The 72,089-nt window shown below is 39.5% G+C and overlaps 2 protein-coding genes and 1 pseudogene across 2 annotated transcripts; 1 reads left to right on the forward strand and 2 right to left on the reverse strand.

Moving 5' to 3' along the window:
- Window positions 1–2,460: 2,460 nt before the first annotated feature.
- On the forward strand, window positions 2,461–42,696 carry LOC148846454 (alpha 1,4-glycosyltransferase family protein). The gene is made up of 5 exons (XM_088955659.1): window positions 2,461–4,831; window positions 13,673–13,822; window positions 16,825–16,959; window positions 33,944–34,138; window positions 41,944–42,696. The coding sequence occupies exons 1-5, from the start codon at window positions 3,258–3,260 to the stop codon at window positions 42,128–42,130; spliced, it is 2,241 nt and encodes a 746-aa protein (XP_088811785.1). The 5' UTR covers window positions 2,461–3,257; the 3' UTR covers window positions 42,131–42,696.
- LOC148846455 (uncharacterized) lies at window positions 30,674–31,872 on the reverse strand (annotated as a pseudogene).
- A 927-nt stretch (window positions 42,697–43,623) lies between the features above and the next one.
- EXL7 (EXORDIUM like 7) lies at window positions 43,624–45,058 on the reverse strand. The gene is made up of 2 exons (XM_088955402.1): window positions 43,915–45,058; window positions 43,624–43,822 (listed from the first exon to the last, which is right to left on the reverse strand). Exon 1 carries the CDS (start codon window positions 44,918–44,920, stop codon window positions 43,922–43,924), a length of 999 nt encoding a protein of 332 aa, XP_088811528.1. The 5' UTR covers window positions 44,921–45,058; the 3' UTR covers window positions 43,624–43,822; window positions 43,915–43,921.
- Between the last annotated feature and the right edge of the window lie 27,031 nt (window positions 45,059–72,089).

Below are 72,089 nucleotides of genomic sequence, written 5' to 3' on the forward strand. Positions count from 1 at the left end.
GTTCACTCGTGCCAAAGAGGTGACTAGGTCTTATGGTGCCGAGGTCCTTGTTAGCTTGGTATTTTGGCCCTTAGGCTCTGGGAGCGACTCATAGTCCACTCAGTTCGGTAATTTACAGTGTAATATCGCTTTAAGTTGACGATATTCCATGCTCGGGGTATTTGTTTTCCCTCTAGGGTTTCGAGCTCGTACGCTCCTCTAAGCACTCTCTTTACTCGGTAGGGTCCTTCCCAGTTTGGTTCGAGTTTGCCAACGTCGGGCTCAGGTACCATGACCTTGCGGAGAACCAGGTCGCCGACGCGGAAGTTTCACTTCTTGACTCTGGCATTGTAGTACCGAGCTACCCTTTGCTGGTACGCTGCGGTCCTGATGTAGGCGAGGTCCCTCACCTCGTCGAGTAGGTCGAGGTTGATACGTAGCTCGTCTTCATTGGTCTTGTTGCCGTACGCTTCCAGTCGTAATGAGGGGATTTTGATTTCGGATGGGATGACTGCCTAAGTGCTATAGGTGAGGTTGAAGGGAGTTTCTCCGGTGGTGGTCTTCTTTGTAGTTCAATAGGCCCATAGGACACTGGGTAAAAAAAAAGAAAATTGAAATCTGAAAAGATCATTTTTCCTCTAACTCACCATTCAAGGGTAATTTGGTCATGAAAATTGTTATTTATGCTGATGTGGACGCCTCTGTTAAGAAGCCTTGACGGAGCACTAGTAGGAGGTGAGTTTTGGCAAATAAAAATTTACTGACATGGTGGATTTTAGACATTTTGAAAAGTTGTGGTGAGTTTAATAGAAATGTTGAAAACTCATGGTGAGTTTTAGACAATTTCCCTTTATTTTTTAATATTTTTATTTGAAAAGTAATGATGGTTGTTGACACCACCATCTCTTTTTCAAGTCCCCTTTCCCCACCCCTCTCTCTTTCTCTCTTCAATCACATCGATCCCTGGCCTCTAGTTTCTCTTTCTCTCCCTAGCTATAATTAATGAAGTAAACTTAAATCAATTAACTAACTTATATTTTTAATTTTATTTAATTTGTCATGCTTCCTCTATCTTTAATTAGGGCTATAAATCGAGCCATGCCAAGCTTGGGTTTTTAGGCCTATGGGTTGAATTCCCGATCGGATTCAAATTCAGATTCTTGCCTATCATATTTGATCGGATTCGAATTTAGATCCTTGTCTATCAGATCCAATCGGATCAAATCTGCCATGAACAATTTTAGTTCGGATTTGAATAACCCTTATTTGAATATGATCTGATCCATTTGCATCCCTAGTAAAGTGGGGAAACCTAGAGGTGATCATGAGTCGAGGTTGGGTTGGGCTAAGTCTTTTAAAACAATACATTGAGTGAAATCAAGTAACTTAACAAACATATGATATGCACTAAGAAATTTTACAAGAGGAAAGGATGGGATTTAATAACTTTTCAAGGAAAATAAAGGTTTTTAAAATCGAACTAGACAATGAACGATCAGGGGTCCGGTTTTTGGGTCGAACGATCTGGCTGTTCAAACTGAACGAATAGCCCATTTTGACAAAAATAATAAAAAAATTAAAAACGACCAAAACCATTGAATGGTTCAACTACTTGAGTTAGCAGTTTGTTGACCAGATCAACGTTGGCAAAAAAATGGTTTGGGGTAAAATGGAACCAATTTCCCGGTTTTTCCAGTTTGACCGTCCAGTCCGGTCCGGTTTTGAAAACCATGAGGAAAATAATCCCTAGACCAAAATAAGCTATAATATTATTATATGGATATTGACATTTTTATTTTATTACTTTTTATTTATTTATTTTGGATCATCTATTTTTGTTGATTTGTTTGTAGGATAGTTATGGTGGTTCTAAAATTAATTGGCTAATATGTTTTACAAAATGGTTTTGCTCTCTAATCACATTAAACTATATAGATATTATTTTTTTGCATCAATTTAAATTTTAAATTTTTAGAATTTTTATATTATGTAAAATTCAAAATAATCAACTAAAACATAACAAATTTTACATTTTTTTTTCATTTATTGTTTTGGTAAGCTATACATTAATCGGCTCCAACCTGTGGAGGAGTGAAGCAAGGGCTTGGGGCTAGTGTCAAGTTAGTACCCGGACTTTTAAATGTGTCACTACGGTACCTAAACTTTCAAAAAATGTCAAGTCGGTTCCTATCGTTAATCGACCATCGATTATCTGTTGAAAATGTCAAAACTATCATTCAAAAGAAGACACTATTCATTGTCTTCTATAGTTCTACCTTGAGACTGAACCGGTTGAAGTGTTTGAGATTTTAGACTAATGAAGTCATTGCCTTCTATCTTTAAATTTGAAACACATTATTGTCTAGTTATTTTTTTGCTTTCATTATTGCTTTGGCTATAATATTTCATGTTTTTTTATCTTTTTTTCTTTGAAAATAACTGGTTAACTCGAAGACAATGAATAATGTCTTCTTAAAGGGTAATTTTCACATTTTCAGTACATAACTGATGGTCGATTAACGGCAGGATTAACTGGACAGTTTTAAAATTTCGGATACTAAGTTGACACTTTTAAAATTTCGGACACCAAGTTGACACTACCCCAAAAAATTTAGAGCGGTGTCGGATTCTGAAGTCAGATAATCGGATCAAGTTTCGATCTCTGGTCTGGTTTAAGATATCGGGGTCGCAAATATCCTTGAGAATGATCTCTGGTTCTTCACGTTTACGGTCACGGTCATCAGAGATGATCTAGTTTGAGATCATCTGTTTGTTTGGTTGATGGTAAGTAGGGTTCCCCAGTTGGGAATGGTCTCTAGTCTGAGATCTCTGTTTCGAGATTTCTAGTTCTTCACGGTCGTCAGCGATGGCACCTACAAGTAAAACCATTTTCGTTGCTTGATGGTAAGCAAGACTGATGGAGTTCCTTCTCACAAAACCTTTGGAATGATCACAAAACCTTTGGAATGATCTCTTGTTCGGGATCTCTGGTTCGTCGGTTGATGGTGTGCTGCCGCAACTGTGAAAGGGAAGAATGATAGAGTCTCTTCTCAACAAATGAGGTTTTTTCAAATGGGGCAATTGGCCGGATATTCGAAGTGTTCTTGGGGGCATTTTCACAGGAAAGCAGAAATTTATACGTTGTTCTTGCGTACTCCCAACCTTTGAAAAACCAAGCACCTTAGCAAGTCTCACTCCCCTCTTCCTCTATGTCTCTCTGACGCCACCATTGCCGCTAACGAGATATCCGAAACTCTTCGCCCTTCCGTAACCGAAAAATGTTTAGAACCTTCCGGAACCGGAGACGCCCCCGTTACGGTGCTCAGCTCTGCACCATCATCGCTGCGCTCCTTCTCCTCCTCTCGGTCTCAGTTCTTTACAGTCGACTCAGCTTTGACCGACGGTCCCAGGTACGCCCATTCTCCTCTTCAAGATTAGGGTTAGGATTTCCTTCTGTTCCAAATCTAGATTTCTCACAAGATTCCTCCAACGACCTCGATGAACTCGTTGCCAATCCGTTACTGGAAGATGTAGACGGTGATGGTGCCGGTAACGGAAATGACGATCGGATCGATGAGCTGGATGTTGTGGAAGAAGAGAGTGATGATCAGTCTAAGCTTTCGAATGAAGAGGAGATTCTGAGAGGAGTAGATGAAGAGGAATCGGAGTCTGAGGGTGTGGATTGGAATAGAAATAAGAGGTTTGGTTATTACTGGGATCATGTTCTAGGAGTGACGAGGCGGGCGTTTGATAGGCGTTCGATTGATGAACAGTGGGACGATTATTCTGATTCTAGTTTTGGTTTGGATTCGGAGGACCGGAGTAAGATTGTATTTGCTTCGGACGATCAGCCTTTGGATGAGGACATTCGGGGTAAACTGGATCAAATTAACGGAATTGAAGACGCATTGTTGTTGAAGACGGGTAACAGGGTTTCACCATTGAGAGAGGGTTGGGCAGCTTGGTTTGAGGCAAAAGGTGACTTTTTGAGACGGGATAGAATGTTTAAGTCGAATTTGGAGCTGTTAAATCCGTTGAACAATCCCCTTCTGCAAGACCCAGATGGGATATCAACGGTTCTAACAAGGGGAGATAAGCTTATGCAGAAAGTAATGTGGAATGAGCTTAAGAAAATTCCCTTTGGTGTAAGAAAACCATTGGGAATTTTGGAGAAGCCCCGTGATTCTGAAGTTGTAGGAGATGGTCATGACTCTTCTGCTAGGAAGAGGAATAATGTGAATGTTGGGATAAAGGGATTGGAGGGAAATGCTGACGGAACAAAGAATGAGGTCAAAAGGACAGAACGTAGAACTTTAGATGACACTTCGACTGCTAATGTCCACAGTAATAACGTTGTTAATGTTTCTGAGTCTTTTAATTCAGCTAAGAAGGCGGCTATTGTTAATGAAACTTCACATACTGATATGGTGAAAAAACGGGGTTTCTCATCCTATAAGAGTACTGGGAGGGGGCCTTTGCAACACGGTTATACAAAAGGCATTGAAAATTCTTCTAGGGGTGAATTGGTTCAACAGACCCTCTTGAAGAATCCTGATTCTGTGTCTCAGGTTCAATCTGAGGTATCAGGTCCTAAATATGCTGATGGCAAGAGATGGGGTTATTTTCCTGGTTTAGATCCTTATCTATCTTTTTCCGACTTCATGGATGAATTCTTTGGGAAAGGTAAATGCTCAATGAAAATTTTTATGGTTTGGAATTTCCCACCATGGATGTATAGTGTACGACATCAACGAGGCCTTGAAAGTCTTCTTTATCATCATCCGGATGCTTGTGTTGTAGTTTTTTCTGAAACGATTGAGCTTGATTTCTTCAAAGGCTTTGTAAAGGATGGGTATGCTCTCAAACCATCCTTTGTTTTCTACACCATTAAGATATTTATTATCCACTTATTTTCTGTTTGTTTGATTTGTAGCGTATATCTTAACTGGAGGCCATCAATTTTCCATGTTTTCCCAAATGGATCTAGATATAGTGTACCATAAAAGTTTAAAAAATCTAGATATTGGTTTTTTACCATATGCATTCACTGGAAAGCACAATTATTTTTTCAGAATATTTGAGAACTAAATAAAGATATAATTTGAACTGTCTGAGTAAGTTAATTTTGCTCTATAGAAGCTAGTGTGACGATGATGACCTAAACATTATGTTTTTTTTTTTGATAGGAAACAGTAACTTCATTGATTAATTAAAGAGTACAACTGTCACCATCCAAAAAGATGATGAGCCTTTAAACTAAACAGAATTACAAACAAGCCCAAAACAAGGCCTCCCTATTGTAACATAATGTCAGACATTATGCTACAATAAGATTCCTGAATGCAGCAGCCATACTTATTGTTCCATAATCTAAAGCGTTCTTTGCACTTTGAAGAAGTATAATATAACTAAACCACTAATGGATTTACGATCTCAACAATGGAGCGTTAGTGCTTTGTGGTATTCTTTCCTTCTTTCTTTGTTCTAAGTAGAAAAGGGTAATGACTTGCTCATATTTCATTTTTTATGAACTGGGCACGTGTCCAATGAAGAGATAAAAGATACTCTTATCTATAAAAGTAAAAGGTTAATGCATTAGTTTTCTTTTCGCCTTTAAAACAAATATCTTTTTAGCGATTCATTAAGATAGTGCTTATTTTCTCAAATAAGGGATGAGCTCAAATCATCACTACACATTAAAAAAAAAAAACATTTTTGGTTTTAAGATCATTGGCTGTTTGGATGAACATCTCATTCAGCTGGGCTCCATGATCATCTAACTCGTTAGCTAGCAGCCTTTCTGGGGTGAAGGGGTTGCTAGTAACTCTTTGTACTTTGTACTGGTATATGGATTTGCTGGGTAGTCAACTGCATTCAGAAAATCTCTTTAGTCAGCTTATAGGGGGCTGCTTTGTACTTGTTTTGGTTCTGGTTCTTCTTCTCAATATTAGAGTGAGAAAAATTTGTATACCCATGAAATACTTCTGTTGATGAAATGAAATCATTGTTACTCATAAAAAAAAGAAAAAAAGAGGCATGTTTACATCTGAACATCCTAAGAATCCAGAATCCTCTTTCTAGCAGCATAATAGTCATTAGTTCAAAGGGAATTCCATTGTATCAGACTATCAGCACTCAGGTTATTTAAAGATCTTCTATTGGTTCTACAATCTTCCACTGCATCCATGATGATGACCTATGCTAAGGTATGAGAGAGGACTTGAATCTTGGACTTGGTGGTAGCTCATTGTCTAATCTTGGTCCCCCAGGAATGGGAGGGGTAATGGTATTATACATGCATGCAAATGGCAGGGAACAACATGATTACCATGGAAGGATCTATGGAGAGCGGAGAGTTCTGCCCAGTGACAAGATGGAGAGAGGAGATTGGATTGAGGCAAAGAGATTGCTGTTCGAGGAAGGAAAAAGGAAAGACTGACCAACATTAAATATTAGGGAAGGAAACAGAGCTACAGTTTTCTTAATAGGAGGGGCAGCGTTCTGGCTCAAAGGCTTTCTTGACGGGGCAACTTTCTCAGTTAAGAAAAATGGCTGGATGTGTACCTTGGAGATTCCGAGGAGAAAATATGAGGTGGTGCTGAAAAGAAATGGGAAAAGAGTGTTTCTTGGCAATCTCAGAATTTTTTTGGCATGGACAAAAAGCAGTTAATATGCATTCCGGAGGGGAAGGAAGGCGTGGGATGGAAGATGGTAACAGATAAATTGCAGGTTTCCCTGTTGGTGAAAGAAAATTTTGAGGGGAAGCACTTATCAGAGACAGAAAGACTGAGATGTCAGTCCACAAAAGAAGAGACCAAAGCTGGTATGGATGCAAGGAAAACAGAGTGTAAGGGGCAGGAGAAAAAGGAGCAGGATTTCTCTGCAATAAGCTCAACTAAAACCCAAAAACTTATGTTGGATTCTGAGAAAGGATTGTGGGCTCAGAGGTTTGTTCTCACAGCAGAAAGGAAGGTTTTGGATTGGAATACGATTCTAACCTCTGTCGTTGATAAATTTAAGATTAAGTGCAAAGCTTCTCTGATACCCTTTGATGAGAAGAAAGCCTTACTGGATGTGGGAGAGGAGAAGGTGGTTCCCGTTTCGGTCAAGACTGAGTTAGGTTCGTTCTGGTACAGGAATGGAATGCCTCCTGTAATAGTAGAGATTTTCACAACAGTCTTTTCATGGCGAAGCTGCTAGGTCTCCCATTCTGTTTGTGGAAGATGACATCTTCGACAATATAGCAAGAATAATGGGTGGTATGTTGATTGGCTGTAACATCTCAAATCTGTATGCAGCAAAAATCAGAGTGGCTGGAATTAAGCCAGAGGAGGTGCCTTGTTCTGTTGATGTTCTCTCCAATGGTGAGTGGCGCAAAGTGTGGCTGGCGACGGAAGTGGAAGCGTTGCTCTAGAATGGATGCAATTGGGTAAAAGATGATGATGAGGTGGAAGGGTGGTGTACACGTGGAAGGAAGAAAGAAGTGGTCCGAGAGGTTTTGGTTTCTAGGCAAGGCAGTTGAACAGTTGGGCTTTGGGAAGAAGACAACTTTAATGGAAGGAAGCTTTGTGGAGGTTGTTAAAAAGTTTAAAACCTTGTCGGCTCTTACTTGGGCGACAATAATTTAAATCCTCCAAGAACCAGCCATCGCCCAAGTTTGAACCAATCAAAGGCCGGATGGATTAGCTGGATGAAGTGTCATTTGGGATGGTCGAGCTCGATTTAAGCGAGTCATGTGATATTTTAAAACATCACATGGGTCGACCAACAACTACATTAGGACATAGTAAGATAGGTCTATCATCTTCTCAAGCTAAGACGATGGTAAGCACTGGTTCGAGCAAGGGGTTAAAAGGAAGTCGTAGCGAGTTCCTTGGATAGCAATTGATAGAGAAGAAATATAGGAGACCTGAAAAAGAACGTCGTAATCTGAGGTATGTTAGGCCTTGCATGGAGGAAAAAGACGATGGTGACGATGATTGGGCTGAAGATAACTTTTCTGAAGAAGACTCGGATTCTAAGGTTGAGTCCCCTGTTGACATTGGTAAGGAGGATGGTATAGGCTTCGAGGCGGATGAAGATTTGAATATTGGAAGGTTATTTGCCAAGGAGTACACTTTGAAAGGAACTTTCTACTCTTTGCATCTTGCGACAGAGGGTGGAAATAGGAACATGGTTGAGATACAATAGGTTGATGGGGGGGGGACATAACCAAATAATTTGGTGAGCTAGGAAGCCAGTGAGGAAGTAGATGAGGATCATCAGAGGCCAACCGAGGGAAATCCAATGGTGGGAAGCACAAGTTCACTTGGTCCAATCTTCAAGCTAATCCAATTTGCTCCAAGTTGGACAGATTTTTGTTTACTTTGGACTAGAAGTGTATTGGGGAAGTATGGCTTTGAGAGTTTTACCTAGGATGACTTCGGACCATTGGCCTATTTCCATTGCCAAGGAAGATTTTAGAGGGAGTGACCCTACACTGTTCAGATTTGAAAACATGTGGCTCGTCATAATGGTTTTTTGGAGAAGGTCAAGGAATGGTGGGAAGGAAGTCAGCTAAGGGTTAAATGGAAGGGCATGTTATTTCATAGGAAGTTGAAGGATCTGAGAGCCAAAATAAAAGAATGGAATATCCACCAGCTTGGGAGACTTGAAGCCAAATTGAGGAGCTGGATCTTAAAGAAGAAAATGGAACCTTTTGAGTGGAAAATAAAGATTTGCAATGGTCCCTTGAAGTTGGAGGATGTGTTGTTTAAGGAGGAGGTTGGTTGGTGACAAAAAAATTAGGCATAGGTGGATTAAGGAAGGAGATAATAATACTAAAATTGTTCATGCCTTGGCAAGTGGCCGGAAAAGAAAGAAATTCATTTCTAAATTGGAGGTGAATGGTATCATCATCACCCAACAAAGCGAGATTGAAAAGGCTTTTGTGTAATCTCCAGGGGCTTTTTCCCTTTGCCATGTACTTTTCTCAAAAAAAAAAGGGCTTTTGTGGACCACTTTAAATCTATCTTCAGAAGGCCTTTAAGGGGAAGGGTATGATTGGATGGGTTAGAGTGGTCGAGATTATCAGAAGATCTTAAGAAGTGGATTTGGAGGTTTCCAAATGAAAATGAGAAATTATGGCACAAAGTGGTTGCAAGCATTCATGGCATGTCGAGTAATAGATGGGATGCTTGATGTCTTCGTAGGGCTACCTTGGCTGCTCTCTGGAAGGCCATCCATGATGTTTTCCTCCCTACATTCCTAAACCATATCAGGTATGACTTGTCTTCTGGTAGTAAAATCAGATTTTGGGAGGATGTGTGGATTGGGGATACTCCTTTGGGTAAGAAATTTCCTTCTCTGTGTGATTTGTCCGGGTTCAAGGGTAAGCCTATTTCAGGTTTCCTAAGTCAACCAGCTCACCTTCCAGCGTTGAATTGGAACTTTGGATTTAACAGGAACCTTAGAGAGTCTGAACTTCTTGCAGTGTCCGAGCTGTTAGGTTTGGTGAATTCAGTATTCTTGGGGGAAGGTGGGTCAGATTCTAGAATTTGGGGTCCTAATTCTGACGGGTCATTTTCTTGTAAATCCCTTTTTCATTCGTTGGTTGCCACACAATCTTCTCTTCCTTTCCCAATCAAAGAAATTTGGTGCCCTCCTACTCCTCCTAAAACCAGTGCTTTTTGTTGGGAAGTATTTCATGGTTGTATCAATACCTTTGATGTACTTCAAAGGAAAAGACCAAATTGGTGCTTGTCCCCTAACTGGTGTGTCCTGTGTAAGTTGAGTGGTGAGACTGCTTTCCACCTTCTAATATCTTGCCATTTTGTCAGTTTTGCTTGGAATTGATTTACTTCCCTTTTTGGGTGCAGGTGGTCCCCTCCTGATAGGGTGGAAGGCTTGTTCAGCCCTAACGGTATCAGTGGCATGAAAAGGAGGGGTAGGATTATGTGGAGGTGCACTAGAGCAGCAATACTTTGGACCGTCTGGGAGGAAAGAAATGATAGAATATTTGAAGGAAAAGAAAAATGCAGGGAAGCTTTAGTTGAAACAATAACATTGAGGGTGGCACATTGGGTCAGAAGCTTGAAGCTATTTTCAGTTTTTAAGGTCGAAGACTTTTTCAGGGTTTGGGGACTTATTGCTGCCTCATCATCTACGAGACAACAGTTTTTTGAGACTTGGTCTCCTCCAACAGATGGTTGGAAGAAGCTGAACTTTGATGGGAGTTGTGTGGGTAACCTAGGCCCTTCAGGCATTGGGGGGGGGCATTAGAGATGAAAATGGACTCATTATTGCTCTGTACTCCGATCCTGTGGAGGAGGGTGATGTGGCAAGGGCAGAGTTTCTAGCTGCAGCATATGGGGTTGAGAGGCTAAAGAGTTGGGTATTAACAGACTGATCATTGAGGGAGACTGAAAAACGGTGATAAAATGGTTGCAGAAAGGGGAAGGGGTGACTTGGAAGTTGAAGAATGACTTCAGAAGATTTAAATGGATGTCAAGGAACATGTCAATCTAGGTGGGATGGGTTAGGAGATCTGCTAACAGTTTGGTAGATAGCTTAGCAGAGCAAGGGGTTCAAAGAACATATATGTTTTGGGCACATTTGTAATTTTGTCCGGGGTCAGTTTACTTAGATGATTCCTTTCACAGCTTCTTGTTGTATCCTAATGTATTCTAAAGTTTTCTAATTAATGAAAATTTCAAAGTTATTGATAAAAAAGAAGGGAGTTTTGATTTGGAAGAGATCAGAGAAGCAATTTTTTCTATGGATAGATCATAAGTTCTTGGGCCAGATGGTTTCACAATGTCATTTTTTTCAAGATTGTTGGAAGATCCTAAAAAATGATATCCAAGGAGTTTTCAATGAATTTTTCAGGAGAGGTGTGATTAATCCTGGTTTAAACTCCACATTCATTGCCTTAATTCCAAAGAAGGATGATTTTGTTTACCCTAAGGATTTCAGACCCATCAGCTTGATGAATAGCCTCTACAAAATTATTGCAAGGGTGCTTTCTTATAGAATAAGGCATGTTCTCCCTTTTATTGTTTCCCCAAATCAAGGGGCTTTTGTTAAAGACAAACAAATCATTGATCAGATTCTTAGTGCTAATGAAAGTGTTGAAGAAATGAAAAAGATGGGAAAAAAAGGCTTCATTTTTAAACTTGATCTTGAGAAGGCCTACGATTTGGTGGATTGGGATTGCCTCTTAGAGGTCTTGAGGAGTTTTGGGTTTTCTGACGGATGGTATAAATGGATTAAGGGTGTGTATAAGAACTTGTCACTATTCTATTTTGGTGAATGGGAAAGTTGTTGATCATTTCCAGTCTCTTGGGGGGCTTAGACAAGGGGACCCTCTCTCTTGTTTCTTTTTCATTTTGATTGCTGTTGTTATTGGAAGACTAATCTCTTGGGTGGATTCTAGTAATTTGGTGAAGGGCTGGAGAATGGGTAGAGAGAGAGTGCCAATCACCCATTTATAGTTTGCTGATGATACTATCTTGTTCCGTGAAGGGGGAGATAGGAGGTGGACACAGAATTTGAAATTGGTGGTTCAATTATTTGAGAGATTGTCAAACTTAAAGGTGAATCTTGAATCTTGATAAAAGTTGTGCTGTAGGGATCAACATGGATCAAAGGGAGATATCTGATATTGCTAAAATCTTATGTTGTGGGGTGGCACAATGGCCTTTGATCTATTTGGGGCTTTCTTTGTGTGATAATCCAAGATGTGCTAGTTCATGGAACCCATTGATGGAAAGATTTCTAAAAGGCTAGCATCTTGGAAGAAAAGCTATTTGTCTTTGAGGGGAAGAATTACATTGATTAGGTCTACTTTGGCTAACTTGCTTGTGAGTGGAAAATTGGAAAAACTAATGAGGGACTTTTTGTAGGAGCCTGGTGAGGAGAAGGATCATAGGGTTAGGTGGGAGGTGGTGAGTAGGAGTAAGAAATTTGGAGGTCTTGGTATTGGAAGTATCCAGAAGAGAAACATGGCTCTTTTAGGGAAATGGTGATGGAGACTGCCAGCTGAAAAGGACAAATTGTGGGCAAAGGTGATTATTAGCATTCATGGGCTTTCAGCTAATGGATGGGATGCTGGACTGTGGAACAGGGCAACAAGAGCTTCACCATGGAAATCAATCTATGATATACTTCTAGTTTTCCTTCCCTTTGTCAGATACAACCTATGCTTGGGTAACCTTGCCAAATTATGGGAACATGTGTGGTTGGGTGACCTCCTGTTGGAGGACCAATTTCCCTCCCTTTTTAGACTTTCTATCTTTAAGGATGAGCTTGTGTCTTCCTTTTTATTACCTTCTAGCTCAATTTCAGACTATGCATGGAATCTGGGAAATAGGAGTCTCAGAGAGGCTGAATTTAGTAGTGTTTCAGTTTTACTTCACTACTTGGATGGGAATGGCCTTAAAGAAGATAATGAGGTGGTGGCAGATCAGCTCTTTGAGAAGAATGTGGTCTTGGAGTTAGAAAGGAGAAATGATAATCCTTTGGATTCAAAGGCTCATGGGGAGATTTCTAATGCAGTAAGAAGGTTCAAGAGCCAGAGCAACCATCAAACAGCTAAGGTGTCAAATGCTTTTTTCCCAAATTAAAGGGGTTTATTTGGGGTCAGGCCATCAAGAAGGTGAAAAAACAAAGAAGGCAAATAAGAGAGGTAAAGAGTTTCCTCTTCAAACCACCGGAAAAGATGAATGGTCAGGGAACACTTCTGGCCGGCCTAAGCTGAAGCATAGTGTCATAAGTTGTAGGGAGTTGTCATTTGTCAATTGCATGAGGTTTTGCATTTGGTGGGTCATTCATTATCACCTTGCTTGTACTCTTTCTCTTATTTCTTAATAAATTTTCTTTTCTGTTTACTACCAAAAAATGATAATGATTATTGTCCTTCTATATAAACCTTTTTAATTTTTTTACAAGGACCAGACCCACAAATTCCACTTTTAAATCTAGAGAAAATCTTAGTAATATGGACCAGATGATGATTTTTTGGGCCCTTTAAATGTCTACTAATACTTGTTTTTCCATTTTTTGCCAGTGAGTGCGTCTTCAAGGGAGGTCTTTGACTTATTTTCATTGATATCATCCAGAGAAGTTCCCTGCTTCAATTCCTTGCAATAATCCATACCCACCCCTAATCTTCCAACTGTCACCTCATGCATATTTATGGTACTGTGCGTGTATTTTAATCAGCAACAATAATCAAAGAGTATTTACTAATAGTGGAAAAAGGACCCAGCATTTGTAGGAAGGGGCCAGGGGAGGCATACACAGCCGAAGGCTGAAAAACATGACCTATCCTAAGATATACAACTAAGCTTCAAAGATGTATCTCAGGCATGGAGCCCCCCTCTCATATTTTTATTATTTGGTTTTTTTCTCCTTACCTCAATAGAAACTTGTGTTATCATTCCATGGAAAAGTTACTTCTTAATGTTAGGAACTGTACTAAGGTCATTCTTCATGAGGTTTTCTGTCTTTAAAGCCTATACAAACAGAAAATGTGGTAAAGAAAAACTATTATCTCTAGAGTATGAAAATCCATGTTATTTTTTTTTTCTATTTCAACATGCAACGGTTTTTATATGCTTTTTGCTGAAAAGGTCATTTTTGTTCTTATGTATGCTTACATTGTAGAAGCTTATGACATGGATGGATAATGACATATTTGCTTTCTATCGTCCAGATACAAAGTTGCCGTTGCCATGCCAAATCTTGATGAACTGCTGAAAAATACTCCCACCCATGTATTTGCATCAGTCTGGTTTGAATGGAGAAAGACAAAATTTTATTCTATCCACTACAGTGAGCTTATCCGTCTGGCTGCTCTGTATAAGTAATCTTTCTTATCACTTAAAAATAGTCTTTTTAATATTTCACTATAGTTGAGAAAAGTACTGTTTTTTAGCAAGTGGTCCCCAGGATATTTCATGTATAATCTGTCCATACATCTATATTGTATTATGTATAAGATATACCATTTAGATGGTGTTCCAACATGTTTGAGTCTGACAGTGGACACTTTGTGTGAGAAAATGCCAAAGCTCAGGACCTTACCCAGTCTATCCCTCCCAAGACCCCAGATAGCTGGGAATAGACCTCTTCATAGGCTGGGCTTGGGCTTGGCTTCTGTCAAAAATTCTAATAGGTCTGGCTCGAAGCTCAAGCCAACACAGTGTAAAATCGAGCCCAAAGCCCAACCCATTAACAAATCTATCTGGGAACCACATTGGTTAAAAACTGTGGACTGTTTTTCACCAGTTTTCCTTTGACGATATTTGGAGAAACTGGAGGGTGCTGGCCAGTAGCAGTTTTCAGAAGGATAGAACATATCTAGTTTGGGCACCCCCTCTAGAAGAGTACTTAAAATTGAATTTTGATGGAAGTAGTTAAGGAAATCCAGGCCTGTCTGGTGTAGGGGAGGGGTGGTGGGAGACAAGGAGGGGAATATCTTGGCACTTTTCTCAGGACTGGTAGGGGAAGGAAGCTCTATTAGGGCTGAACTACTTGTTGCAATACAATCCAGATTGCTCACCATCTTAGCTTGGTAAATTTGATTCTAGAAGGAGATTCTAAGGTGGTGGTGCCGTGGTGGGATGGCTGCAAAGTCCATATTCTGTTCTTTGGCTGATTTTCTTGCAAAATGAGGGACAAATAGGGATACTTTATACTGGGCTCAGCTGTAATCAATGTTTTAAAACGCGGAGGCGTGACGCGAGGCGTTTCACTACCTAGAGGCGTGAGGTGTAGTTCAGAACGCAAGAGGCATAAGCCTCCCTTTACGCCTCCTTAAGAGGAGGAGGGTTAGGAGGAGGATGAAGAGGAAGGGGGGATCTCATTTTTTTCTTTATTTTTAATAAAAAATCTTTTATATTAAGAAGAATAAAGATGCATACCATGAATAGCTTTCCAAGGAGAGCATTGGAAGCCCTAGGGTTGAGTCCTGCATCCCAACCATTGTTTGCCAATCCATAAATACTAATTATCACTCTATGCCAAAGTTTATCCTATTCCAATGGCAATCTCCTATTCCTAGGCCGCCTTCATCTCTACTTCTAGAAGCCACCTCCCACTTCACTAGGTGGTTTTTTTGGTGTCTCTTGGCTCCCAAAGGAAGTCCCTCATAATCTTCTCTAGCTGGTTTGCCACTTTCACCGGTATCCTAAAGGTAGATAGGAAATACATGGGTAAGTGTATTTATAAAAAAATGGCCTTTTATTTAGATGGTGTTGTAATATGGTTGCAACTTATTAAACTGTAATGTGTTGTACTATGTAATCTATAAAAGTAAAAGATACACCAAAAACAACTAGACGAACTTTTTTTTTGAGAATAGGTAAAGTATGGATTTCATTAAAATATAAAACAGAAACCCTGTACAACTATAGGCTGTAGCAGGGAGAACCAAAGAAAAAGCTAAGCCACTATCCCATCAGCATTTACAAAAGGATTTACATAATCAAAAAAGGAACTAAACTTGAACTGATTAAGTTAAAATGAGCTGATGACCAAGAAAACATTTTGCCCACAAATTTATTCCAAACAGCCACCTCTTGACTGCTCTTTTTCTGAAAAATTTTGGAATTTCTCTCTTGCCATAAAGACCACTACACAACTCCAGGGGTCATTTGCCAAATAACCTTTCCTCTTTATTATAATCCAATCTGCCTTTGAATTCTGTTAGAATAATGACTATAGAAATAAGAGAAAGAGGAGAAGAGGAAGAAGAAGAAGAGGAGAAGAAAATAAAGGAGAGAAGTCTGGTTCGAACAAGAGAGAAAATCAGTCTCTCTCTAGTCAGCCAGATCTATTTATATGTTTCTATTAAATCATAAAAGGACACCTTTGCCCCTACTTAAGTGAGGGACACAAGTACTAACAGAACTTTACACATCAGCAACTTAAAACATAAACATAAAGACTAAAATACCCCTACACAGTCAACATTAACACTCTTTTACTCAGACCTTGTAACTGCCACCCTTTCAAGAAACTCTCCCCTGATACCAGACAACTCTTGTAAGCAAACAGACTGTGTACTTTCACCTAGATGCTATAAGAGAATTTACAATGTAAAAACAAGTGATCAACCGTCTCCTACATCCTGTTACAAAGAGCACACTCCGAAGAATCAATTCCCACTCCTCTCTTGAAAAGGTTATCCTTAGTCAGAATCTTATTTGAATAGGCTGACCATAAGAAAAAAGCAAATTTTGAATGAGTATGCTTGCATCAGATTAGTTTCATAGGATACTATTGATTTTCTTCCCTATTAGGATCAATATTAGTACTACAAAGATTTTGCAGCAAATGAGCAAACCGATCAATTTCCCAATCATTTAGAGCTCTTCTAAAAAGGGGGTTCCAAACACAATTTCCACTGTTGATCTGCAAATAGTCTGCTACCTTTGATTCCTTGTCCACTGCTACAATAAATGGTTCTGGGAAATCGTCTTTGAGAAGATTACCTCCACACCAGAAATCTTTCCAAAACAATTAGACAAACTTACCTCGGGCTGGGCTTGATTTTGGGTTGAACTGGGCCTCAGACTAGGGATCTTAACCAGCTAACTAGCACTGAATAGGCTATACATTTAAATTATTATTTTTGGAGATCCATGACCCGCATTTTGTACTTGTGGAGAACTTGGAAGATGTCCATTGCGTTAAATACTCAATTTTGTCATGTCAAATTTGATATGTTTTCTGGTTTATTATTTATTTTAATTTGCTTTACATGTCTGATAAAAAGGCTTCACTTGCATTTGCATTTGTCAAGATTTTCCTCTGCTCTGATTTGAATTTGAATATTTACATTTACTTTCTTGCATTGCCCAGATATGGAGGACTCTATATTGATTCTGATGTTGTGGTGTTGAAGCGCTTGTCTTCATTTAATAATTCTATTGGCATGGAGGATCAGGTGGATGGAAGTTCTCTCAATGGTGCACTGATGGCATTTAGAAAGCATAGGTACATCAGCTGCTTACCTGTCAAGTTTAGGCAACACGATTTTGGTTGGGTATTTAGTTGCTGACTTGCTCGCATTGCTAATTATGTTATTTGAGTCCTTTAACATAGATTGGTTCCATTTTTTATGTAACTTTTATTTCCAGTTTGTCTATGAATTTCATGTTGTCACTGACTAGTGTCTTTGATTGACTTCATTGAAGCTTAATCTCTAATGAACTCAGTTCTCTATGAATTTCAAACTCTAACTCTCTAAGTGCAAGAGAAAGAAATTTAACCTTTACAGGCAAGAAGTATCTAAGCAACAGGTGCAATGCAGGAGCCACATGGTCAGATATGGAGTTTGTGATTTGTTTCTGCTTTTTTTTTTGTATTTTTAGATAATATGAATATTTTGGTAATTTTACATCTTCTTCCTTAAATTGCTATTTTTAGATAATAGATGTAAAGAGTTACAGCCCTCAGATTTCGACTGGAGTGGACATCTATTTTTAGATAATAGATGTAAATCAATTGATATTAGAATTTTTTTTTTGATCAATAACACTTTCATTAAATCATCAGTAAATCATCAATAAAGGATTTACAAGAGGAAGACAAACACACTTACCTTCCAAGAGCCACAAAGAGCCTCATGAAAGGAAAAAAGAAAAGAGGACACTAAAGTTACAGCTTAGCCCAAAACAGTGAATCCCTTTCTGCCCCTTGTTTAGCTAAACTGTCAGCTAGGGAATTAGCCGATCTTTTAACCCAACATGTCTTAACTTCCATCTCCCGCACCAGCCACTTGAATTTCCTCCTCTCATTATTGTACTTCCATAAACCATTTTGATCTTTAGTCAGCCACCTTATCACCACCTCTGAATCCCCTTCAATTATGAGTTTCTTGATGTTCAACTCCTTAGCTTTCCGGACTCCTTTCATAACTGCAAAGATCTCAGCTCTAAGGGAGTCACTCACTCCAACTGGGCCTGAGAACATGGCAGAGATGACCCCATTTTCGTCCCTAAAAACACCCCCAATCCCTGATTGTCCCGGATTTCCCCTACTACACCCATCAAAGTTTAATTTCAAGAATCCACCAGGTGGGGGAGTCCAAACCACATTCATTTCTGACTTGGTCTGTGTGCAATTTGCGATTTCACCCCACTTCCTCAACATGTCATCCACAGTGTAATCTGTGAATAGTTCCGAAGGTTTCAGCCACTGTACCACCCTAATATGTATGATAGCCCTCAGATCTGCTGCTCCTCTCTGGGTTTCTGAGAATATCCTGGAGTTTCTTTCTTCCCACAGTGTCTAACATACTGCAGCCCTTAGTCCTCTCCACATTATCCTTTCCCTTTTTATCCGCCACCTGAAGAAGGAAGGGGAGAAAAGGCCCTTAGTCTTCCCACAGTCTCCATATTAGAATTATTAGTCTTACATCAAGATGCAAAGAGTTGAAGCATTACAAGGGTGAGTTAAGTAAGGGGAGAGGGTAGTCTTCTTAAGAAACATATTAGTGGTGAATGTACTTGATGAATACGTTTAAGAAAGAGAGTTCTTCCTCTGAAAGTGCTTGGTAGCTTTTTTTTCTTTTCTTCTCAGAATGAAGTAGAAGAGAACTTGTTGAAGATTGGATATTAGAGGATGGATTTCTCATTACATTGTGTTGTTTGATTTGGTAAATGTCCTTTTCTCTTTATTTTTTCTTCAAGTGTGAAAGCCTTTGGGACTTGGGTATAGCTGAAAGTGCTATAAGGTTTGATATGCTCGAGCATAGACTCAACTTATATCTTTTTTTTTTTTATTTTTTATCAGTAACTGAAAAATGATTTGTAAAAGTATTAGGCAGTGTATGCCTTCAGGAGACAATAGTTGATGTAAACTGCTTTTATTATGAATAAAGGCTCAGTTTCTTGTATGGTTACATGTGTTATTAGGTATGTTTCTGTGAATTATCCCTTGATCTACATTATAGAATTATGATAATTGTAATAATGGATTGATAAAAACAATCATAATAATGGTTAAAGACAACCATAATTGGTATGCAGACTATATGTTCTCAACTAGTGAATTTGGGTAACTTGTTCTGACAAGGTTGACACACTTATGAGGAGGAAACCTACCACATGTAATCTGGGAAGTAGGAAGTTCTAATTCAGGAAGAGCTAAACTGGGAAAGTCCTAGCACAATAGAAACTCTCTAGTGTGTAGAGAGATTTCCTGTCGATTTGGGAAGCTGCTATTAGACTTTCCTAATTGCTTTGGGAATCGAATAAGCAAGCTTGTGAAGCTTTGGGAATCTATTTAAGACCTTAACCAGACGATCTGATATTCTTTTTCAACCATTGCAGTTTTTTTTTTTTGATAAATAAATTCATTATCAACAAAAGATAGAGACTGTTACATCCCAACGGGAGGCGTGAGGTGCAGCCTCACCCCTTAAAAGAAAAGAAACAGCACAAAGATTACAAATGGGCCCAATACAACTGATCCCTAGTTACTCCTTGTTTGGCTAAACAATCAACAAATGAATTAGCTTCCTTTCCCACCCATTGTATGATTAAATTCATATGTTGTGTTGCCCATTTGAACTTCTTCAATTCATTTCTATAGCACCAGATCACTGAATCTGTATCTCTAAGCCAACCCACCACCACCTTGGAGTCCCCTTCTATCACCAAACACTCCACCCCTATGTCTCTTGCAATCTGTACACCTTGTAGGACTGCATACAGTTCAGCCTTTAAAGAGTCTCCATTCCCCATCGGTCCTGAGTAGAGTGCTCTCAGATTCCCATCCTTGTCTCAGATCCCTAGTTACTCCTTTTTCACCCATTGCAGTTCAGCCATTAGTGAGAGTAATCTCCTTTGTGCAATTCCTAAAAGTATAGCTTTTCCATTCAAATGATTTGAGGTGTTAGAATCAATCTATTTTCATTCCTTTACTAATTTAATCAGTCATCACTGGAGTTTGGTTTGCTCCTCAATAGTTGAGAAGCTGGTCTGGGATTGTCATAGAATATCCATTGGTTGAGACTTAAGCTATGCCACTTACAGCTGCTTGTTGGGATTGAGAGCAGGTTGCAGTTTGAGGCATGAACACCGTAGTGACCAACTGCACATGTGGTTGGATTTTGCATCGGGTAATCTTCTCTCCTTGTTTTTGGGTCTGAAACTTCATGGTCTACTCTCCAATTCGATCTGGGATTGGCAAATCGTTTTGTCTATATGGCGTGAAACCTGTTCCACAGTTTAACTGGGTTAAATTGGTTTTTTGCACTTAGAATTTGTGTTTTGGGCTGTTTTACACCTTAGAACTTTCAAAAAGCAAAGGAAAGAGGAGCATGGTGTGTGCTTATGTTTTTATTTATTTATTTATTTATTTTTTTTATAGTGAGCAGAATGGAGTACATGGGGTGTCAATTGGACTGGATTTGGTCCAATCTGGTCCAGTCCAATGTGAGTCCATTACAAATGGACCTGGTCGAATCCAGTCCAATGAATATTTTGGACCATTTTGGACCGGTCCAGGGACTGTCCAATCTGTTCAAATTCCTGTTAATTTAGATTGGTTTCAATTCAAACCTGGTCCATTGACACCTATGTTCTTATCTTCTATCAATGGGCTAGATATTGGCTCAATCCAATATAAATTCATTATGGACGGACCAGGTCCAATCCAATATGTCATATTGGTCCGTTCAAATTCAATGTCTTATTGGTCCATTCAATCCGTCCAAATAGATTTTTATTTGGACGGAATCCAACCCAAAACCGGTCCATTGACACCCCTAAGTACAATCATCAAAGCCTCCTCCCCCCCCCCCAAAAAAAAAAAAAAAATCCAATCCTCCAAAAAATGTAAAAGCTAAAAATAACTAGGGAAATTAGACTAAGATAGACCTCATTTCATAAGGGAACTGACTATCAACTCAAAAGGCTATCTTAACCCAAAGTACCATGAGTTAGCCCAAGATAAAAGATAATCCCTTTGGCAAGCTGCCAATGGATTGACTAATAAATGACACAGATCAGAACGAGAAATTCACTCAGGATGCCATCTAGCCTTGCTGATTTAGTGACAGTGACCAGGTGCCCATGGATCCATTTATATCTAGGGGTGCTCACGGTTCAGTTAACCGAGCATATAGTTGAAACTGAACTGGAAGCTCTGTTTTTTGAAAAGTACCAAACCGAAACCGAACCAAATTGACCAGTTAACAGTCAAACAATTAACCGGCTGATTGGTTTGTTTCGCAGTTTTTACGGTTTTTTTTTTTTTTTTCTTTTTTTTATATTGGAAGAAAAACAAGAAAAGAAAACCAATGACTTACCTAGGAGCCAAGAAAGTTACCAACAAACGATTTGATTTTTCATTTTGAGATTCAACAAGGGTGATACTTGCAGTTGCAAACGATATAACAAGGGCATCGTTTCCTTCACAGTTAACACCCCTCTTTTTTGGACAAACTTGTGTGATAAATCAGCGATACATTTCACTAAAGAAACTGAAAATTCTTCCTCACTTTCAAACACCTGCAAGTTCCCCTTCAGTTTCCACCTAAATCTGATCAAATCTCCAACTTTCATTCTTAGCCAGCAAATAGGGGTTTTGATGAAAACCAACGATCATATGACTGAAATATAGGAGGAACAATGTACAGGGGGGAGTCTAACGATGGGAAGAAATGGAAGTTGACAAGGAACGACAGAACACATTTATATTCCATATTTTCACACCCTGGGTTAATGTTAAAGCCTTAAAAGTTAAAGACTACAGAGGGGTAGGTTATGATGAATGAGACTAGAGAGAGGTTAGGGTATTAGGCATGTAAAACAGTTTACTTTTTTGATTGTTTTGACATGACAGTTTGTGAAGTGTATATAAGACTGAACAGGTACGAGAGGGATGTTTTGTTAGGGTGTTGTATTACTAATAGAGAAGAGCAGTTAGTTCCTGCCAACATTATTTGGTGCAAGAATGTTCCCTCAAAAATTCCCTTTTTATTGTCTGGACTGCTTATTTAAACAAAATCCTAATCAGGGATAATCTCCTGCGGAAGGGCATGCTGTTGGACTCAACAGATTGTGTTCTTTGTGAAGGCCACTCAGAAACAGCAGATCATCTGCTGTTACATCGCCGTTTTCTTTTGAGATGTGGTCCAGAGTAGCTCAACCTTTTGAGTTGCAAAGCTGTAGTCCTGGATCGGTAGCACAGTTTATAAGAGGTTGGAGGGGTGGAAGGTCTGAGAAAAAGAGGAAAACTGGAAAACTGATCTGGAACATAGTCCCAGCGGTGGTGTTATGGTTCTTATGGCAGGAGATTCTTTTTTTCAGAATTTTTTGGGAAAAATTCATTCCTGTCTTATGGGCCATTTGTACTTTAAGAATATAGATTTCAGTTCCCTTTTTGTATATGAAAATCTTTTTGTGAAGTAGGGGGGGTATAGTGCTGGCAGGGCAGTTTTACTACCCATCAGTTGGTGATCCTGGGGGTTTAACACTTGAATTATGATTCTCGTGTTGCTTTTTTTTTTTTTTTTAAAATTTTTCGATTGAAATGATTCTTGTGTTGTTTTCATGCAGGTTTTGTTCAAATGGTCTGCAAATATGTGATTAAAAATGTTCATCAGATATTTCCTATACTGTTTTCTAGACCCTCTGGTCAATGATTAGCCTTGTCTCCCTAAATTCATCTAAGGAATCTAGGTTGGTTTTCAACCACTTGCTTGAAAATCCAGGCTTGAAAGCCCCTATTAGGTCTGCAACTTGGTTGTGCCCAACCTATGTTACAAGATAGAAGCAGAATCTTCAGGTAGAGGCAAAGGTGTTTATTTTGGAGGAGACAAGATTGAGAGGTAAGCCTATGCTGAAGATCAGAGAACAATATCTAGCTTCTGTTTACCTTGGGGACTATGTTGTCCATTGGTTCAAAGGTGTTTTAGATTGGGTGATGGAGACAATAAAAGAAGTTTTTTGGGGTAGCTCGATAACCAGGGAAGAGAAAAAATATGTTGCTGAACGAAAACCAATATTAAGGGGAGATTTGTCACTTTAATTGAATATTTTGGGAAGGGTAAGAAGGCTATGGTGTGTTTTCCTGAAGGTAGGAAGACAGAGGGGAATGTTTTTGACATGGGTATCTTTGACGAGAGGAGGATGTAGAAAGAACAGAGAAGTCAGACAAGGGGAATGAACTCATAGATTTGGAGGAAAGGGAACAGGAAGAGAACCAAGTGTCATTGGTTTGTAAAAAAGGTGCTGCAAATGTTGCGGTTGGAAGCGTTAAGGAAGCTTGGAAAGACGTTTTGTGGTGACTGCATCAAAGAAAATAGAAGATGGGGGTGAAATAGGTGATAGGGTGAAGAAGAGTTAAAGCCGAGAAGTACCTTACTTCAAACTCCTTTCCTTTCAAACAAAGCTATGATGGATATATTGGGTGACTCTGATGAGTTGGCAGTGATGCAACTGGAAACTAATCAAGGCACAGTTGTCATAGAAAAGTGGTGCCCTGGTTCAAATTTGATTTCTTCGGTTGAGAACCCTAGGATAAAAGTGATAGGTCTTCCATTCCATGTATGGAATGAGACAACCTCCAAGCTGATTGCGGCGTTGTGGAGGTGTTCTGTTTTCTTTTAACAACACTAGAGACCTTAGGGCGGCAACCATAGATTTACTGGGTGTGAAGGCCGAAGAAATCCCCAGGATGGTTGAGTTGTTCATTGATGGATTGAGCTTCAAAGTGTGGTTGCTTTCTTCTATGGGGGCAGCTCTATGGAAGGAGGGGCTGAAGGTTGAGATGATGAGTTGGCAGGCTTCAACACACTTGGCACTAGGAGAGAGGACGGGTGGGAGCTCTGCAAACTTTCACCTTTAGAGGAAGTTGAACCGTCAAGAAATAAAAAAGAAGGGTGTCAATTGCCAAATCCCACAAACATTTCAAGTCAGGGCTGTTCGTGTCAGGTGGTGGATGGGTTTAAAAGTTATGGCCAGGTTAAGTCAAAAAGCTCAAGCCATTTTAATGAGGGAACTCAAAAGTCTTTTGCTCTTGAACCAGGAAATGAATCGTTGGAGGAAGTGGGACCCAAAATTTTTTAAACCAATTCATGAGTTGGCTCAAGTGATCATGTGGGAGGAAGTATGAGTGTTATGATTGGACCCATGTCATTGAGGCCCAAAGATGTTGGGCACGGAAATAAAACTGGGCCTTTTGTTTGTAACACTTTGACTAGAAACGAAGCCTATGGACCCCTAGATAATTTCCTAATTGACAGGGGAGGTGAGTGTATGGACAGTCCGTCTGGTCTTTCATCGTCCTTGATTAGAGCTCAGCAAGAGGAATGGGGGATGAATGTTAACAGACTTATGTCAGACAATTCTCAGGGAGCTGAGGAGGTCAGATTCGAGAAGCCAATAGAGGAGGACATGGGCAAGTTACATAATTTGGTAGTGGGCAACTTCAGGTTTGTGAGGATTTGAATTTTGACTCTGTTTCTGTTGTCGACAAGGGAGGAGAAGATAATAAAAAGAGGCTGGAGGAAGAAGAAGAGGAAAAGGTGGAGAGGGACGTTAGGATGGATGGAAATGTAGGAGAAGGATCAATTAGGAAAGTAACAGGAAAAGGATGGTTTGGATAAAGGAGTGGATAGAAGGGTTGAATTGGAATGGACTGGGGATAAAGAAACAAGGGTATACCAGAGAAAAAAGAATTATAGAACGAAACCTATTGATGAGGGTTGGGAAAGTGAAGATGCGGTTATGTTGGATGAAACACATGCCATTGAAAGAAAATCTGACTTAGAAAAGGTTATTAACATAGAGGTGGAGGTGAACAAAACACTGGGATTATTTTTGTAGGGGGCGGTTGAGGATTTCGCTGGGAAGGCGTTTATGAAGTGGAAGAAGAGTCTGGAGGGTGTGTGCAGGTTCAGGAAAAGGACAGTTTGTCCCCTGTGGATAAATCTATAGCTGTAGAAGCGGAAAAGGACATAGTTTTGACAGCAGTTTTTGAGAAGGATGCGCTTCTTGAACATGAAAGAATCAACCCATCTTGACCCTAATGGGTACCCTCGACCCAACCCACCTTGACCCTTTTCCACTGACCCTAATGGGTTACTCGACTCATATTGACCCACCAATAGATTGGGTGGGTTCCAAGGTGGGTGGGTTGGGTGGGTCAAATGAATTGGGGCCAAGATTGCCAGCCCTAGGTGGGTGATGTCTTATTACCTTCTTGTAATCTTTTTACTTTGACTAATATATTTGTTTTTTATTTATCTTCAAAAAATGTTCTTACTTTACATTGTCTCAAAAAATTATTTACTATGCTATTAAAAAAAGTATTAGATATATTAAACATTTTGAATGTTGGGTGGAAATCGAGGGATATATATATCTATATATATATATATATCAATTGGTTCAGTTAACCGAAAACTGAACCAACCGGTTCGGTCAATTGGATTTTTCTGTTCGGTTTCCTCAGTTTGGTTTTTCGGTTTTTGATGAGCACCATCTAGCCAATAATCATTTGCTGAACCCCCTTTCATCTTAACTCTGCTTGGACCCAAAGAATTATCAGCCTGAGCTGATGCACTAGGGCCTATATATCTCAACTCAAATCAGATCTCCAGAAAACTACAATGATCTTGCCTTTCTGTTGTATGAAAGCTCCTCTTGAACCTTTTGGTTCTGGGTTCCCAATGGAACACTGATCAAGGTTGAGCTTGGTGACTCCATGTGGAGGAATCCAGCTCTAAACAGCTCAATGTTTGAAGTCTTGTTTTGCCTTCCCAATAGAAACCAACATGTCTGCTGTCACAAGAATTGGTCCATCAAACTTGGCTTACTGCTACATACGTGGAGCTTGGAAGTGTTCTTCATCATTGGTGAGACCTCTAGAGGTTTTCTGAGTGGGAAAAGATGATTTTAATAGATCTTGGTTTCTCATTGGTTACCCAACTCTTGTACCCCCTTGGAGGATGTATTTTGGTGACTGCTTGTTTTTGGTTAGGGAAATTGAATATATTTTCTTCTCTTTGTGAAACACTGAATCATTTTTGCCTTCACAAAGGAGCAGTACCTGAGGAGTTGTTGATTGTTTTCTGAATGCTTGTTTTTTTTTTTTACAGGATGGCAGATGTATTGTAATTTCTATATTGTCTCAAAGAGGATCTGCATGTTATATATGACATCAGAGGCAAAAGAGGGCCTAATTGGCGGGGCTTTGATTTTTGAATTTCAACTTCAAATCCTTGTGGACTTCTATATGATTTCTCTTGTTAGATATGTCTGTTATTGATTTGGGTTTTAATCAGAGGTTTCCATGGCCCTTTATTGTTATGTGATAGTCTCTGTTGTGGATCATGATTTAAGATTTATATCCTCTTCCTAGGTAATCATGGTTTAAGATCTAACAATATGATTTCTCTTTGTTAGATATGTCTGTTATCAATTTTTGTTTTAACCAGAGGTTTCCATGCCCCTTTATTGTTATGTGATAGTCAGTGTAGTGATCATGGTTTAAGATCTATACCCTCCTCCTAGGTGAATAGGGTCATGCTTATCCTTCATGATTGTTCTTCTGGATCAGGGGTTATCTCTTCTCTAAGATATTAAGAGTCGCGGTTGTGGGATTTTCTAGGCTTGTAGGAGTGGTTAGTTCTGCTAGTGCTTAACTCCTATCCTTGACATGAGGGCTATGGATTTCTATCTTCCTCCTTTCCTTATTAGTTTGCCTATTAATGATTGAAGGAAAGAGAGAAAAATCTCAATTACACTGAAACCACATTATACCTGTCCGGGTTGCAACATACTCACATTGGAATCAAGTAATACATTCCAAAACAGCAATTACATTCAGTAGAAGTTCAAGACTGCTATCAGCCTTGAACCCTAATAGATTTCAGGTTCGAAAATAGAAGGAAAATGTAGAGAAGAGAAGAGAGAACTGTAGAACACGAAGGGTTGAAAGGAGGGACAGAATCTGAATGTTCTGCTGCCGCCCACTTCTATTTAGTATTTATAGGTTATGCTCATTACATGGAAAAGACATATCTGCCCTTATTATTTACATAACAAATAGAGCAAAATAAAACTGAAATAAATAACTGAAATAACCGACTGACCACCAGCTAACCCTAGGATGACTAGAACACATTCTACCCTTCCAACACAGTGGGACCATAGCTGTGGGGCCCACATCAGTGTTCTCTACACTCCCCCTCAAGTTAGGAATAAATGTTTATCATTCCCAACTTGGATAGATCCACCTCTAGCTTCTTCCTCGGTATAGCTTTGGTGAGGCTATTTGCTAACTGCATGTTGGATGTGATGTACGGGAGACACGCTTCTTGTGATGAGACCCTCTTTCGTACAAAATGTCAATCAACTTCAATATGTTTAGTTCTGTTATGCTGCACCGGATTGTGTGCTATATTAATAGCCACTTGATTATCACAATACAACATCAGGGGCTTCTCATACTCAATACCCAACTCCTCTAGTAGTGATCTCGGCCATAGAATTTCAGCCACTCCGTTAGCCATTGACCTGTATTTAGCTTCAGCACTAGATCGGGAGACAACACTCTGTTTTTTACTCCTCCAAGAGACAAGGTTACCTCCCACAAGGGCACAATATCTAGAGGTAGACCTTCTGTCATCAATACTCCCAGCCCAATCGACATCCGTATAGACCTCCACCTTCATGTGGTAATTGTTCTTGAACAGTATACCTCTACCCAGGCATTTCTTCAAGTATGCTAATATTCTTTCTGCTCCAAGAAGATGCGTGGTTCTAGGAGAATGCATGTACTAGCTGACAACACTAACTGCATATTGCGAGGGCTCAATGAATTCCACTCTTAGATGACATGGTTGGATTTCTCAGAAGCATAGTGTACTGGGTTTGGTCCCTCTGGATTTGAGGACTTTGACAAAGCCCTGTATAAGCTCAGATAAAATGCCACAATTAGGGAATATCAAGTCAAATTTGAGAGACTTGTGACCAGGGTCCATGGGTACCAGAAAAAGCCCTCGCCGGGTGTTCTGTGAGTGGATTTAGGGAAGAAAACGATTGGAGGTCAAGATATTGTAGCCCACCTTGGTCTTGGCAATGACTAGGTTGGCCAAACTCCATGAGGAGAGGTTGAACCATCTTAAGAAGTTGCATCCACCCACAAGCGCATACTCAAGAACTTGCCCTCTAGGGTTACCTGTTTAGACCAAATCAAATGGGCTTGTTCCCTTACCCTGTAAGAGATTACCATGGGCTGAAATGCAAGCCTGACAAAAAAAAGGCCTATGTTGCACCTGTAATGAGAAATTTGCACTGGGACACCGTTGCAAAACCCAACACGTATACCTCCTTCAAGTGGATGAATTGGATGAGGAATCAGACTAAATTGGTTTGGATGTTGAGCTAGCTGTGGCTGGAGATGGTTATGTGGTTGATTACCATGAAATCTCTCTCCAGGCCCTAACCGGTGCTTCCTCCCATCAGACCATGAGGGTTATGGGCCACAAGGTGATACAATTTCATAACCTCTGAAACTGACAGCGGAAGTTCACTCAATTTCATAACCTTTGAGCTGTCCAAAAGCATTTTTTTTATAAGTCAAAGTAAAATTCACTAAAAAGAAAAAGGTGATACAACCTAGCATGTGTTAAGGCAACACTTATAAACAAACTCAAGCATTACAATTCGCCCAAAGGCAAAACAAAATAATTATCCCAATTTCAAATTGAGTCCCAAACTTCCAAAGGATGACCCCAACGATCCTCTTGATTAATTGTCAGGCTTGCCTAATCGACCAAGAAGACCTGCAACCAATTAGATGTCCTTTGTCTTTCTTCTCTCAGATCCTTTGACGTGCCAAGGTACCATCTCCATCTTAAATTTTCAGCCTTCTCTCCCTTTCTTATCAATTCTTCCCCCGACCTCCCTTCACTCCTCATTAGAAATTTCTTCTTCCCTTCCTTCTCCTTCCTCCCATATCTCATCATCCCCTTCCCCAACTGATTTCTTTTTGTTATTTTCTTCCCTTCCACTTCTTTCAAATTGTTCAATTGCTTTATTTACCACCCCTTCCCCCCTAGAAAGAAGAGGCCAAGAGACCTCCCAATCTCTACCTCCACTAGTTGATGAATACCCACCATCCTTTTCTCAGTGTTCTCTTCCCCCGAAACCTATATAGCTTCATTCCCCACAGTCTCCTCACCCCCTCACCCCCTTACTCTCTTTCTTCTTCTTCCTCTTGCTCATCCGAATCTTTCCTTTCAACCTTTTCCCCTAAAGCTCCTTGTACTACTGATGTTCTCTTTCTATTGTAAACCCTCTGTTGATCATCCTCCGCTCTTTTTCTCTTTAGACTCCATCCTCCTTCATCCACACCATCAAGCCCCCCATCACTCAAATCCTATTCCCTACCAGAGCCACCCCAACCCGTTGAAACAGGAGGAGAACATGGAAGACAATGAGAATCTGAGCAATCTTACCACTTAATTGTGCAATAATTTCCAGAGTTTTCGCTCCTGTGATTAGTCTGTCAACACTCTCCGTCATCACTCTAGGTATCTCCAGACTTCCACTCGACAATTCTCTTTCAACATATTCTTTTTCCCCATAGCCACACTTCTTGATTTCGGCTAACCTTTCGATCGATTGATCCTTCTGCAGAGAAACATCCATGCTTGGTGAGATATGCTTCTTGCTCATTTGGATTTTATCCTTGCTTTGATTCCGCCCTAACTTCGCATCTCCTCTAGTTAATGTGTTATCTAATTGCTAAATCTCATCCAAGTTATGACAGTTATTCTACATATTTAACACCTGAGGCACACACTTATGCTACTCAAACAACATAAGCTCTTTGTTAAGCTTTCTAAGTCTTCATTTGGGCAAACTCAAATATGGTACCTGGGTCATATTATATTAGGGGTAGTGTTTGTTAAGTGATTAACAAACAACCTATTAATATGTCAAATAACAACAAAAATCTGAAATGATCAAGTTCTCAAGTACTCACCAATGACCAATCAACATTAAGTTCAAGACTTCAAGCAAGCTACAAGCCATTAATGCAATGCAATGAACAATCACATAGAGTTAGAGTCATGTCATAGTCATACTATCATAGGCAATTTTCTTTCAAAAAAAGAGACAGACAATTTTCTTTCAAAAGAAGACAGAGTCATAGACATTTTTCTACAAAACAAAAGTCAGAGACAATTTTCTATATAAAAAAAAAAGTCTATGGTTTCAGCCATTCTTCAAGACTCAATCAGCATCCTCTTCATCTTCACTTGGAAGTTCAACTTCATCTTCATTGTCATCTAACTTGCAGTCATCAAAATCCTCTTCTATTTCTTCTTCAACTTCAACTTTAACATCAACTTCTTCTTCCTCTTCTTCATCTACCAATTGAAGCTGTCTTGGTCTTTTTTCCACTAGATTTTGTTGCTCTTGCTTGTGAAGTTGAAGGTCTAGACCTTGTATACCTTAGTGGGTCTTCAACTCCAGAAGCATGAGCAACATCTCCTCATGTTAGTGTATCATCATCAAACACCAAATCAGCTTCTGCACCATCCTCATCACGTCCTACCTCTCCCATTAACCATTCATTATTCTCATCTATATCTTTTAATGAAATGGGGTCATTGGTGCTACATGAGTCAAAACTTTCTTTAAGCATCTGGTTGAACTTAAAAAATACCAAGTCATTCAATCACTTCTGATCCGATTTGTTTCCTTAGTATGAATTTGTTAATTCAAAAAATTAAATGTGTAAACTTAAGATAGTTTTTCCAAAAAAAATGGACGTGTTCTAGTGTAGTAGTTTGGCATACATGCTCAAATACGTTCCAATTTCTTTCACACCCTGATGCATTACATGTCAAACATAGAACTTTCACTGCAATCTTTTGTAGATTCGGGGTAGAAGCACCAAATATGGTCCACCAATCAGCTAAAAAATATAAATATTAACTGAATTAGTGATCATTAGACTAACTAAAAATATTAAGAGAATCAAATATTATATTAATTATTAAATCAATGTTATTTACCTGGTGCTTTAATCTTCCTTAGGGAAATAGCCATATCAAAACAAAAAATGCCTTCTGCGTTCTTGTACTTGGATATTTCATCAGTGAGTACACTTCTCTTGTTCTTTTCCTTCTCAAGCATCTCAATTACTTTAAAAAGCCCTGTCATAACCTCTTCATCTGTTTCAATTCTCTCTTGATCATCATAATAAAATTGGGGGTTCAAAAAATAATCAGCTGCATGCAATGGTTAGTGGAGTTAGCATTCCCACCTCTTATTAATAATTTAAAAAATGTCTTCATATTTTTCTTTCTTTCCACCAAATACCTTGTCAATGGCCTCCTTTGCTCGGTCCATAGCATCATAAATATAACCCATGGAAGGCTTGTTTTCACGATCCACCAACCTTAATACACGAACAAGAGGGCCACACACTTTAAGAGTAAAGATGACATTATTCCAAAATGTGGGCATTATGATTGTCTCCCCTATTCTTTTCCCTTTTACTTCTTTTATCCATTTGCTATCATTCCATTCCTTTGACTTAAACAAATATCTCAAATTCTTCTTTTGTTTGTATATACTCCACAATGTGAGAAAGCAAAAACCCGTTTTGCTAGCCTAATCAGTTCTCTCTGATTTGTGAACTTCCTTATCAGGTTCAATAAACCAGAATGGTTATAGATATACCCCATAAGTGCAATTGCCCTCTCAATTGTTCTATTCACAGTAGGCAACTTCCCAATGTCTTCCAATATCAAGACCAAATAATGGGCAGCACACGGTGTCCACATGTTAGATGAGGATGCTTAACCATCAAAAACTTCCCTAATAATACAAGAAAACAATTCAAGAAATAAGAATTAAGAAATGTGATTCTAACATGTCAAAAGACTAAAAGAAAGCTAAATAGAAATAATAACAATGTATAAAACTCATCGGCTAGGACATAATTTGATGTGTTGTCAGTGATAACTTGGAGAACATTTTTCTCACCAATTCTCTCTACCATCTTGTCAAGCAATATAAATAACCTCTCAACTGTTTTTACTTCACTTGAAGCATCAATGCTCTCTATAAACATTGTCCCCGCATGGCTATGGACCAAAAAAGAAAGGGCAGTTTTAATGATAAAAACTAAAAAACAATGGGGCAGATCCCCTGTTTTTATGATAAAAACTGAAAAAAATCTGTTTTAATGAGAAAAACTGAAAAAAAAGGGGGTGGATCCCCTGTTTTTATGATAACAACTGAAAAACAATGGGGCAGAGCCCCTGTTTTAATGAGAAAAACTAAAAAAATGGGGCAGAGCCCCTGCCCTGTTTTTATGATAACAACTGAAAAAAATGGGCCGGAGCCCCTGTTTCCTCAGCCTGGACTGCCGCAGGAAGAAGAAGAAGAAGAAGAAAAAACATATAATACCTGATACCTGTAGCTCTGTTCGATTCAGGGTTGAACGAACTTGAGCTTGAACTAGATCTGGATGAGCTTCAGATTCCTCTGGTAGTCTGGTTTGGAGTCTTAACTTTTGGACAAAGGAACTCTTCCCTCCAGACTTCCTTTTTTTTTTTCTTTTGGTTGTTTTGGCAAAGACCCCTGTCGATTCAGCTTCCTTTTCTCCCAAGTTTCCTATTTTGTATATATATATTTTTAAAGTTTGTTTAGGTTGGAGTGTTTAGACATCATCCAGGTGCTCACCTGGGCCGCCTATCGCCACGCCTAGGCGCAAAGGTGAGCGCCTGTCCAATGGTTGTGCGCCTTATCCTGGGCGAGGTGTCCAGCCTGGAAAATGCCTCGCCTCTGCACCTAGGCGTGCCTTTAAAACACTGATCAGGGGGACAGGTGCAAACTGACTCGGAAAAAATAGCTTGTGTGCTAAATTGGGCCCGACCCACTACCCTCAAGGGACTCAAGGGCTTCTTGGGGTTAACCAGGTACTGCTGCCAGTTATTAGGGATTATGGGAATCTAGTTGAACCCCTTACATGCATGTCTCTTAAAAAAGAATTCCTTCAAGTGGAACCATAGTGCTGAGAAAGCCTTTGAAGACCGCAAAAAGGCTGTGACTTCTCCAGCTCTACCTTTACCCAACTTCACTCAAGAATATAGTAGACTGAATGTTGAAAGAAGAGAACTTAATTCATTTATTCATTGAGCTCCTTCTCTGAACAGAATTATGAGCATTTATAGAACTCTTTTCTTGACATAGATAAATCCTACAATCGCAGATAGAATTGCAGAACTTGGAAACTATCAAGATTTCAAAAATAGAAACCAGAAAATAGAAGCTCTTCAAAATAGTAATTGCTTGATAGTTTCCTAAATGACATAGAAAGCTGCTAAACTGTGTAACCACAAACAGAAACTTTCTAGCTAGCACAAAAGGAAACATAGGGAGGAGCCCAGGGATTTGACTGCATGCCTGTTGAAGAATGAGCCAGCGACTTTTAGGCAGTGGCTTGGTTAAGGGAACCCACCGGAGCCATAGTGAGTGAATCTTCATAGGACAATTGTCACAGCTTATGGACCTGAACCTGGGTGATGTATTCATGACCAGGATAAAGCTTTGGTGAAAACTATTGACTTCCAAATCTTGGTGCAGATATTAATTCTTCCTCCTTTCATATGTTTTGGTAGCTTAGCTAGGTCAAATATGAAACTACATTAGCTGAGCTAATGTGAAACTTAGACCTGGCTCAGTATATTAGGCCGCTAGGTCAATATACTATTTCTGCACAGAGTTGAACTACATTAGCTGAGCTAGGTCAAATGTGAAACTTAGACTTGGCTCAGTATATTAGGCCGCTTGGCTGGTCAAATAACCATGTAGGTTGGGTTGGCCCTGGCTGAAATTTGCCACCTTATTTCCATGTAAGCCTTGCATAATGGAGTTGATTTGCTTTTTTTGGTCATGTTTGATATTTCTATATCTAACATTTGTTTTACATGCAGTCCTTTCATAATGGAGTGCCTGAAAGAGTTCTATTCAACATATGATGATGCTCAGTTGAGATGGAATGGGGCTGACCTACTGACAAGAGTGGGTAAGAAGTTTCTAAGCAAATGGGATAATTCTGGTAAACCGATTGAGCTAAAAAAGCAACAATCTTTTGTATTCTTCCCAATAAGTCATCAGAATATCATAAGGTAATTTTTCCTCAATCAGATCTCTCTCTCTCTCTCTCTCTCTCTCTCTCTCTTCTCTCATTGCATTTATACATGTCCATCTATCATTTTATATTCATGTCAATATGCATTTATATTATTATTACATGAGTTTTTTGGACCATATGCTTTGAAAGTGGAAATTGACAAGAAACATTTAGTTTGTCTTGACAGTGTAGCCGGCCAGAGATAGGTGTAAGAGGAGAGAAGAGAAGAGAAGAGAAGAGAAGAGAGGAGAGAAGAGAGAAGGTTTGCAATGTAACAGTACTGGCGGCGCCAGTGTTTATTTTACTATATATAGGGCGACAGAAATAACAAGGGAAAAGACCCTTGTGCCCCTGAGTACAATAACAGACATAACAGAAATAAAATAACGAAATAAAAAACAATTTAATTAGACAAACAGGCCCTAACAACTGCAACTAAGTTATTTTAACATTATTCCAACACTCCCCCTTAAGTTGGAGCATAGATGTCAATCATGTCCAACTTGTCACACAAATCTTTGTGCCGCACATGATGAAGACCTTTGGTGAAGATATCTGCAAGTTGTTCTTCCGAGTTGACATATGGTGTGCACACTTCTCCACTTTCAAGTTTCTCTCTGATAAAATGCTTGTCCACTTCAATGTGTTTCGTCCTATCATGCAGAACTAGATTAGCAGCAATATTGATGGCTGCTTTATTGTCGCAGTAGAGTGACGTAGGATTGTTTACTGCGAAACCCAGTTTACCTAACAGATTTCTTATCCACATGATTTCCGCAACCCCATGAGCCATCACTCTATACTCTGCTTCAGCACTGGATCTAGCCACCACACTTTGTTTTTTGCTTCTCCATGTGACAATGTTTCCTCCTACAAAGGCACAATAACCACTGGTAGACTTTCGGTCATTGACTGCTCCTGCCCAATCTGCATCAGTATATACTTCCACTTTTAAGTGACTCTGTTTCTGGAACAACAAACCAGCTCCAGGAAACTTCTTGAGATATCTCAAGGTCCTCTTTGCAGCCTCAAAGTGAGTTGTCATCGGCTGTGCATGAATTGACTAAGGACACCCACTGCATAGGCAATATCAGGCCTGGTCATAGACAAATACAGAAGTCTCCCCACGAGTCTCTGGAACATCTTTACATCTTTCAAAAACTCTCCCCGACTGTCTCCCAGATGGTGATTAGGTTCAATAGGTGAATCAGATGGTTTTACCCCCAACTTGCCTGTATCTTCTAGTAGATCTAGTACATACTTCCGTTGGGAAATAAAGATGCCCTTGTGAGAGCGGGCAACTTCAATTCCAAGAAAGTATCGTAAGGGGCCTAGATCCTTCACCTCAAATTTAGTGGTTAAGAATTTTTTTTTGTCTCTGGATTTCAGCCTCCCAATCTCCTGTCATCCACATACACAATAAGAGCTGCAATTTTACCTTCACCTCTTTTTACAAACAAGGTATGATCTGATTGGCATTGTTTGAATCCCATTTGTTGGACTGCTACATGGAACTTACTAAACCAAGCCCGAGGTGATTGTTTCAATCCATATAGGGACTTTTTCAACCTGCACACCTTTTGTTCACTGCCTTTGGCACAGAACCCTAGGAGTTGGGTCATGTACACCTCCTCTTCCAAGTCACCATTCAAGAAGGCATTCTTGATGTCCAATTGGTGAAGATCCCAGTCAAGATTTGCTGCCAAGGAAAGGAGAATCCGGATGGAGTTCATCTTCGCTACAGGAGCAAAAGTCTCTGCATAGTCCATTCCATATACCTGTGTGAAGCCTCTTGCTACTTTCAACAGTTCCATCAGCTTTGTGTTTCACTGTGAACACCCACTTGCACCCCACTGGTTCCTTCCCCTCAGGAAGATCTACCAACTCCCACGTACCATTTTTGTGTAAGGCATCAATTTCTTCCTGCATTGCATCTGTCCATTCAGGTTTTGACAAAGCTTCTGCCACGGTCTTAGGGATGGGAACACTATCCACAAAGGAGAGGAAGGCACGGTACGAAGGTGAAACATGCTCATAGGACACAAAGTTAGAGATAGGATGGTTAGTGGTACAAGATCTAACACCCTTTCTCTTAGCAATAGGAATATTAAGATCATTGGGGACATGTGAATCAACATTTAAAGGAGCAATGGGAGCAAGTTTACCTGGCTGATGAGACGGATCTGCCTCGGGTGGATCCGATGATGTTGGTTGCATAGTGTTCGGTTCCACGGCTCTTGAACTCTGCTGGCTCTTATGGCGACGATGGAAAACCCGGAACGGAGGAGGATCGAATTAAGGAGGTAGTTGAATCTGAGTCGTCGCTTGTTTCTCTTCAACCCTACTCTCCCCCTGAGGAGAAACCGAGAAGAACGGTTGACTCTCAAAGAATGAGACATCAATGGAAACATAGTACTTGCGGGCAATGGGATCATAGCAACGATACCCCTTTTGAGATGAGGGGTAACTAAGAAAAACACAAGGAATAGCCCGAGGGTCAAGTTTACCACGAGTAGGTGATAGGTTGTGGACAAAACAATGACACCCAAAAACACGCATTGGAATGGTGGACAGCGGGGCTGTAGGGAACAGGAGCTGATGTGGGGCCTTATACTCTAGTAGCCGAGAGGGCATGCGATTGATGATATATGTCGCACACAATACTGCATCCATCCAGAACTGTTTTGGCACATTCATATGAATCAGCAAGCCACGAGCATCTTCGAGAAGGTGACAATTTTTTCGTTCAACCACACCATTTTGTTGGGGTGTCCTGGCACAAGAGCTTTGCTGAAGTGACCCATTTGAAGCAAAGAACTTCGTGAGATCACTATGGAAATATTCCTTTGCATTGTCCGACTGGAAAATATGAATTTCCGTTTGGAACTGAGTGAACACCATGCGTTGAAAATCTTTCACAATTTGTGGCACTTCATCTCAAGATCATATAGGGTAAACCCAAGTGTATCGAGAATAATCATCAATCAAAGTAACAAAATACTTATAGCTAGCTGTAGTAGGTAGAGTAATAGGGCCCCAAACATCAGAATAAACAATATGAAATGGAAATTCAGATCTTTTATTTCTTAAAGGTAAAGAACTTCTACAATGCTTACTCAACTGACAAGTTTGACACTGTAACTGACTCACTGACAAGGATTCAAACAACTTTGGGAACATAACTTTTAACGACTCAAAAGAAAGATGACCTAAACGTCTATGCCATAAATAGGCCTGACTCTCACTCGACGAACTTGTGGACTCAGTCGCCACTGGACCGGCATTATTCTCCAACATGTAGAGACCATCCACCATGCTTCCTCTACCAATCGTCTTCCCCGAGGTCAAATCCTGAAACACACATGAAGACGGAAAAAAGGTGACTGAGCAGTTCAAAGAGTGAGTAATACTACTAATGGACAACAAATTAATAGGTAATTTCGGAACATGCAGGACATTAGGAAGAGTAAGGCCAAGTGGGAGAGATATGGTGCCTCGGCTAGCTATGGTAGAAAAAGAACCATCAGCCAGTCTTACCTTATCTCTCCCAGAGAGAAGGTTATATGTCTGGAACAAATTTGACTTACCGGTCATGTGATTTGAGGCTCCGGAGTCAATAATCCAAGGTCAATCAGTAGTACGAGATGACACATGGAAGGCTGTGGCATTACCTGATGTAGACGCAAATGAGGTAGGAGTAGGCCCAGAATCCACCTGACGGAGAGTCCTACCATACAATTCCAAATGTTCACGGAAGGAGTTGATAATATCTTCCTTAGGGTCAGAACCGGGATGTCTCTCCTGAGTTACGGAAGGACTAGTCTCTGTCGATGCCAGATTAGCTGAGTTATACCTTTTTTGATTCTGCTGGCCTGGTTTCTTGCCCTGATCCGGTGCTGACTTCTTACCCAAATCTTGTGCCCATTTAGGTTTTCCATGGAGATCCCAACATGTATCTTTAGTGTGTCGTGTCTTCTGGCAGTGAGTGCACCAAAGCTTGCTTTTATCTTCTGTTTTTTTCTGAGTGTCACCCCTTTTAAAACCACCTCCGACATTTGTATCTGAATTTCCCCAGACCGCTAGGGCAACTGACTCCCCTTCTACACCATTCATCACACTTCTGCTTTCTTCTGACTGCACCAAGGCATACACCTCCTGGACTGATGGCAAGTCTTTACTACCCAAGATCTGTACCCTGATGGACTCATATGACTGATTCAGCCCTAGGAGAAAGGCGAACACGCGTTGCTGTGATACAAGTGACTTATAGGCCTTTGCATCTTCATCACACTTCTAATTCACATTCTGATAGTGATCAAGTTTTTTCCATATTGATGTCAAATCAGAATAGTACATCGAGAGACTCCTCTCCCCCTGCTTGCAAGTAGAAGATTCAACTTGTAGTTGATATATCTTGGCATAGTGTCTCTATTCTAAATAAGTGGACTTCGCTTGTTCCCATATCTCACAAGCAGTTTCAGCCCACATAAAGGTCTTCCTTACTTGTGGTAGCATTGAAACCAAGAGCCAAGACATCACCATACTGTTCTCTTGGTTCCACCTATCATGCTCAACACTTCCATGCTTCGGTTCCTTTACTCTCCCATTGATGTATCCTATTCGCCCCCTAGCAGTGATGTAGAGTTTTATCCCCCCAGACCACTCAAGGTAATTCAGACCATCAAAGGGAATGACAGCCATGGGAAAGCTCATATCCATTCCCCCACTCACACCATTGTGGCTCCCTGAGATAATATCTTTGTAATTCCTCCATTCATTTGAAATTCGATTTGAACCAAAGGTAGGAGTCCCTAAATATTAATCCAAATCGCCCATGAATCTCAATGACCAAGAATTGGTAATTAACGCGGGAAGTAACTATAGAATACCTGGAAGCTCACAGAAGCATTTATTTTTCTGGAGTTTAACTCCTAAAGAAGCACTTCACAAAGCCTCCTGGAATTTGATTGATTTATCGTTGAAAGGTTCTATACATCTGCCGTTTCTCAACGCATTTCTTTAGACAAAGACTCCATTTTTTCCTCCTCTGAAGTAACAGAGTTCTCAGTCGACATGGTCAAGCAGTTAATCAGTCCCACACACCGGACTTAGGACCCCTCCTTACTCCACAAAGCAATGCTCCACTCAGTTCACACCCACACACTCGGTTTACCAACCAGATTGAGCACAAATAGTACCAATTTCTGGACAAAATTGAGGTAATATTCGGCAGTTTCAGACCTGTATAGTTTTATCAGTCCCCACCTACCAGAATTCCAGAATGGCTAACAACCACTAATCAGCAGGAGAGATCCTTCTTGCTTATAGTCAACTCAAACCATTGAGAAGACAGTTCAGCATTGACCTACAGTTGTCTTAACACATGAACAGGATCACACGATCCAAGAAAACTAGGGTTACACAGGTTCAACAGCATTCAGCCGCCCCATATTCATAGGGTTTTCACTCGGCACATGACCAAGGAGAGTGAAGAAGAGAAAAAATAGGGAGAACTGTACCAGTCGTAGCTATTCTGTAGTCCAGAATCAGATTTCCTTTCTGCTAGTCTGTTCGATCTATTCTTTGGGTTGATCGATCTTCTCTTGACAGTAGGGTTGATCGATCTGCTCTCTTTTAATCAGCATTCCCGCTCTGATACCATCTTGATAGTGTAGCCGGCCAGAGATAGGTGGAAGAGGAGAGAAGAGAAGAGAAGAGAAGAGAGGGGAGAGAAGATAAGAGAGAAGGTTTGCAATGTAACAGTACTGGCGGCGCCAGTGTTTATTTTACTATATATAGGGCGACAGAAATAACAAGGGAAAAGACCCTTGTGCCCCTGAGTACAATAACAGACATAACAGAAATAAAAAACGAAATAAAAAACACTTTAATTAGACAAACAGGCCCTAACAACTGCAACTAAGTTATTTTAACATTATTCCAACGGTTTGCATTTAGCACAGTGGAACATTTCTTTATTAATTTTACTTATTTGAAACATGGGACTTGAGAGGGAGAAATTTTGCAAAAATTAGCAGTAAGGGGACATGAAAATCTTACATAACCTATATCAAAGGTTTATGCCTTATTCTGGTGGTTTAAAATGTCCCTAATTTCCCTATATGCCTTATTCTGGTGGTTTAAAATGTCCCTAATTTCCCTATTATTTCCACGACATTTCCATTTCTATGGGTAGCGATTCAAAATTTTACCAGAATCAACATATTCCCCTATGAAACTACCAGCATTATGTGGAGTACAAGAGATCGTTTCCACAACACATTTCCACTTCAACTTCCATAGGTAGCAACATGAAATTTTGCTGGAATTGACATATTTCCTAGTGAACACTACCAGCACTATGTAGAATATAAGAGTTAGTATTATAACATAAGTTGGTGACTATTGTAGTTATGTAGAGTTACAAGGTTATTGCCCGCCTAACATTATTACCACTTTAAGCTAGCTAAATATTCATTTCAAACACGAAAGTTTTTGCCTTTGTAATAGATTATTTGATTGATCTATTACAACCATTTACATTTTGTATGAGTTTAAATTTTGCTTTAATTCATTCTCTTAATTTTAAGTTTTAAGGTTTACAGGGCAACTTCATAACATATTCTTTTGTCTGTAACCTTAGTTTCTTAGCTTTGTTTAATAATCTCTTACTTTTAGGATCTAGTGACATTTTGCTATTATGGTAAACAGTGTTCTACCCTATACTTTTTTAACTTATAAAACTATTCTTTTGCCTTGATATTGGGACAAATGAACGAAGGAAAGTTGAATTCATTTGCATTCATGCTTTATGGAGTAATTGCGTTTTGTGAGCGTGTTTTTGTTTTCTAAGTAAAGCATATTAGGCTAGAGGGACTCTACAAAAAATGTATTGACTATACATGCAAGAAGTAATTACATAGAAAAAGAAAAGTGCCACTTAGATCAAATAGTGTGCTCAGGCCTTGCGAAATTTCATGCAAATCAACAGATATGGATGACACTTGGCGGCAATTTTTTTTAAGGGTCCATTTAGTTTCCAGGAATAGGTGCCTGGAATCGGAATCGGAATGGCCTCCTATTCCTACCATTTGTAAAGAACTCGTTACAAAAAACCCCTTAATCTTAATATTAATGAAATAATAAAATATTGTCAAATCATTAACAAGATAATGATATAATAAAATTTTTAATATATTAATAATAAAATAATAAATTATTAACAAAATATTAGTAAAATAGTAACAAAACAATATACTATAATAAAATATTAATAAATTAATAATAAAAAGCAAAGGTATTATTTATTTAACAATAATTAAGTAAAATAAAATATTAATATGTTATAATTAAAGTAATAATAAAACAATAGTAATAATAAAACATTAATAATTAAATAATAAAATATTATGGAAGTAATAATAAGATTACAATAAAATAAGAGTATATTAATAATTAAAATAATAACAAAATATTAGTAAAATATTCATAAAATAATAATACCATAATAAAATATTAATAAATTTATAATAAAAAGCAAAGATATTATTTATTTAATAATAATTAAGTACAGATAAAATATTAATATAATATAATTAAAGTAATAATAAAATACTAACGTATTAATTATTCAATAATAATAAATTAATTTTAAAATAATAACCAAAAATGGGTTTCCTATTTGGTTGAAGAAGGAAAGGCTTGCTTCCTACGCTTATTGATCCTTGTGTGTAGACAGTCTGTTGCACATTGCATGATCTTTTTAATCTTTCTGATTCCCTTTCTTTCTGCCCCTAGCAGATATTTCACAGCTCCTTCTGATGAGGCTGAGAGAGCCCAACAGGACGTCTTCTTCAGAAAGATTCTGAACGAATCATTTACATTCCATTTCTGGAACAGCTTCACATCTGCTCTTGTTCCAGAACCTGAGAGTGTTGCAGCAAAACTTCTTAACTGCTACTGTCTTCATTGCTTTGATGTGTTATGAACTGTATGAGAAGATGTCATTTGCAATATCTGGTCCAGCATTTACTTGCCAGATATTTTCAAATGATCAAATAGCCCAAGTGAGAGTTCCCTGTTTCCAAATTATCCATTTTACCGGTCAGCTTACAAGGAATTGCAAAGGCACTCCTGGTTTGGGTTTTGAACTGAACGTGGAAGCCATCATTCATCAAATGTACAGTTCTGTACTTATTTTGAGTGATATATTGCAGAAGTTGTATGCCGCTACAAGAAATTATGTTCAGAGGTACTGTGGAAGTGCGTGGAGCAAATTCAAGTGTAGATTTTAGTGTTTAAGCTGAGCACCAAAAGTGGGGAAGATGACTGTAGAATATGGATTCATAATTTTATATATTGTACTTTTAGAAGATGAGTTGTGTGGGTGAGAAAGCGGACTGTAAAATATGGTTTATGTATTGTGTTTCTTGAAGGTGAGATGTTATAGAGATGTGACTCGTTTGGTTATCCACTCCCCAAGAGTTTTGAATCCCAAAATGAAATTTCCCATTGCCGATGCTTCTTCAACAACGTTGAAGCACTTATTCATCATTTTGTTGTTCAGCAAACGATAGTGAAAAGATCATGATTAATTGCAAAGGATTCAGGTGCAGCTTTGGAACTGTTTGCGTATGTTAACTGGACCAATTCATTTATTACGTGTGATTTATCAAGTGAAAATCGGTGTAAGTCGACATTCCCTTGGAAATTCAAGGATATAGTGATCCTTTATTATTATTATTATTATTTGATGATCCTAGAGTTATTTTTACAAGGATGCTAGGAGTATTACCAACTTTGAACGATAATCATCAACGATATATATACTGCTGCGGTGCTGCCAAGTTTCAAAGTATCGACACGTATCGGTTGATACATATCGTATTGAGGAGCACCCTGATATGTCCCTACAGAGGGTGTATTAGGTTTCTGACCGATTCAGGAGGTGGAGGAGCCTTAAATCGGTCCTCCTGAATCGGTTATGAAAAAAATAAAAAAAAATAAAAAAGGGATACGCCCCTACTGGTGTATCGAGCATATCAATATTTAGAAACTTGTTCCAGTCATGTGGTGATAATGATGGTGTTGGAGCTTTTGTTATACTTGATCATCAGCTCGTGGCCAGGTGCTCATTTATGAAGTACAAGCACTTTCATCTTTAAATCATGAGCGGTTTAGAAATCCTCAAGGTGCAGGGTTTATAGTTCTGGGCCATTAAACGATCTTGAAAACTCATACAAGATAAAATCATCAAGACCGACAGTAGGGAAGAGAGGAGTGAGAAAGCCAAATACAATGAACTTTTTTAATCTCCTAGCCATCCAAATTCAAGTAATTTTCACCCTCCAGGATTAAGAGGTGATTTACAAATGGGATCAATAATTGAAATCAAAAGTTTTTTTCTGGGGCTAAGGTATTATCATGATGACTGATGATTGATGGCATTGCAACTTGCAACAGTTCAGTTACAACTACAGGTTTCAAACAATAAAATGAACTGATCTGTCATTTATGAACTGTAAACCTTTGAACATTTTTACTAATAAAACCAAGAACACAGAAGAGACTTTTTGTACAAGACATACTAAGAAAAAGGCTAAAAGAGAAAGAGCCCATCCCTCTGAAGTCTGAACAATCCCCAAATCCATCTCTTTTGACTCCTTGTGATCCATGCTTTCTGAAAGTTAATGAGAAAGACAGATGAACAGAAGGTAGGATATTCTAATTTATAGGATGCTTATGCATCCAGAACCAATACAATCAGCTTACCTAATTTCTAATCCATGGCATTGGGCCCAAAGCATCTCTTTCTGACAGGGTTCCATACCCATTGCACCAGGAACTTCCTTCCTCTCACACCATTCAAATTGTACCCATTGCCCCAGTTGTCCCTGTAGACCTTGCCGGCATATCCTCCACCCCCTCCAGAGCCATACACACCGACACATAAATCAGCAATCTCGGTAGGAGCTGTAGGGTCATCACCGGCATACCATGCATTCACAAGTGGGTTACTTGACACTTCTGCAAGCTCATGTGCAATGACACTGATCATTCCATCCACACCCACATCCCCATTTGGAGCTCCCATTATGTTGTTGGCCCCATTGCTCGGTGGCCTACCTGAATAGTTGGGCCAGGCAAATGGGTATGCACACATCCCTGGACATTGGGTACCACTGTACCCAACCCATGCATATGGCACAGTGACACCAACAATGGCCGGAAAGGTGAAATAGTGGAAGCCACAGACTGCCCTACAGAAATCTTCCACCCGGACATCTGAGGATGTCAACACCAAGTAGAGCCCACTGTAAGGATTGAGAGGTATCCCACCGTAGGCGGTCACGGCTGTCCTGATGATGGATTGCATCGCCAAGCGACTCAGGGTGGTACCATGGGAGTATATATAATCATTGTACTCGCCTGAGAGGACAATATTTCCGGTGATGTTTGCGCCTGTTTGATCGGTGTAGAGGCGGACAGTGCGCCACCAATCTGCAGCAGAGGGGAAAGAAGAGGAAGTGGAGAGTGAAACAAGAAAGTCTCTTATGATGGCTTGGTGGTTTGGGTTCCAATGGCCATACCATATGATATAGAGCTTGATGGGGGAAGCCAGGACAGGACCCATGTGGTACTCTAGGTTTATGAGGTCGGAGGAACCTTCATAGTTCTTGCCTTGATTGTATTGCTGGTCATGGCGCCATGAGAGGACCCTGGTGGAGAAACAAGAGAATGCTAACAAGAGGAGAAGACAGAAATATGGGTTGTCCATCTTAGTTTCTAAAGCTCTCCTAGTTTTGCTTTGGTAGTTAAAGTTATAAAGGAAGCCTTGAGCATTGGGTTGGAGAGAGAATCTCCTACTTTATTTTCTCTTGGAAGACAATGGCTTGCATGCTTACATGATTTCATGTGCATCATTGTCATTTTTAAAATGATTGCAATGTCTTATTCCTACTGTCAACTGTCAACTATGGAGAGAGAGAGAGATTTAATTTTACATGTGAGGCTAACTAACCTTCTGATAGATTATTATAATTTTTCCTTCGTAGATATTTTTTTCAAAAAAAAGTAAATAAATAAAAAGAATGGCAAGATGATTTTCTCATGGTATACACCGGTAGCTATTGGTGCATCAGAATGAAAATCCCAAGTTAAAATCAACCCAATTGGTCGTCAAGCTATAAAATCAAACCTTTCATTTGGGTGGCAAAAAAGATTTTATAAAACGGTAGGGAAAGATAGATGGTTGTGATCTTCAAGTGAGACTAACTGATGGAGAGAATCTCTAAATTGGCATTTGATCCAAATCTAATTTTATAAAACGGATTGGTATTTCAATTAAAGAATGAATTATTTTATTACATAAAATGGTATTTTAAGCAAATATTCTGACTAAACGCTTGAATAGTGGGGCTTCTTTGGTGGAGCTCTTACCCATTTACACTGGAATACTTTTACCTATTCCCTCTTCATAATTGCTTCTTATGAATACGAGATGGTCTACTAATAATAACATCTGACCACTCATAATTTCCAGTAATTTCAGTATATGCTCTTGTTTTCTATATATGGAGTGGTGGAGAGGGTACTTCAACATCTTAACATATAAATCATCATAGTTACAAAAGCCAGATTGGTCCATCCAGTTGTACTAGACCTTTGGCAGCTAAGGTTAGGCCTGTCTGTGTACACGAAATCAGATTGGAATGGAGAACTCTGCTACTCTATGTTACAACTTGGAAGGGAAAACCCAAGAAGATTGGACCAGTTTTGATTTGATTCCTTGTTTATTTAATATTAAAATTCTTAACCCAGGTTAGCATGGTTTAGGCAAACTGTGAATCCGTGATCCCTTGACCAAATTGTGAATGTTGAATAGCTGGAAACATGATGAAATGAGTGCATGAGAGTCAATTTGAATGAAAACGAATGATGGGTGTGTCTTCTAGTAAAGCAAGCATGTGATTCCTTTTTCATTTTTTCTCCCTTTTAGACTAACAGTCTTCCTTTTCTCAATCTTTGACTTCTGAGGTTGCTTGTCTTTCTTTGTTCCAAAAGTGATAGATATCATATTAGTAGAAAGATCCTTCCATGAAATTAAAGTAATAGATGAAGTGCTTGTGGTAGACAGAGCATCTTCCACCCTCACCACATTTAAAAAAAAAAAAAAACAGAAGAAAAACCTTAGGTGAATCTAGCTAGGTCGGTTACCTAATGATCAAAATAATCTTCAGACAGGTACTTAAGGCTATTAGTTGAGATGATTGAACACAAAATGTTTGATAGTTAATAAAAAAATCAGACTGATAAAACATTTATTTGTGGATAATAACCTCTCTCTCTCTCTCTCTAATTCTCTTGATTGTTTCATCTGTCCATATTGATACCCATGAATAGGACAGAAAAGAAAGATTAAAATCTGGTTTGTTGGAATATTAATAAATGAATGGATACATTGTACTTAGAATTTTTTTTGAGGGTTTCAAAAGTAACATGCATTAGCAGGAGTATCAATGTCATCATCTGCTCTTGTTTAAGCTAGCCAAGGGTTACTGTAAATTAAAAAGCTAGATGCCATTGCACTTTCAAATGGAAAAAGGCAATGTCTATCAAAAGATTTGCAATCCCACGTCGCCATCAGGATGTAGTTCATCAATTGATTGAGATTGGGGTTAGGATTGTTCTGCTTACTTTTGGGTATATTTCTTGTCTTTAAATTCTAACACAACACATATTCTACAATTAGGACAGCATTTACAATCGCTAGCTGGATTCTATCTATCTGTCATTTGCCTTAATCAGCTGGTTTTTTGAGAAATAAATGGTGTACAAGATTTTCTGGGTTCTTAGAATATTTACCATGATTGTATTTTCATCCATTCTTAGATTGTGAAGCAGAAAGGACAGTTGAATTAAATGACACAAATCAACTTATGTGCATGGGCATAAGGCATCTGCTCTTAGTTATCTTACCAAAACCTTGTATGACTTCACTTTTTGTTTTGTCAAGTAGAACTGCTAGATGAAACCAAACTAGACCTGAAAGTTGAAATGAATGAATGACGCTCAAAAGTTGTTAAAGGTGTTGTCAAAACAGACCATTTTCTATACTTGGCCCCATCTCAATATAAATCAGATGGCAAGAATTGTCTGATCATGGTTAATATTTTGGCAAAGAACAAAACCCACCAATGGTTCAGTAATGAAGAAATAAAAATACAAAATGTGATGCTAGTGCATCTTATGGCGTACATCAAGAATATAATTGTGGGCCCAACATTGGATCACATAGTGGGCCCTACAGAATATTAAGAAGAATCATTTTTGAAACCAATGAACCAGGAAGGTAGGATTGTAGGTTCATTTAGTAAATATTATTAACTTAATATAGCTTATGTTTACACATTTATGGCTTTTTAACGCGTGAAGGGACAAATCAAAGCTTGAGAGAAAGTGCTTTCTAGGGTGGACCCAAGTTGGACCTCACATGTACTGCCAAAGACCAACATGCAGCCTAAGTCCATCCCAAACACCAATCTCTATAAGATGGGGCTCAAGCCCTTTTTATTTTTTTATTTTTATTTTTTCAGTCCAAACATGGTCCAGGAGCTTTCAATTTGCACCGCCAAGTTCTTTTTCTTAAGTCGTTTACTTAGATATGCCTATAGTTTCACATATTTATTAAAACCTATCCTATAGTTTCTATATTACTAAAAATCCTATGATTTAAAATTGTTTTATTTAAATAACCTTCTATAAAAATTATTTGTATTTTTGTTCGAGAATGATGGTATAACCCCTTAAAAGTTAAAACGAGTAGAAAATGTGAAGGGGCATTGGCCTAGGGCATAGGCACATATTTTTTTGAATGAATGTTAGGGTTAAATACATCACTTCCTAGTTCCATCTAAGATCCCATTTGCTTTTCGGAAAGTTACTTATTCGGGTAAGTATATTTATTCATGTTTTTTTATTTTCTAGGTAAATAAGAAATTAACCATTTTAGCCATAAAGAGTCATTATTAAAATAGGCAATTTTGTCCCATCCAAGTATTGGCAACCTTCCCCCTAAGTGGGAATGCTATTTATCGACCTGGGAGATGAGTATCACTTACCCAGACAATTGATACCTAGGGAACCAAAATTCTATTGACCAATTTCCCCCTCTTAAAATCCAAAAAAAGGCCCTAAGAAAAACAGTGATAAATAAAATGATTGCAAATTATAAGGATATATTAATAATATACAAACTATAAATAAGTTTTAATGAATACATGAAACTATAGGGGTGTCTACGTAAAAAATAATCTCTTTTTCAAGTGACAGGGATCCCTGGGATGGGGCTCAAAAGAAGGAAGCTTCAAGTGAATGTTCGTACCATATTTTTATTTCATCAAGGAGTTTGATAAACAAGAGAGCTAATTATAGTCTTGGGCCATCATAACTCACCACGTGGTAGATAATGAGATGATCTGAACCCATCATTAAATTGGTCCCACCAATGGAGGGCTTACACCAAAAATCACCATGATCAAATGTCTATGTATCATCTAATAGTTTTCCGTTCTTTTTTTGATGAATCATCTGATATTTTCTAAATGACATTTTCACATGTTTAATTCTCTAGTGGGATATGATACAATATAATAATTTTGGATAAGAATTTTTAAGCTGATTTTCAGCTAAGTTAATGTTCAAGGTGGAGGTCTGATGATTGCAGTCCAGGATTGATGGCAAGTTGTGAGGTCCCCAAACGGGGTATGATTCCTGCGTCTTTAGTCACTATTTGTGAGGAATTCTGATTAATTGTATCATTGGATGCGATAGTTGTTCAACAAGTTGTAGAACCAATAATAATATTTTATGTTAGTTATAAAATACATACGGTCCATAGTGAGAAACCAAAAGGTTGTGTGTCTCATGTATTTTATTACTGGCGTGAAAAGTTATTATTGGTTTCACATCCCATTGAATGCCTATTGCTTTCAGTTAATACTTAGTTTGTATAGGTATTTCCCATCTTTCCCTTCCTTTTCTTACCTTTTTGTTACATTTGTTCAATTAGGACTACAGATGGATTGAATTGAATTTGGTAAATCCAAATTTGGTTTGTTTATATTTGAATCCAAATCTGATTTATTCGTTTAATTTATATTGGATTCCAACAAAATTTGGATTGTTGGATATTCAATTTATAAATAAATCAAACTAAAAATGATCAAAATATTATATAAGTCATTATAGGACACCCCTTTGTTTATGTATTACTGAAACACCCCTAATAACTTCTTATATTTCCATTTGAGAATGGTCACATGACTCTACTTTTGGTAGTTACAATCATGGTTTTTGAACTGAAGTTAACACGGATGGTCATGACCGTTTGGATACTGTTCAGGCAATCAGTTCCGTTTCACCTCTGACTGGGCCTTTTGCCAAAAACAATTGATTTAATCGGTGACCCACAGATTTGGCTGGTCGAACTGTTGATCTGTTCGACCTGAACAATGTTTTTTTGGTTGTTTTTTGTTTTAATTATTTTATATTTTTTAAGTTGCAATGGGTCATCTGTTCAAAGTGGACGGTAGAACCGCTGACCCAAAAACCAGTGGCCAAAGTAGTTCCAGTTCTAGGTTGGTTTTTAAAACTTTGGTTACAATCCAAATATAGTGCTTCTTCTATTTGGACAGGTTTGTTGAAAGTGTAGAGATGTGTTCCAATGTGGTGTTCAATGAACTATTGGCGATGGTTGGAACGTGGGATTTTCTACAATGATCTATTATAGTGTGGAAATGGGATTTTCCTCAATGAACAAAGAAGTTGGACACCCTCAATTCCCAAAGTCCGGATCTCCTACCCACGAAAACTCTGCCCACATTTATCACAGCCACACATGGAGAACATCTTATCCTCTGCATAGTATTATGCAGGGAGAGATGTTCCCAATTCATGGGGGGTAGTGTATTGTGGGTAGGCGTGGGCAGAGTTCTCGTGTGCGGGAGATCCAAAGTCCAATTCTCAGTACAGAGAAGTTGCTCATTTCATCTATCATTCTTCGGTGTGGTGGTGTGACCTTCTGGAATGTATCCTGAATTTAGGGGAAGTGGACATAGTGTTAAAAGTTAGAATGCTAAAACCAGGTATTGTCATGGAAATCAGTCTGAGCTTGGACTGTAGCCCTTAAATAGATACTAAGGCTGCATTTGGCATTCCTTATTTTAAGGACTTTTCTCCCTTTTTAGTTAAAAGTTCAGTGTTCATAGAGGCATTTTAATTGCAAAAAGGAGATAAGTCCTTAAAATAAGGAATGCCAAATACAGCTTAAGCCTGGCCTGGTCCAACCCTTGATTACCACTACCTTATACCATTTATGAGGCCATCTTGCGAAGTGTTGATAAAAAGCTATGCCAATGATACCATTAAAAGTATAAATGTGAAATTTTTGTTTGATTAAAATACCATTATTTTTTAATTTTGTCCCCCGTTAATTCTGAGGGCCAAAGATATATTTTGAACTATTACTTCTCAATTCCTTCAATTTCCTCTCATTAAACTCTTATGGTTAAGGCATCAACTCCCATTATTTTTCATTGAATTCTTTTCTTGATTAAAATATCGTTATTTTTGAATTTGGTCCCTCTCTAACTGGAATGATAAAAAATGTAATTTGAACTACTATTTTCATTTCATGATTAAGTCTTATATTTAAGTTAGATCTATATCTAATAATTTTAACAATATAAATCCCATATTCATTTAAAACTAACCCAAAAACAAAACCATTCTTCTATCCTCATGGTAGGTAAGAAATTCAACAATCTAAGTAATGGGTCAACCCATGATGTTATAGTTAAATAATACAATTTTTAAAATCAAAATAAATACAAAAAAATAAAAAATATATAAAAAACTGGGCACATCTCTAATATTTTTTATTGATCATATTAATAAAGAAATGTGATCAATAAAAATTGTTTTTATTGACATGAAAATGAAATAAAAAATTTAAAGCAACTAAAAAATGAAATTGCATCCATTTTTAATGGAGGTCAATAGGTTAATCATATCAAAGAAAAATAAGTTATGAACAAGAATTGTTTTAATTGATGATGGAAATGAAATATAAAATTTAAAATTAACCCTAAAATGAAATTGTTTTCCTATTTGATGGTAGGTAAATTGTTCAACCTTTTGGGTCAAATGTGTCAACAACCCTTGATATCATAATTAAATAATAAAAAAATAAAAATAAAAATACAAACAAAAAATATGAAAACATACAAAAAATTTGTAGAAAACATTTGAGCACATGGTAATCATATTAAAGAAAAATAAGTGAGATAAATAAGAATTATTTTTATTGATGATGGAAATAAAATATGGAATCCAAAGATGAAATTGTTTTACATTTTGGTGGCAAATCAACCATTCAAACTTTTTTTTTGGTAAATAAAAGAAGTTTGAATCGTTGAATTGCCACCAAAAGGTGAAACAACTATAAAAACTTTTAGATAAAATATGTCAACCCTTAACATCATAATTAAATAATAAAGATTAAAAACACAAAAATTATAAAAGCTTTGTAAAAAATATTTGGGAACATTTTTAATATCATATATTCATCATATTAAACTAAAGATAAGTGTCAAAAATAATAATTACTTTGTACACATAGAAATATAAAAAAATTGGAAACATATTATTAATATCATCATCATCATCATCATCATCTAAAATTGCAATGTGCAAAGTCATGCACATTTGTTAGTACAACACAAAAAACACAAAAACTAAAGAAAAAATAGGAATTGCATAAATTATAGGAAATACACAAAAAATGAAGAAAAAAGGAAAATGAAAGAAAATACAGAAACATAAAATTTCATAAAGTATAACAAGGAAAAAATGAGAAATACAGAAAACACTGGAAATTGCAAGACAAAAAACAAAAAATACAACAAAATTTTGAGAAAATATGACAAAATACAGAAAATTGCAAACAAAGAAAAGGAGGAATGTACAGAAGAAAAATAGAAAAACATAAAAAGTATTGAATTTGGGATAGATATTTTCATAATTTTAAAACCATGACATCAGCAATTTATGTTAGGTTACTGATGGCATAGTAATGGAAAGAGTCTATGAGAATATTTACCCCAAAATTCGGGGAATTTTTTGGGGAGGTCAAAAAACAAGGGAAGTTTAAAAATCCCAAGGGAGGGAGGTTTAAGGAAAATTTCCAATTATTGATTCCCATAGATTTACTATAAACTCTTGCAGGTAAATTATACTCATACCCCCAGCCCCTATGTTTAGGGGTGATCATGGGCCACCATTGATAAGGGCAACAGGCCAAGCCCAGGCCGAACTGGCCTGGGTTTCAAGCCTGAAACATAAGCACAAGGCTGGGCCTACATGGGTCCCAATCGAGAAGAGCCTGATTCCGAGCCTACAAATTTTATGCTATAAATATATCATTATATTTTATATTTTGTACACTATATTAGTATCCTGGATCGGGCCTGGATGTGCCTAAAGTATTGGGCTATGGTTCGGCCTAAAAATTTGTGGGCCTAACATGGCCTCAGGCCCAAGCCATGCCTAAACACAAAACCTAGGCTGAGGGGGTAAAGCTCAAAATGACCCTTTCAGCTCGGTTTCTTCACGCCATGCCAAAGCTAAGACTGCATTGGCAACAACCAAGAAGAGAATGAAGTCTGCAAAAACGGTTGTAAACGTAACCTTTGAAGCAAGAAAAGGATTTCTGTTAATATTTTAATTTAATTCATACGAGAAGGGGTCCGTGCGATGCACAAGATGGGGCATCCCTCCTTGTCTCTTGCTCCCATAAGTCAAGATACTCTACTCTATCCCTGTCCAACCCCAGTGGCGGAGCGGGTTTGGGGTGAGGCACCTATTCCCCTGTTAGGGATGGGGAATCCCCAAATTTTTTCCACTTGAAGCAACCACTTAACAAAATCTAATTTATGGATATTTTACAAAAAGGATTATGAGAATTTTGGGGTATTTTAAGAATTGGATTATGACAACTTGGGGTTATTTTATAAATGAAATTATGGGATCCTACAATTATAAGAATATGAGAAAAACTTAGAGATATTTTAAAAATCAATATTAAATTTATGGATATTTTACTAATTTACAATCGGGTTCGGGCAAATATATGCAAATCCCATCCCTAATTTGGGGCAAAAATATTTTCCTTGTCCCTACCCCATCTCTACTTTATCCCCTTTTAAGATTTGAGAAAACTTGCCCCTGTTCGGGGTGGGGCAAGGTATGGCGCCAATTTTACAAGGAAAATTGCCATCTCTACAATTCTAATAATTTTTTTATAACTAATTAACTAGCAGTAAATTAAATAACAATAAATTATAATATTTTATGATAATTTCCAAAAAACTATTGAGTTTGCTATTGATCAGTAGTAATGTATAGTAAATGTAATTATAATAAATTACATTATTTTTAATTAAAAGTAAACCATTTGTTGTTAATTAATGTAAAACTAGGTATGATTGAAGTCAACCAAGTGGTCTAGATCAGTGTGGATAGACTTAATAATTTTCATAAATTATTTAATAATTTTTATTGAAATAATAATGATGGATTGTTATTTAAATAATTATGAAACAATTTCTAATAGATTAATTTCCTAACTTAGTTTTCCTAAACTTTTAATAATTATTTAGTTGAATTATAATAATAGATTATTATTTAAATGGATTTGGAGAATATTCATAGATTAATTTCTTTATTTTTTAATTACTTATTTAAAAAAATGATTATGGATTATTAGTTAAAGAGTTTCCCTATATTATTTGATAATTCTTAGCTATAATTATTGATTTTATAGAAATTAGTAAATTACACTAATTAGTAATATCTTTTATCAATAATTTTTAATTGTAAGAATTTAATGATAATTTATTAAATTAAAATGATTAATATAAATTATGCTAAACGTTAAAATTTTTAACATTTACCAATAAGCAAAAATTATTAAATAATGGATTGCTTATTAATTTTTGGTAGATTATTAAATTATTTAATATTTGTTAAATAATGGATTATTTATGAAATAATTATTTCATAATTTTTGGGAGAATATTTTCTTGAAAGTTTTAATAAATTTCATAACTAATGCATTATATAACAATAGATTATTATTTAAGAATAGATTGTTTAACAATAATGGAATATGCCATGAATATATAGGAAACTCTGAATTCCCCTTATTCTCCTCTCTTTGCTTGAAATCATGTCTATATATATAAATAGTAGCAGGGACCCGTGCGATGCACGAGATTTGTTAAGCTAAAGATAAGCAATAGAAACATGTAAGAGTATATAATTATTTTATATAATAATTAATAATCATTTATATTTTATATACTATTTTTAATATTTTTTTACAATACAAAAATAACGATAATTAATTTTAGATTGGGTTGTTCATCAAACTTTGGGATGGCAATTTCCCCATTTTCCCGACCCTCGTGGGGATCTGGCGTGAATGGGGTAGGGATGGGGATGATTTTCCCCCGCGGGGATGATGAGGAAATTTTCATCCTCATTTTGTGGGGACAATGTGGGGACGGGGAGAGCACTCCCAGCCCTGCGGGGACCCTAATCCCCACTGACATATATGTATATAGACGTATATATGCTAATATTTTTAAAAATATGGTTGAATATGTTTGAATCTTTTCCAATAGGATTGTAAATTTTAAAAATTTTATTTTTATTTTTAACTAAAATAAAAAAACAAAAACATAATGATTGACTTATAAAGAATCACAAGGAATGAGGATCCCTGTGGAAATGGGGATGGGGATAACTTTGTCCCCGTTAGTGGGGATGGGGATAGGAACATGGATGGGGATTTTGTAGGGACAGGGATGGGGAGAGGCACCTCTTCCCCAATTCGCTCTGTTGCCATTCCTAATAAAACTAATGAAATTGACCAACCCAATTTCTAGTATTTCCAACCAGCTTTGTTTCAACAATTTCCCAACCCGATTGGGTTGGATCAGTTTCGCTTTGGCCATTTGTAAATTGACTAGAATTAAACAATGCAACCATAGATATATATTAATATTTTATATTTTAAATATTTTTTCATACGGGAGAGTGGGAAAATTCAAATATTTCTTAGTCTAAAATATTTTATATCATAAATTTAATTTTTCAATTTATTTTTAATAATGCCATTGTATTTTTTTAATTTAAACTTAATTTTTAAATTTAATTTTTAAAGTTTAAATCTTTTGAACTGATTGACCAAACCAAAAATTGACCCAAACCAATATAACCTGACCAGGTCAATTTGGTTTGCCAAACAACCTACAACTGAACCGAACCTACTGGTGAACAATATTTTAATCTCTAATAATTAATATAAATTTTTAGCAAAAATACATAATAAACTAAATTTAAAAAGATAAATAATAGTAGTTTAATCTCCAATAATTATTTAAAATTTTCTATTAAATAACAAAACAAAAATAGACTTATACATAATTATTGAAAATATATTTATCTCAAAAAGAAATAATTAATTTTTGAAATACAATAAATAGTAACTTTAGTATATATAAATATATAATAAATATATATTAAGTTTTTAAAATTATTATTAATAAACAATAATTTTTTTGAAAGTTATTTTCTAGAATCATTATTGGTATTACTGAAAATTAAATTTATTAAAATCAATTGATATTACCAAAAATATCAGTAATTATTCAATATTTTTTAATTATTAATTTTCTTGTAATTATTGATCCAGATAATTAATTTTCAACGGTTTTAATGTAAATTTGTAATAACTATATTGAAAAATATACAATAATTCAATAATTTATCAGTAATTATTCATTAGTTATACAATAACAATGTTACCCATTAATAAAAATGAGAATGGTTCATTGTTTGCCGTCAAATGACCCTGATATGATCTTTCTACTTTAACCCATATTATCAAAAAAATTTCCATTTTTATCCCTTATAAAAACATCAAAACACCATGAGAAAAAAAGTGAGCTTATACGCGTTAAAATGGCAGTAGAATTGGCCAACATGAGAGCTATAGTTTTTATTCTTTTGGACACTCGTTGCAAATGGAACACAAAAGCGTTCTACTTTAAGTTTGATGTTCGATGATAATAAAAGGGCTGATTATGCCAAGTCAATCGGTTTTGTTTCTTTCTCATAAAAATCGGTTTTGTCGAAAGGGATAGTTGAACGATTGTTGGTCAAGTAGGACAAATAAGATGCCATTAACATGGTTGCAGCATTCCAACAACATAAGAGTTAATCTAGCAAGTAAGGTACTTCTACATAATGTATTTTTTATTTTAATTATAATTTTCTCTAAAAGTAAAAGATGTAGAATCCATCAGATTAAATGTAATCATGCATGTTTTTCATTTCTTAAATAAGTCTAGTTTGAATGCAAGACATTTTCCTTCAGTTCTAATAACATTCTTTTTAGAGGACAAACTCTATATGTTAAGTAATAAGTTTGTTCAATTTCCTAACTCAAAAATCTAGATGAGGTGTAGATTGGGTGATTACTACAACTACTCCATGTGTTTGGTTGATTGCTTCATAGACATTTGGCTATCGACTACTAAAATTAGCTTAAGATATTTAAGAGTTATATGAACCCATGGTTTCCTTAGCCCCAAGTAGATCATGGATGACCATTTATCCTTCACATTTGATGCATTGAGATAGCTACTTCCATTCAAGTTTTTATCCAAAGGATCCCCTATGATGAATCCATTATTCCAAGGAAGTCGAGAGCATTTGTCATGGGTTAACCGCCTATAGTCCAACAAATCCAAAAAAGACAACAACGTGGCAAAACAAAACTATTTACTTCAAAGATCTAGCCCCAAATATCAATCCTCCAAGTTTTGGAAGAATCTACTTTTGTTAACCAATTGGCACCTAACAATTTCCATCCACTGAAATATCATAAAATTAGAACTTTACAATTTCCATGTTTTATTGATTTATTTTTGCTCTATGGGGCTATACAATGGAGGGTAGCCCATTGTGATTGTTACACGTGACTTACCTACCAAGTCAATTGTGGTTATTACTCCAAGGATGATGGTGGTATAAAACTTATGATAACAATTGTAAGTAGGTTAAAAGGAATAGTAGTATTATAAAGAAAATTACTAAAAGGGTAGGATGTTGAGGTATATTCTTCATAGATATAATCTATCACTTTGCTACTAAGGTTTACTTTGAAATTTATATTATTTGACTTTATAGATTTTAGGGGGTTGTAGTCTTCTATTTTGTGAAACAAGGGATGAACCTAAATGGTTATTGCATTTAAATTAATATTATCTACTTGAGTATGTTGATTTTAGGATAGTTTTGACTTCAACCTGTTGAATTACTTACTTGAAGTTTATATTATTTGAGTTTGTAGATTTTAGGAGACTATAATATCCTGTTTTATGATGCATGGTATGAATTGGTATTTCAGCATTCAAATTTATATTATATTATTTTTTTAATTGACTACATGATTTTATCATTGCTCTTTAATTGCTATCTTGCTTAAGGTTAGAAAGATTCTATGGCCTGTATTTTAATTTTTTTCATTTATTCCATTAATGTGGACATTTCCTTTAATGGTTATTTCTTTCTAGGTCATTAGCATTGAATTAATTTATTTTCCATTATAATTAATATGATTTAACCGGTCTTTATTTCTTTTATTTAATTTAGTTGATTTTATGGTTGTTGGTTCATTACAAATATGTTGGGTCACTTAAATTGCATAGTTCCTTTAGAAGAATCTTTTTTAGTTTCTACTAATTTGTATAATTTATTGGCCCCACAAAAATTATGTTTTCCTTATATTTTGAAGATGAAATAAGAAACTGATTATGGAAAAATAATGCATGCATATGCTCATTAATTACTTATACAAGTTATACCCATGCACATATAGATGGGTCCAAGCATTGCCAATGAAATTGGAGACCACATTTGGTGTTCTAGATGCATTCTTGAAGTAAAATAAAATAGCTTTCAGTGATGGAGTTAGGTTTGAACAGATTTATTTATTTTTCCTTTTTGGCTTGATATCTAATTTAATAGGACTTCATTTAGAATACTTGAATTATGTATAAGAGGCTGTTTGATTACAGTTGAAGTAGTTGAATTGATGAATGGTTTAATAATCTCTTTTAGTGAATAAGTCTAAGAGGTTGCAAGTTCCGAAGCTGAGGTGGCATTGATTACTAATTCCTATGCTCTTAGATTTTTTATTATTTGGTAATTTTATCCATACAAATCAATAAGTCACTTAGTTCATCCATTTCACTAATGCTCCAGCGGCTCTCTAAGGCTTCGATGTACTGGTACCTGCCACCAAAACATCGTGAAGGATTCAGTGAACGTCTTGAAACGCAGTAACACAAGACAATATTGGCATACTCTCCCAAAAGAGAAAGAGCAGACCCCATTGAAGACGGGAGTGAGGTACTACAAGGCCATTTCTGTCCACCGCCCTTCTCACGGAGCCGTACGTGGACGTTACCGCTCATACAGCTCCCAGCCAGCAAGCAGTTAGCCTTCCTCTACAAGGAATGGAAGTGTGGATGAATCGACATCAAATAGAGGAATTCGGTTTTTCATTTCAGCAATAACATGAGTTGAGCATCCCTTTCACAAAAACCTACGGATCCCCCCCCCCCCCCCCCCCCGGATAAGCCTTAACACACACAACGGACCGGACACAAACAAAAGAAACAAGAAGAGGGCCATGATGATGATCCTATGTTCGTTTTCGCCCTGCCCCGATGATGCGCTCCTAGCTCGCGGAGCTACATACCGGAAAAAGAAAAAGACTCTCTCTATTACTTTGAGAAGAGAATCGTTGGTTTGACCGACGGACTACGTGGGAAATACGAGATCTAGGCAAGCCGCTACATGTTCTCCCCTTGCCCTTGAACGATAGAAGAACTACTTATCTTCTCTTAGATAGCGGTCGATCGGTTCGCATCTATGGTCAATCAATAGGTCCGCGGATCTATCCTTCTATACGATAAATCGCCATCTCGTAGCACCACCACGACACCGATTCTCGTTCTTATTCCGAGCTCCCCATTACAGATGGACAAATCTGTTCGGAAACAGAGCTCTTTTATCGCGGAATTAGACCTGCTATTAACGTCGGCTCATCTGTCAGTCGCGTCGGGTCTGCCGCTCAGTTGAAAGCTATGAAACAAGTCCGCGGTAGTTCAAAACTGGAATTGGCACAATATCGCGAAGTGGCCGCCCTTGCTCAATTTGGGTCAGACCTTGATGCTGCGACTCAGGCATTACCCAATAGAGGTGCAAAGCTTGTGTGTGTGAAAGTGAAGTAACGCATATTGTATTCAAAAGACAAAATGCTCTTATACAGTAGAGTGCTATACACTAGGTGTATACATTTCATACCACCATGCGATCAAATCCATGACAAGTTGAAAAAAAGGAAACTACAATTAATGAAAAGAATTAATGGGTCTGCGCCTGTTAGTTATCAACTAATAATTAATTGAATTGATAAATAACATTTCTCTTTTTACCCCAAAATTTTAACTATATAAGAGTTTTATTTGCTTTTTGCTATTTATTTTCTAGGTCATTATTTTTCACATTTATGATGATATTTCTTATGGCCAATTTTGCAAGTGCTTGCTATCAACTCCGAATTATATAAACTCAAAAGATCTTTGACCAAAGGTGTGTTTTCGTGGTCTCAATCTATAGTTTATTTGTCTTGTAATTTTCAAATATTTGGTTCTTGGACATGTATTAGGACTTTGCGTTATTGGTGTTGGGATTCCATTGTATACTTTGGATGGTTTAAATGCTAAAAACCAAACAAATGAACATTTTGATGATTGGCTTAGCACTACTTGTCAACAATTATTATGAAATGGTTAATTGATGGACACCCATTGGACAACAAATAATACTATGTTTGTGTTTTACATGCATTGATAGTTAAAAGCTGTGGCAACATAATTATATTGGTTAAAGAGATCATTTTCCAGAATCAAGTATGTTTCAAACCAGTTTAGAGATGGTTTGATAATGGCTGAAATAACTGAACCAATGATTATTGAAAACTAAGAAAAAATTTTATACATTTTCAAATTTCACCAAAGAATCTCAAATTTTATTAATTAAACAAAATACTTAAAAAAATCAGATATGAAATTTATTTGGGCACTTCAATACTTTACAAATTTATCGTAAACTTGCACGTGTAATGCACGTGCCCCACCACTAGTTGTTATTAAAAATATACAATATTATTGTTAGTCAATTACTGATATTCGAATATGATATTATTTAATTAATAAACAATTATTCAAAACAATAATTACGAAAATTATTATCGAGGAGCTATCAAACAACTGGGGCCCATTATGCATAAATTGGGTATTTTGACTAATGGTTATTCTCAATGAATTAATAAAGTAAAGAAATTAAGGGTAGCTTATTAATAGTATATTCGGGTTGACCTTGGAAATAAAGAAAAGTGGGTCAAATAGGACCCGAATACACTTTCTTCCTCGCTCGTTTGATGATACAATGCAATGCACGGACCAGCGAACACTGTAGCATTCTAGTGCCATTGAAGTTTGTCCAATTCACACATAATCGGTTTTTCAAATGGAATACTTTCAAATCCATCTCTCTCTCGCATGAAGGGTTGTTAGTATATAGACTAGGGGGGTTTGACATTTTGAATGTTTATAGTTTTATAGTAGAATTCAAAAATTTACGTATATTTTCGTTTAAAAACGACCTTGAAACGGAACTGTTCTGGCCACTGGTTTTTGGGTTGACGGTCCGATTGTCCGGTTCGAACGAATTACTCATTTTGACGAATAAATTAAAAATAAAAAATGATCAAAACCATTGAACGGATTGACGGTTTGATCGCCTGGGTCAATAGATTGTTGACTTTTTCAATAGTTTTTGACCAAAAATTGAATTTGGGGTAAAATGGAACCGATTGCCTGAACGATTCCTGGGCCGAACGGTCCTACTATCCGGGTCAACGGCAGTTCAAAAACCTTGGTGTCAAGAGTAGAGAGTGGGGTGCTAATTTGTTTCTAAATCATTTTTTTATACTAAAATTAATAATAGAGCTCATGATGTTTATTCAAACAATCTGTGGCATTTTACAAACACGCTAAAACAAGTATTAAACCCGCTTTTCCAACTTTTCAATAAGCCAAACTAATTTGCAATTACAGTAACTAAATTGGAACCTGAAATAGAAAAATAACAAATAGAGTTAAAGCACCAACCTTTTAGACCGACTATCTCTTATTGTGGAAAAAAAAAAAAAAAAAACTATTTCACGCCTTGGAATAGAGTAGAGTATGATTCTCTACACTCAGATCAATGTACCTGGCAAACCAAATGGATTCTCACAAAAATGATTTAATCAGAGCCAAAATATTTGCAATAACACGATCAAATATTTCCAGAACCCATTATTAAGCAATCTTACACAATCATTTTCTAATAAATCCCAATCGTCCTATGGACAAAATATTAAAAAGAATTTAAAATCACAAAATAGAAAAAAAAGAGAAGAAGAATAAGAAGAAGAGGGAAATTGGCTAAGTGCGAATGTTTCTAAAAGAGTCCCATATGGAATAGATTCTTTATGTTTTGGCCACTTTCCTAATAAAAAGGAGAGAGTTGCAAAGTTATTTGATAACCATGATTTGGTGAAGAGTTATATTAAGATTCAAATTCTTGAGAAAAGAGACGGTGTGGCTTAACGAGAGAGGCTAAAAGCATTGGTGACTTAGCTTAATAGATGGTTGAGAAGGGAGAAGGAGAAAGCAGAATGATGTGGATTGTCTATCTCTCTCTCTCTATCTATATATCTATATAGGAAATTATCCAAAACTCACCATGAATTTTTAGCGTTTTTCTTAAACTCATCACAACTTTTCAAAATGTTTAAAACTCACCATATCACTAACTTGACGTTAAACATACTAATGGGTGTTAATATATTACCATTTTATATTTAGACATAAAAAAAGAAAAAAATCAAAAAATATTTTCAAATATAAAATACATAAAAACATTAAAATTACAAAAAATATAAAAATTATTTTCAAATCATAGAAACTATAGAAATTGAAAAACAAAATCAGAAAAAAAAAATTGTAGAAAAAACACCAAAAATTATAGAAAAACACAGAAATAACAAATAAATAACAAAAAATACAATAAAATTTATAGATTGTAGAAAATAGAAAATGTAAAAAAAATAGAAATTATAAAAACATTGGAAATTATAACAAAATACTAAGAATGCAAAAAAAAACAAGAAAATTGAAAACTAAAAAGATAATTTTTCCTCTAACACACCATTCAAGGGTAATTTGGTCATTGATGAAGGAAGATTTGGCCCGATCTCGCAAATCACGCCACGTGGCAAAAAACAAGTAGCTCGGCACTTAAAACAGCGTACCGAGGGTACAAACACCAAAGGGAAGAGACCAGCGGTCCGAACTCCCTACAAGGTGCCCGAATTCCCTACTTAGAGTTCGAACTCCCTACGAGGAGCCCGAACTCTCCCTTTGGCCCCGAGTCACACAAAGCAGAGACCCGAACTGGCTCGTCTTATGACAGTTTGGAACCTCCCCCCTTATCCGAACTCAAGACCGCCTCACGCATCGCTCCAGAAACTTCGCTTCCAGAGCATTGAACTGGACGAACCACACCGTACCTGACACCAAAGGAGTCCGTATCCAAGGGCAGCGCACCTGACTGACTTGGGATCTGACGCTTGACGGCCGCACTACAAACGGCCACCTGCCACCGTCACCTGTCACCGCTACCTCCAGTTATAGAGACGGCTCCGACAAAAAGAGTATTGATGGTTCTACCCCAGTAGAGGCGAGGACGCCCGAACTGACAGAAGCACGGAAATACTCATTCCCGACCTGACAGGAGTCTAGGAGTGAGTGCGCGAGGTGGTTATAAAAGGTTTTCCACTCCCCCAAAGAGGAGGTATGCAAAACTTTGCGCTATCTTGTTTCATCTTGCCTTTGAAGGATTCTAACTTAAGCTTCAGAGCCTTTACACCGGGTTCCCCCCGGAGCTTCCTCATCTCCTCCGTTTCAGGTTCCCTGCTACTCAGTTCAGAAGCAAGGTTGTTGACAGCTAAGACCGGCCGGATTGCGCATCATCAATTGGCGACGTCTGTGGGAACGCTTCAAAAAGCCTCCCTCCAAACTCCCATAACCCCTTTTCTTCAAAAAACCCAACACTCATGGCCTCCTCCAGCAACACCGGACGTGGCACGGAGACAAACACCACCGGGGAACAAATTCAAGTCCCCGTGGTGTGCGTTGGATAGTTCACCATCCCCCTTTCGGTGGATGGGATCCCCAGCTTGAATGCGCCACAAGCAGTGGCGCCCGTAAACCTTCCTGCCATAAGCATCCCCTTTCCTCCCCCTATTGAGACAACCTTTACTGAACCGACTGTCGTCCCCCTGGCAGCCAGCCAAAACCGGTTGGACGACCTGATGCAGTGCATGCGGGCAATGCAAGCCCAAATGCAACAGTTCCAGCAGCATCAGCTTCACCAGCACCAAGTGCTGCACAACATCTCCCAGTATCACTATCAACAGCAGTTCCCCCAACTGCCACTGAACCAACCACTACTTCCACCTCGCCACCCCGCTCCGAGGCCGGTCAAGGCCACCCCGCAGGATGGATGCCCCCACCAAGGAAAGGCCTCCCGGCCCCAGAACCCCCCTAACAACCAGGCCTCGTCCCCAGGCCAAAGAGAAAAAAAAATCATCCCCGCCTCACATCTTGCAGGCGGGTCGGGAACCTTGCCCGCGAGATCGGCACCTCGGCGCTCCAAGCCCGAGTTCCCGCTCACGAAAAACCGATTCGACGCCCTGGCGGCAGACTACCAGCATTCCAGGCCCATCGAGCTCGGAAACACGGAGGCCAGCAGCGCCAGTACAAGGCCCACTCAACAACGAAGGCGCCAGCGAAGTCGCCGAACCGCCACCCGTGTTTTGTCAGAGCTCATAGGCAAAGAAGAGACGAGCTTGGACGAGGTAGGAGCTGCCCCGATTCCCTCGGTTCCTTCCCCCCTCGCATCAGAACTCCTGGCGGTCCCCTTACCCAGAAATTTCAAGCTCCCACCTCTGGACAAGTATGATGGGTCCTTCGACCCCAACGACCACGTTGACGCTTTCCAGTCCCAAATGCACCTCGCCAGGGCCAGTGAATCGTGCATGTGCGTGGCCTTCACCACCACCTTCAGGGGGGTAGCCCGCACTTGGTACAGGAACCTGGCCCCCGGGTCGATAAAGTGTTGGGCCCAGTTCGTGCAGGTCTTCACCGCACACTTTGTCACCAGCAAACGGTGCCCCAGGACAAAGGAAAGCATCTTCGGAGTAGTCCAAAGGGAAGGAGAATCCATCCGGGGCTACATCAAGCGATTCAATGAAGCATGCTTGCAAATACCGCGGTTGGACCCCGCGGTGCAGCTCGCGGCGGCCAAAAGAGGGGTAACGCACAAAGAATTCAAATGGCACATGGTAGCTAACCAGCCCGCAACCGTGGCCGAATTCCTCAAGCTTGCGGACAAGTTCATGAGGACAGAGGAAGAAATCAACCAACGAACCGAAGGCGGGAACGAGAAAAGAAAGAGGGAAGGCGAGCCCTCCAACCCAGTCGACAAGAAAAACCCAGCCCAGGAGCCGAAGCTGAACCAGTCGCTCCGAGCTCCCCTAGCAGTTCGAATGGATTACACGCCGTTAAACACAAGGCGGACCGAGATCTTAATGACGATCAAGGACGCCCCATACGTGAAGTGGCCACCTCGCCTAAAGGGAAATCCGAACGAGAGAAATAAGAATTTGTATTGTAGTTTCCATAGAGACCATGGCCATAGTACCGAGCAGTGTAATAATCTCCGGGACGAGATAGAGGGGCTCATCCATCGCGGATACTTGAGAAACTTTGTACAGCACAACAATAATAACAATAAGGCAGGTCGGCAAGGGGAGCACGAAAAGGATGCCCCCGAATCTAGCAGCAGACCTGCCGAACCATTGCAGTGACAGCCTCCGGAAGAGAGGCCAGTTCGGGGAACCATCCATGTAATTATGGGAGGTTCGGTGGTAGCAGGGTGTACCTCGGCAGCAGCCCGGACTTCAGTTCGCAAAGCGGCCCTCGAGGAACGGAACCCCCCAAAGAGACCAAAGACCGAAGAACCAATCTTCTTCACGGAGGACGACGCGCGAGGGGTCCGCTACCCCCATGATGACACGCTTGTCATTAAACTAAGGATCAGCGACTTCGAGGTCAGACGCGTACTCGTAGATTCGGGCAGCTCAGCGGACATCCTCTTTAAATCAGCATTTGACCAGCTACAGTTACAGAGGAGCGAGCTGAAGCCCGCGAACACTCCCCTGGTGGGTTTCAGCGGAGAGGAAGTCAGGCCCCTCGGAAAAATAACAGTACCTGTGGAAGTCGGCACATGGCCTTGTGCGGTCAGACTCAACCATGATTTCCTGGTGGTCGCGACCCCCTCCCCATACAATGCCATAATAGGGCGGCTGATCATGCATATCCTACGGGCGATGGTCTCCACCTACTATTTGGCCATGAAGTTCCCAACGGACTTCGGTGTGGGGGTAGCGCGGGGCGACCAGCTCGAGTCCCGCAAGTGTTATGTTGCCGCCCTGAAGGGAAAAACCAAGGCGGCCGACGACCTCGAACTAGAGCGGCCTACGAAGCAAGGTGAGGAACGAGCTTCGCCCACAGAGGAAACGGTTGCAATCCCGACTTCGGCTACGGTCCCAGCTCGCACACTTCAGATCGGTGCTTCCGTCGAGGAACCCCTACGAACCGAACTGGTGAGTTTTTTACTTCAAAATTTAGATATTTTTGCCTGGTTCGCGGCTGACATGCCTGGCATTAGCCCCGGCCTGATAACTCACAAACTTAATACTGATCCTGTAGTCAGACCTGTTAGACAGAAGAAACGCAACTTATCCCCAAAACGCTGGAGGGCGGTCGATGAGGAGGTCGAGAAGCTCCTCGTAGCAGACTTCATAAGGGAAGTCCATTACCCGAGCTGGGTGGCCAACCCGGTGCTGGTAAAAAAGGCGAACGGCAAGTGGCACATGTGCGTCGACTACACCGACCTGAACCAAGCTTGCCCGAAAGATTGCTTCCCCCTCCCCAGAATTGACCGCCTAGTGGACGCGACCTCGGGACATGAGTTGCTAAGCTCCCTAGACGCCTACTCGGGCTACAACCAAATCCGGATGGACCAATCCGATGAGGAAAAACCAGCTTCATAACCGAGTTCGGCCTATATTGCTACAAGGTCATGCCCTTCGGATTAAAAAATGCCGGGGCGACCTTCCAAAGACTTGTAAATAGGCTATTTCGGCCCCTGATTGGCACGAAGATAGAGTGCTATGTAGACGACATGGTCGTCAAGACACAGTTTTCACAAGAATTAATACAAGACTTAGATTCTGTCTTCCAAATCCCGCGTCAGTTTAGCATGAAATTGAACCCCAACAAATGTGTCTTCGGCGTCACCTCGGGCAAATTCCTAGGCTACATTGTCAATCGACACGGTATTGAGGCCAACCCGGACAAGATAAAAGCCATTCTAGATATGAGACCACCTCGGAAAGTAAAAGAAGTTCAGAGGCTAAACGGCCGCATAGCCGCTCTAAGCCGCTTCGTGTCCAAATCAGCAGACCGCTGCCTACCTTTCTTCAAAGCAATCAAAGGCAAAGGGTTCGAGTGGACCCAAGACTGCCAGCTCGCATTTGACGAGCTAAAAGGTTACCTCGCTAGTGTGCCGACCTTAGCCCGGCCCGAGGAGGGCGAGGTCTTAGAACTGTACCTCTCGGCAAGCGATGAGGTGGTCAGTTCGGTACTAATAAAAGAAACAGACCAGGTCCAGCGAGCCATCTATTGTGTTAGTAAAATTTTGCAGGGAGCAGAGACAAGGTACCCGCAGATAGAAAAAGCTAGCATACGCACTGGTGACAGCAGCTCGGAAACTCCGCTCGTACTTCTAGGCTCACACCGTCATCGTCCTGACTGACAAACCTCTGAGACAAGTTTTACTCAAACCCGAGGTTTCCGGTCGACTGACGAAATGGGCCATCGAACTCAGCGAGTACGACCTCCAGTACAAGCCAAGAACTGCTATTAAGGCCCAAGCCTTGGCAGATTTTATCTCCGAGTGCACGTTTAGCCTCAAAGGCCCTGAGCCGGTCGAGCCCGAGATCCCCAGTTCGGGCGAGCTCGGAGCTCCCAAGCCAATAGAGTCTGAACCCCGTGAAGTAGCAGCCAGTGTAGCATCTCTCCTGGTTAGACCAAGCATGAACTGGGATGAGGAGCCCTGGATCCTTCACATAGATGGCTCCTCGAACCAACAGGGCAGTGGGGCTGGAATAGTGCTACGCGGCCCGAGCGGAACTAAGTTGGAATACACACTACGCTTTGAGTTCATGGCATCCAACAACGAGGTGGAGTACGAGGCACTGATAGCCGGGCTGAACCTAGCGCACAAGGTCGGAGCAAAGCACGTAGTTATCTGTAGTGATTCCCAGCTCGTGGTCAACCAAGTTACAGGCGAGTACGAAGCACGCGAGCTCACTATGATTGCATACTTGGCAAAAGTAAATGAGGCTCTACTCAACTTCCAGTCACACTTCATCAAGCAAATCCCAAGGTCAGAGAACACTGAGGCCGATGCCCTGTCTCGACTAGCCAGCACGAGTCACAACGCCATGAGAACCGTGTACATAGAGGACTTACCTCGGCCAAGTATTCTCGGTGGGGCAGAAGAGGTCGCTCCCGTCTCTGAAGCAGAGCCGAGCTGGATCGACCCACTCGCGAGCTTCCTGCTAGATGGAACCCTCCCTGCAAACCGCAATGCAACCAAGAGGGTGCAGTGCCAGGCAGCCAAATACGTCATAATAGACGAACGATTGTACCGACGATTCTACACGCTCCCCTACCTGCGATGCTTGCGACCGGCCGAAGTCGAGCTCGTACTCCGCGACACTCATGAAGGCTTGTGCGGCAGACACCTGGGGGGCAGAGCCCTCGCTCAAAAGGCACTTCGACAAGGATACTACTGGCCAACGATGAAGACAGAGGCCGTCGAGCTCGTCAGAAAATGCGACAAGTGTCAAAAGCATGCCAATATCCATCATCAGCCCGCTTCCGACCTCAAGTACCTCACCAGTCAATGGCCCTTTGCACAATGGGGCATCGACCTTCTGGGGCCATTCCCACCAGCGACAGGTGGGAGAAAATTCCTAGTGGTGGCAGTAGATTACTTCACAAAGTGGATAGAAGCTGAACCTCTAGCAACGGTTACAACCCAAAACATACAGAACTTCTTTTGGAAGAACATAGTATGTCGCTTCGGGCTATCTCAGGTACTGATCTCCGACAATGGCAAATAGTTCAAGGATATCAAGTTCCAAGAATGGTGCTAAAGTATGGGAATTAGACAGAACTTCACGTTGGTCGCACACCCGCAGGCAAATGGCCAAACAGAAGTAATGAACAGAGCCATCCTCCGTAGATTGAAAGCACGACTAGACCGAGCTAAAGGGTTGTGGGTGGACGAGCTACCAAGTGTTCTATGGGCTCACCGAACCACGGAAAAAACCGCCACAGGGGAGACCCTCTTTAACCTCACCTACGGCACCGAAGCGGTAATCCCAACGGAAATCGAAGTACCTACGCTGCGACTAGAAGCATATGACGAGCAGACAAACGAAGATGAGTTACGCACCAACCTCGACCTACTGGACGAGGTGAGAGACCTCGCACGCATCCGAACTGCGGTCTACCAGCAAAAGGTAGCTCGGTACTACAACGCCAGAGTAAAGAAGAGGAACTTCCGCGTCGGCAACCTGGTTCTTCGTAAGGTCATGGTACCCGAACCCAGCGTAGGAAAACTCGGACCAAATTGGGAAGGACCCTACAGAGTAAAGAAAGCACTCGGGGGGGCATATGAGCTCAAAACCCTAGAGGAAAAACAAGTACCCCGAGCATGGAACATTATCAAAAAAAGGCGATACTACCTATAGACCGCCAAGCAAGGTGGATAAAATCACCACCAAAGCCTACGGGCTAGGACGCCGAACTAATGAAGAAACCTTGACACAGGCAAGCAAAGAAGAGAGCCAAAGGCGAAACGGAGACAACGAACTAATAGGGACCGGCATCTCAGAGCACCAAAACAGGTCGCGCGAGTGCGGTAACCCGGGCAGAAAATAGACCGGACGTATAGTCAGTTCGAAAAATACGTTCAGTTCGGCAAATATGCTCAATTCGGGAGAAAGAATAACCAGCACATAAACAAAAGTCATTCCATTTCAAAAGTAAGGTAGTACATAAAAAAAAAATTACAAGCCCGGAGCTATTTCTTCATCATCAAAAGGCACTTCAACAAAACCCGAAGGCCCCGCCTCACCCTCGGAGTCTGGCTCTGCGTCAGCAGCATTAGCCATCTCCTGAGTTATGCGCGAAGTGGATATGGCGCTAACATTGAGCTCGGGGTACGTAATCCGGATCATCCACCGGCTTAGTTTAAAACCCCTCCTATATGAATCCACCATCAGGTCATCAAAGCCCGGCGAAGCAATGTACTCATCGACGGCCTTCTTCTTGGCATCTTCGATACCTTGGGAAAAGATCTGCGTCCTCTCCCTGATGTCCTCCTAAAGATACTCGACCTGATGCTGCAGATCCAGCCTCAAGTCCGCCATGTGCTTCACCACCACTCCCATGGCCTCGGCATCTCTCTGAGACCTCGCCTGCCTGATCCGTGAAAAATGAGCACTCTCTTCGGCAGCACGAGCAGCCTCCTCGGCAGCGCGATGAACCTCTTCGGCAGCTCGCGCCTGCCTCGAGCTCCTCTCCACCTGAGCCGACAAGGCGTGAATAGAAGAATTCACCTACCAAAAGAGACCGAATGATCAAAAGAACCAACAAAAAAAAAAGCCAAAGAGCTCTAAAAAAGGAAAACACTTACCACCATGGCATGGGTAACGGCACGGCAGGCCACTTGATGCAGAGGGAGATCAATCCACGCCGCGACCTCCTCGGGGAAGATAGCCTCTTTACTCTTTTGAAGAGCATGGGTCGGCGTCAATACACTCCTGAAATCCCCCGGGGCCCCCGAGCCCGAGGGCCCAGCTCGCGTAGGAGCAGACCCGGAGTATGTAGGAGCCCCAGTGTATGTAGTCTCAGCATAAGGGCCCCCTTCCGGCTCCTGCACCGGAGGGACCACCTCGGGCTCCCTGGGCGGATCTTCTGGCTGATAGCCCGACACTTCTGGCTAATAGCCCGGCACCTCGGGCTCCGCATCCTGTGGCATCTCGATGCGAGTTCGCTTGGCAACCCGCTTTCTCCTCTTCATACCTTGAAATAAGTGCCCACCCCGGGTCCCTCGCGAATCCATCACACATGTGAAAAGAAGTTCGCCACCAGTAAAAAGCAAGAAAGACATCAAGATAAGAGTCTCTAAGTGAAAAACCTACCCGAGCTCAGGCCGGCCACAATGTGCTTGGCCTCCATCAGATACTGTTGACACTTCAGCCCAAGCCGCGCCCATTGCCGGAGACCTTTCGCCGTCTCCTTGTCAAGCATGACCCCGGAGTCAAGAGCGGCCATCCCCCACCTGGTCTGAAAAGGCCACCCCAGCACACTTCGCACCCCGAAATAGTCCCGCTCCATGCTGGGACCTTGTTGGGGAGCTCGTGTAAAAGCTTAAAGCCCGGGCGATGAGACAGGTAGTAAGCCCGCCTGCGCCTGGGGAGGGGACCCGCTTGCTTCTTAAGCATCAAGATTGAAGAAAAAATCTCCAAGTCCAACGGAAAGCTCTCGTCGCAGAATAAGGAGATTGTCCCCACCAAGTTTCGAATGGAATTTCGATGAAGCTGGCTGACCGTCACGCCGAAGTGGTTCAAGACTTCGACAAAGAGGGGATGGAAAGGCAATCGCAGCCCCACGGCGAGTTGCTCCCGGAATATCACGATCTCATCAAGACCGTGTTCCCAAGGAAAGCTACCCGAAGGTATGAAATAAGCATACTCTCCGGGCAAGTTATAGTAAGTAATGAGGGATTGAAGCCCCTCGGGCGTCATGGTCGAAGGGCCGAACTTGTCTAACATCCGACCCCGATGAGAGGTGGATGCCAAACTACCCGAAGCGCCATGGCCTACGAGCTCAAACTCTTCCTCGAGCTCTACCTCCGGCTCGCTAGGGCTATCGGGGGATGCAACCTGGTTCGTAGAACCTGCATCAGACCCGTTGAAAGGACTATCTGAGCCATCCGAGCTAGACATCAGGAGTGATGAGATCCAGGAAAGTAGTCACTCGGACAGAAGTTGTAGACCACAGGAGCTCGGACGAGCGGAAGACCTTGAGCGTGAACTGAAAAAACCTGGACGCGAACTGGATGCTAGCTGAAACTCAGACGCGAGCTCGAGAGAAGTGACAACAACTAGGGTCCCCCCCCCTGCTATTTATGCTCACAGTGACCGAAAGGCAACAGCTTAGATCAAAGCCAGTCCGACGGCCTACAGCCGCACTGACCGCACGTCCCCCGAGACCGAGACGTGATTGGCGCACGTCTTTCTGAAACTGACAGTGCCAGCGCACATCTTTTCAAAACTGACAGAACACCAGCGCACGTCTCCTAAGAAAAAACGGCAGCGGCACGTCTTTTTCAAATTTGAAAAGATGCCCGCTATCGCGCCCCCCAAGTGGCGCGCTTTTTTGAAAGTTCGAAATAACGCGCTCGTCGCCACATCTATCAGCGTTTAGACAGGC

This window comes from Nelumbo lutea, chromosome 7, assembly GCF_056320005.1.
Source record: "Nelumbo lutea isolate HS-2025 chromosome 7, American lotus-T2T, whole genome shotgun sequence".
NCBI classification, from domain to species: domain Eukaryota; kingdom Viridiplantae; phylum Streptophyta; class Magnoliopsida; order Proteales; family Nelumbonaceae; genus Nelumbo; species Nelumbo lutea.

What these genes read in the sequence shown, in the direction of transcription:
- LOC148846454 (XM_088955659.1), top strand. Translation starts at nt 3,258, where the DNA reads ATGTTTAGAACCTTCCGGAACCGGAGACGCCCCCGTTACGGTGCTCAG. An exon ending in CGTCTGGCTGCTCTGTATAA is followed by an intron (nt 13,823 to 16,824) that starts GTAATCTTTCTT and finishes TGCATTGCCCAG; the next exon opens with ATATGGAGGACTCTATATTG. An exon ending in ATGGCATTTAGAAAGCATAG is followed by an intron (nt 16,960 to 33,943) that starts GTACATCAGCTG and finishes TTTTACATGCAG; the next exon opens with TCCTTTCATAATGGAGTGCC.
- EXL7 (XM_088955402.1), bottom strand. Translation starts at nt 44,920, where the DNA reads ATGGACAACCCATATTTCTGTCTTCTCCTCTTGTTAGCATTCTCTTGT.